The 72,089-nt window shown below is 39.2% G+C and overlaps 2 protein-coding genes, 4 non-coding genes and 1 pseudogene across 7 annotated transcripts; 4 read left to right on the forward strand and 3 right to left on the reverse strand.

The window, feature by feature from the left end:
* Positions 1 to 1,769: 1,769 nt before the first annotated feature.
* LOC143621563 (U2 spliceosomal RNA) lies at positions 1,770 to 1,974 on the forward strand. The gene has a single exon (XR_013151558.1). It is a non-coding gene; the product is annotated as a U2 spliceosomal RNA (small nuclear RNA).
* A 20,217-nt stretch (positions 1,975 to 22,191) lies between these two features.
* Positions 22,192 to 27,686, forward strand: LOC143621529 (ABC transporter C family member 3-like; annotated as a pseudogene). Its single transcript, XR_013151536.1, has 9 exons — positions 22,192 to 24,277; positions 24,388 to 24,468; positions 24,598 to 25,203; positions 25,725 to 26,159; positions 26,247 to 26,461; positions 26,554 to 26,859; positions 26,947 to 27,010; positions 27,120 to 27,359; positions 27,441 to 27,686. The product of XR_013151536.1 is annotated as an ABC transporter C family member 3-like (transcript).
* Positions 27,687 to 27,967: 281 nt separating this feature from the next.
* Positions 27,968 to 29,306, reverse strand: LOC143621530 (two-pore potassium channel 1-like). Its single transcript, XM_077092936.1, has 2 exons — positions 28,371 to 29,306; positions 27,968 to 28,255 (listed from the first exon to the last, which is right to left on the reverse strand). Exons 1-2 carry the CDS (start codon positions 29,261 to 29,263, stop codon positions 28,069 to 28,071), a joined length of 1,080 nt encoding a protein of 359 aa, XP_076949051.1. The 5' UTR covers positions 29,264 to 29,306; the 3' UTR covers positions 27,968 to 28,068.
* A 1,220-nt stretch (positions 29,307 to 30,526) lies between these two features.
* Positions 30,527 to 30,722, reverse strand: LOC143621552 (U2 spliceosomal RNA). Its single transcript, XR_013151549.1, has one exon. It is a non-coding gene; the product is annotated as a U2 spliceosomal RNA (small nuclear RNA).
* Positions 30,723 to 32,408: 1,686 nt separating this feature from the next.
* Positions 32,409 to 33,998, reverse strand: LOC143621531 (small ribosomal subunit protein uS10c-like). Its single transcript, XM_077092937.1, has 3 exons — positions 33,727 to 33,998; positions 33,613 to 33,663; positions 32,409 to 32,829 (listed from the first exon to the last, which is right to left on the reverse strand). Exons 1-3 carry the CDS (start codon positions 33,913 to 33,915, stop codon positions 32,518 to 32,520), a joined length of 552 nt encoding a protein of 183 aa, XP_076949052.1. The 5' UTR covers positions 33,916 to 33,998; the 3' UTR covers positions 32,409 to 32,517.
* An 8,594-nt stretch (positions 33,999 to 42,592) lies between these two features.
* LOC143621558 (U2 spliceosomal RNA) lies at positions 42,593 to 42,789 on the forward strand. Its single transcript, XR_013151554.1, has one exon. It is a non-coding gene; the product is annotated as a U2 spliceosomal RNA (small nuclear RNA).
* A 477-nt stretch (positions 42,790 to 43,266) lies between these two features.
* On the forward strand, positions 43,267 to 43,461 carry LOC143621576 (U2 spliceosomal RNA). Its single transcript, XR_013151564.1, has one exon. It is a non-coding gene; the product is annotated as a U2 spliceosomal RNA (small nuclear RNA).
* The last annotated feature ends 28,628 nt before the right edge of the window (positions 43,462 to 72,089 follow it).

The following is a 72,089-nucleotide window of genomic DNA, read 5'->3' on the forward strand; positions in this document are numbered from 1 at the left end:
TGGCTTTTCAAAATGATATTTTGAGAAAGCCAATAAGACAATAAGCAGTTTTCAAACTCAATCCCGAACATGCTCTAAATCCTTCAATCAATCAGGTATTCAGGTTTTCCCATATATTCCAACCAATCAAATATTTAAGTTAATTTATATTTAATTTAATTTATAACGATTGAGTAATAATTGAAGGAGAGTATTCTCATTCCACCATTTTTTGCAAAACTCTTCATTGCCGACTCGTCATGTGTCACAAAACGCCTCTATGTAAAGAGTTTTGACTACACATGGTCTGAGTATTGTTGTTTTTTTCTTTACCATGATTCTTTTCTTTTTCTTATATTTTTTTTGAAAATTATTGCTACAACAAAGATAAGACCAATGATAATGAATGGACTGGTTAGGCTAATAAGCTTCAAGGGTTCAGGTTAACCTAACGCAGGTCGTAGTGTCCCTCTACGTTTGCAAAACGTAGAGAGAGGTTCATTAGTTTGTTGTTAGTCGTTATAGTTCACCGGAGATCCAAGACCGAGATGTTTGAGATCGGTTTTTGGATGGAGTTCTTGGTGAAGCAATGATATTATTGAAGTAAAAAAGAAATAAGTAAAGTGCATATTTCTCAAGGAAGAAGAGAATATCAGGAAGTATGTGTTAACTCTCCAGATCTAATGATCTTGTTTATGGCTGGATCCTCCTTTTATAGAGGGAGATGCAAGCCTTTTATCCAGTGTGTAAACTAGTTAACCTCCAGTTTGCTAGAGGGTTGACCTTTTATGGGCGGGAACCTTTTGACCGTTGGTCCATAATTATAATAATATTACTTTTTCTGAGCATGTCCCTTGTTCAGAGGGAACAGTGATGTGAACAGTGATTTGACGTTGTACTGTTGCACGTGCTTACTGTTCACGTACTTGTTTACATAAATTTGGGCGGGAAACAAAGTTTTTAACCTTAATTCCTTGGGCTACCCCCGTCATAAAAAATTCCCATTTTGTCCTCTTTGTAAACAGAGATTAAAAAAACTATATCCTCTAAATGAATTTAATTCCCCAAATGTACCTTCCTAAACACTCGTCACAAGTAAATTCGAAAGCAAGACGAGTAGAATTAGCAGCCACATAAAAGATGACGTGTGACACTAGTCTACTCATCCCTACAATTTTGATATCAAAGTTTACTCGCCCTTAAATATAGGATAGCTAATTTTGACCTATTTAATGTTTAATTTCCACTTTTTTATATTCTATGGTTACACATGTAATGTGTTCTGATTGACGTGAACTCGGTGTCTTAACTGTTGGGTTAATCTTGATGGTACGGGTCAAGCCGGTTACGGGTCATGCAGATAGAACGGGGGTCAGCTGAAGAATTGGTCCACATAGACTGAGTTATATGAGGCTAATCGTGAACGTTGCGCTAGTTGCTGAAATAGAGGAACATGTTTATTTCAGTCACGCACATTTCAAAATGGATTTGGCATGTTGGTTACGTGTCAATCAATTGTTGAAAGCTTTATGACCTTAAGGACTGTTTATCAGACATTAATCTGCACTTCATTATGTTATTAAATTCCGAGAAATTAAAAGCCAGTGGGAAAGTTTCTACATAGCCAATAGGTAAATAGTTATGAAAGGAACTGGGTATGAAATAGCAATTTCAGGCACATTTAGAAAACAATGGGAAAAAGTCTTTTATCACGATCCCACATCGGCTGTGTGAAGAATACAAATATGAAAGGTCTGACATATAAGCAGTGGCCCAAGGATATGGCAAGCATACCTTTCTTGGCCTTTTGGCTATGATCAAGTGTACTATCTGTTCTTATCAGTTTAATATCTAACATGTGAGCCATCGGCTCACTTGATATTAATCTTATTTTTTTATGAAGAAAGTCTTGTCAAAATAGCTTGCTGCTTGAGTAGTTGAGTCTTCATGTGTCGCCTTGGTCTTACACTATCACCAAGGTCTGACGCACCCCTCCAAAACATAGTTAAATTTACCTTATTTATGCTAATATCTAAAAATAATTTCGAAGTTAGTTCTTGATGTTTTCTTAAAGCAACAATGTTGAGTACTAAAGTTTAAAAATTACATATAGATTTTAAAGTTTTACTTTTATAACATTTACAAAGAATGGGTGAGCAACTTAACTGTCATAATTGTTAATTGAACCATAACCGAACCAGTTCTAATCTACAACCAACATAATCGATGGGTCCGTTTAATGAATTTTCAAAAACCGCCAAATATGGGTTAGCTCTGGTTAAAGATAATTCCAAACCCGGCAAAATCAAATAGACGTTTATTTAAACGAAAATATGTTTGTGGTTGAATTCCACCAAACATATGGTTGAATCATACCATTTTGCTGTTTCGGTTCAACGCGTGTTACTAAATTAACCTGAATCTCTTTATTGGATTACATAATGTTGTTTTTTTTAATATTTGGTATTAATATTATTGATTGTATATTTTGTTGGTTATGTCATGTCGTTTTTTTGTAATATTTGGTACCAAACTTTTGGGTTTAATTACATTGCTTTGATTACGGCTAACCAACCCATATCTGACTCGTAAAATTAATTAGCTGAAACCGCCGTAGAGGATTGGTTATGATTATGGTTATCCATTAACCGACATAGTGGCTATGGTTATGGATTTGACCAAAAACCGTCCCAAACAGACCCATGAACATCCCTATAATGCAAGATAGCTGAGGGCATTATTGTCATTATGCAAAAAAAAAAAAAAAACTCAAATTGCCATACTAATCAGAACGTGAAATTTCAAAACACAAATATGCCAAATATTTTAGTGAGAATGTGTAACGGCAATAATGCCCTTAGTTTAATTTTCACTTTTGGTTAATATTTAATGGAAGTTAAAGTTAGTACCTAAAATTGTTTCAAAGTTAAAACCTTAGTATCTATACATGTAACTTTTAAATCTTAGTACTCAACCTTGTTACTTTAGACAAACGTCAGAGACTAACTGTGTAGCTGTGTCTAATATCTATTTATTATTGAATAAATCAACTAAAACTCCACTGGCTTAAACAAATGAGTCAATTCATTATAAAAAAATGTGGGAAGAGTTAACTCAAAACTAAAATACCAGATGCTTTATTTGATGTTGAACCCATCCTCATCCTTGTCTGTAAAAGATATAACAAGCTGTTTTGGTGAAAATAAGATAAAACAACAAAGAGTAAAGAAATAAGAACAGTTTTAACTCATTCTTGTGAATATGATTAATATCAGCCCTAACATTGGATAGGAAAAGCTAAGTTTATTCATTGCATAGCTACTAATTAATTTTCTTTAGTTGTCAACTATGTGCAAAGACGCCCAAACTTTTTGATGTCATGTAGTTGACTATTGATAAAATATGTAATTACATTTTAAACATTGAAAAAAATTTGTAATTAGAAAGTTTAAGAAGAGGATAAATTAAAAAAAAAAAATCTCATAAGGAATAAAACAAGTGTAGTTAGGTGTCATAGTACTTGTATTTTCCTACTTTTCTTTTAAAATACACACTTGTCACTTGAAATATCCATATTAATTAATAATTATAAAGATCTCAAAATATCAGATTGTGACACCTCACCCTCAACCTCTCATCTCATCCACTCAGACGCCTTCCTTCTCTTTCCATGCATGATGACAGATTGCATGCTCTACTTCAAACGGTTATATCACACTCATCTTTGCACCAAATGCATTCATTCTTTCTCTAAAATAAACTCCATTATCTCCCTGAAGGAAATCCACTGGTTTTATGCAATTCCATTAGGTATTCGACCTCCAAATGGTCTTCAAATCACAAGTGCGCCAGAACCAGAAGCTGCTGAATTATCTTCTCTTATTACACATGTTTGAGGTATCAAAAGAACTCAAAATCTCTTGATTTGTTTTGCTACGTACTTGGCTTTCACTTACCTTCGTTTAATTCAGATATTCTTAAGCATTGGAGCCCTCGGTCCAAAAGCAACACGATTTCTAGAACCTGAAAACATTGTGAGTTTTAACTTTTAATGCATTGATTTGTCAAAAATCATATATTTATAGCTATACTTTAGTATTTTTGTATGAAATTAGATTATGAACCTTTTAATGATGTATATTTTTACCATAAAACCATGATTATAACTTGCATTCATGAGCCCTGGTTGCTAAGTACATAAAACCCACATTAAACATATTTTTAAGCCTTAGGGTTAAGGCTTGTTCATGGTGATTTTTATACCTAATCGAACCTCATAAAGAAAATTCTCAACTTGAAACATGGATTCTTAATCAAAGAACTTAGCTTAAAACACCACTAATTTCACTAATTAAATTAATCATTTTGGTACTTTTTGTGAAGGATTATTTTATGAACGCCCGAGACCTTTTTTTTATTGATATTACAGTATAACTAAACCATACTGGGGTGAATCTTGGTTTGTGGTAGATACAATAGCTCATTAGATTGCTAGGGACGGTAAACCAAACCCACGAGCATTAAAATAGAAGTATGGTAGAAAGTATTCAAAACATAACCAACATTTTTGTGGCTTAATAATACTTGAAAATATGACTAGAATCTTTTATAATTTTTGGATCTAACTATATATTTGAAGACAAGTGCATTTTAGGTATAAATTTTATATAAATTAAATGTCTTTGTATTAATTTTGGATTTATTTTGATAAAATATACCTTAATTTTTTTAAAAAGAAAACTAGCTAGCTAATTGTCATAACCAACGAACGTAACGAACATTGTACAAAATTTCGTGTCACTTGAAAAATGATTTTGGATACCTTCATTTTTAGTTAAAGGATCTTGAAAAATTGTATTCTTACATTTAAGGAATAAAAAGAATTCAGTTAATACACTTTAGGTCCTAATTTTAAATATTTCAAGGTATAGAGGGCTAAAGTTGTAAATTCCCCAAAGTACACCCAAAACCTGAATTTTTTCTAAGTGTTTTGACAAAATACGTAACCTTGCAACTTAAAATAAATAAACCCTTTTGCATATCTCATAAGGCAAAATGACCAAACTGCTATTTTCGAACAATTTTACTTAAAACTATTGATACATCAACAAGTTATCATGAACCATATAATACAATAAATACTTGAATATGTCATTGCAACATTGTGCGAAATATGGAATTTACAAAATTGTTGTTCCGTTCGACTACATCAAACCCCTAAACGGTTAAGGTAAGTTTCGTGCAATCCTCTTTTAATGAGTTTCATGTGAAACCCCCTTTTACCTTTACGTTTTGGGTATTGGGTTGACTACACGCTCTTTGCTTTTTTACAAATTAACTTGAGTAGATAATGTGAATTGTAAACGTTATTAATATATGGAATTTACAAAATTGTTGTTCCGTTCGACTACATCAAGACCCTACACACGTCGTGTGATCTCTTTGAATCGAACATACTCACTTGAGCTTGGCCACACGGTATACTGGAACTACCATACCTTCAGCAGGTTGCTGGTGATACTTTAGAGCTTGTGTCTATATTGGACACAAGGACATAGAACTATAGGTTTGGTTGTTGTTAGGATTAAACACACACACTAACCGAACACAAAAACGAAAGTAATAACGAACACGAGGATTTAACGTGGTTCGGTTTAAACTGACCTACGCCCACGGGTGGCAACTAGGTATTTCTTTTATTGAGTGACAACGATTACAAGTACATAACGTTAAATATATATATAGAGATACGACTAGGGTTTGTATCTTATTAAACAAGAAATCAAAACCAGGCCAGGCTTCGGTCTGGCCACCCTACACCCGTCTACCCTTTGGACTTCATATAATAAACTGGGACAACAAAGCCTACGAACCCAACAATCTCCCACTTGGAGGCCTTGAGTACTCTCGTCTGCACTCCCATTGTAATACTGTAATCTAAACATTTTCTAGTTGCCACCACCTTCTCATCAACTAACCTGAAGGCCCCTTGAAGCTCCACAGAGCTCCAACACGTCAGTCATGGCTAAAACTTCCCTTGACCCGTTCTCTGTCCCTACCGACTCCCACTGAAACAAACTACTAGATCCTGAGATACCACGAGAACAAACACTCTCCATATTCAGCAAATAATCCACTGGAGAGACTTTTACAGCTAGAATACTGGTTTTCTTAATCCACTGCCGACCTGGAACTATAACTGAAACACGACATGTGCTCCCACTGTCACGATGTCCTCTGATTGATTTAACCTTTCTAGCTCGTTCATCCTGAATCTTCACTTTGGCTCTGGGTTTGTTACTTGCAAAACAAACCTTCTTTTGCCCACGAGATTCTGTGAACCGGATTTTGTCTTTCACCAAAACTGGATCCACTCCTTTCGGTGACATATCGACCATATACAACGAACCTATTTTCTTGACACGGGCAACCACGAGATTCCCTTTGACTACTTTCCACTGCCCATTCCCCAACTTAACATCGCAACCCTGCAACCCTGGTCATCCAACTGCCCGACTGAATCAAACGTTTCTTTAAACTTGGAATAACCCTCACGTCTTTCAAAGTCCAAGAAGTACATGCTGAAGTTTTCAAATCAACATCTCCCATACCTGTAACCTCTAAAATATCATCGTTCGCTAGTCAAACCTTTCCAAAATCCCCAAACTTTAGATTCTTCATCGTTTCACTACAGTGAGTGGCATGAAACGATGCACCAGGATCCATCACCCAAGAATCAACGTTACTCTCAACACTAAGAACTAAAAACTCATCCTCTGTACATTCTTTTGCAGTGTTGACTTCTGTAACGTTCACCTCTTTCTTATCATTCAAACACTGATTCCTGAAGTGCCCCTTCTCTTTACAACCCCAGCATTCAATATCTTTACGAGTCCTAGACTTACTCCTCTTCCTGCTCCCACTGCCTCGTTTTCCCCTACCTCTGCCTTCTGTGACTAATATATTACCTGCTTGTTCACTTGAAATTCTGCGTCTTGAATCTTCTTCAAGAATCAAATCCCGAATCCCATCAAAAGTAATTTTTGTAGACGAACTACAAACCACAGTCACTGTTTCCGAACAACTGCCGGGCAAAGAGGATAATGGCAAAAGACCTTGAACTTCATCATCAAACTTAATGCCGACTGACACTAAGCGGGAGAGGTTCGAATTAAGATTATTAATATGCGTTGTAACTGACCCACCCGCTTTCATTCTAGTTGTCACTAGCTTTCTGATAAGATAAACCTTATTCGCTGCCAAAGGCTTCTCATACATGTTGGATAGCGCCTCCATCACACCACAGGTTGTGGTTTCTTTCATGACGTTAAACACCACATCTTCCAACAACGACAATGTAATACAAGCCCTAGCTTTTTTGTCTAACTTCTTCCACTCTGCTTCTGGCAATTTTTCTGGTTTTTCATTCTCAAACATTACATCCAAATCTTTCTGACAAAGTAGCGCTTCAATTTGCATCTTCCACCAACCAAATTTCTGTCCATCAAACTGTTGTATCGAAACCTTTTCGTTTTCTGCCATGACAATGACTAAAACGAAAACCTGGATAAAAAAACAGAGATAGACACGGCAACGAACGGGCATGAACTTAACGACTGTTCTACTGAACTCTGTTAAACAATCAACCTATTTTAAACGCAGCGGAATAACGACAGAAACTGAAACTTTAAACTGAAACGATAAAACCTGACAAGCGCGGTTGACAATGGTTCTCGGTTTCTTTAACGCTTCTTCTGATTGACAATGGTTCTTCAAAAAATTAGGATCTTTATTCAACTGTTCTTGGACCCGAAACACTGTTGGTCAAACAAACGCTCAAGTTTTGATCAAAGAACCCCTTGGTCAGCACACCGAAGAAATAATATAAAACTCCTTTTTATATTTGGTGTACACAAACAAATCACTTTTTTTTCTTGGTATGAGCTCCAAGACAAAAGAAAGAGAAATAATAAATTTCCTTTCTTCTTCGTTTGTCTGGTCGAATGCAATTTGGTGTACACAAACAAATCACTTTTTTTTCTTGGTATGAGCTCCAAGACAAAAGAAAGAGAAATAATAAATTTCCTTTCTTCTTCGTTTGTCTGGTCGAATGCAACCACAAACTAAAAAAAATGAAATATTTCTGTTCCGTTTTTCGACAATCCGGCGATCCAAAAGAAAGGAACTCGCACGGCCTTTAACTTTTGCTTGAACCCTTATGGCTAAGCGGCGGGACACGGATCCGAGCCATCGGATATCTATAGCACTTCGTCACTCCAAGCGCTATCCTTGTTCACCTGCAAAATGTAAGAAAATACGTCAGCAACAAATGTTTGTGAATATGCTGACGCTAAAAATATTTTCTTTACTTAATTTCCCCTCGAGACTACGTAGGCCTCGACCCAACATGGCTTAGGAATAATCAAGTTAAAACAATACAATTTATAAACTCAAGTCTCTATACTCGGTTCCCCCAGCGAAACACCGCAACGTTCGACTAGTTGAGTGCCTATACGAGTACACAAGGTCATACTCCCCGCAGGCGAGCGTAATTGTGACCAGGTGTGGTGTGCCCACCACATATGGAAGGATCCAGACATACTTACAAGATAGCCTGAGGCCAGTATTTATACCCTTGTTTATAAATGTTTTAGAGACACTTAGTCTCATGTAAAGTTTTTCATATAACATTTTGACTCGTTTGAAAACAAGTTTGTAAATCTTTGGGGCGTATTCACCTTTTTCAATTTGGATCGACTAGCACCGCCCGAGGGTCTTTCTCGTTGCTATCTCTCACCTATAGTACGAGTATAACCAATTGTTAGTCAGATATACAATCCGGCTTAAGACCTTTAGTTTTATTTTATAAACTTTACCTCGATGAACCTTTAGTTCAAATCTCTTTTACTTAAAAACCTTTAGTTTAAAAGTAATTTATAAACCTTTAGTTTATTTATAAAAACCCTACGTTTCTTCTTCTCTAAGAAACGTATTCTTTTTCTTTATTAGTTAAGAATAACTATTTATTAGTTAAATAATATTTTCATAACAAAGAATATATACTTACACATATATATATTCCGGGAGCTGAACAAGGTTACGGTCAAGAACCGTTATCCCCTACCCCGAATTGATGATTTGTTCGACCAGCTTCAAGGATCGAGTTACTACTCGAAGATCGATTTGAGATCTGGTTACCATCAAATAAGAGTGCGCGAAGAAGACATTTCAAAGACGGCATTCAGAACTCGGTACGATCACTATGAGTTTTCGGTTATGCCTTTTGGCTTAACCAACGCACCAGCTGTATTTATGGATCTCATGAACAGAGTATGCAAGGCATACCTCGACAAGTTTGTGATTGTTTTCATTGATGATATCCTTGTCTACTCCAAGGACAAGACCGACCACGAAGAACACTTGAGGTTAATCCTGGAATTGCTGAAGAAGGAACAACTGTACGCTAAACTCTCGAAATGCGAATTTTGGCTTCGCGAGGTTCACTTCTTAGGACTGTGATCAATGAGAATGGTATCCATGTCGATCCCGGCAAAGTAGAGGCCATCAAAAACTGGGAAGCACCTAAGACTCCGACTGAGGTGCGACAATTCCTAGGACTGGCTGGCTACTACCGACGTTTCATCGAGGGATTTTCAAAGATTGCTCAACCCCTCATCGCTTTGACTCACAAGGGTACTAAGTACAATTGGGGTGACGCGCAAGAATCCGCTTTCCAACTGTTGTAAACCAAACTCTGTAGCGCCCCTATCCTAGCCCTTCCCGAGGGAACAGAAAATTTTGAGGTACATTGTGACGCATCGATACAAGGTCTCGGTTGCGTGCTGATGCAACTCGAGAAAGTTATAGCCTATGCCTCTCGACAACTACGGATTCACGAGAAGAACTACACGACCCATGACCTAGAACTCGGAGCTGTGGTGTTTGCTCTTAAGATATGGAGGCATTACTTGTACGGTACCAAGTTTACCATTTACACCGACCACAAGAGCCTCCAACATATCTATGATCAAAAGGAGTTGAACATGCGACAGCGTCGTTGGATTGAGCTACTTAAGGATTATGACTGTGCCATCAAGTACCACCCTGACAAGGCCAATGTAGTGGCCGATGCTCTCAGCAGAAAAGAAACTGATAAACCTAGATGAGTGAGAGCATTACAACTCACGATTCACGCCAACTTACATGATCAGATTCGTGATGCTCAACTAGAAGCCTTGAAAGAAGATAATCTCCCATCAGAACTCATGCGAGGCATGAACAAGCAACTTGAAACCAAATCGGACGGGGTCCGATACTTCGAAAACCGGATTTGGGTCCCTCGATACGGAGAGTTGAGAACTCTAGTGATGGACGAAGCACACAAGTCCCGATATTCCATTCACCCTGGCTCAGATAAAATGTACCATGATCTGAAAGCACTTTACTGGTGGCTAAACATGAAAGCCGACATTGCCACCTACGTGAGCAAATGCTTGACTTGTGCAAGAGTCAAAATAGAATATCAGAAACCATCTGGTCTGCTACAGCAACCGGAACTTCCAACGTGGAAATGGGAGCACATTTCCATGGATTTCATCATGGGATTACCCAAAACACCGACGGGATGCGATACCATCTGGGTGATCATTGACCGGTTGACTAAGTCTGCACACTTCTTAGCAATCAAGGAATCGGACAAAATGAAAAGACTGACTCGCATCTATATGAAAGAAGTAGTGTCTAGACACGGAGTGCCTGTCTCAATCATATCTGATCGAGATTCCCGTTTCACTTCGCACTTTTGTAAGTCACTACAGAGTGCACTAGGCACCCGCCTTGATATGAGCACAGCATACCATCCTCAGACGGATGGGCAAAGTGAGCGCACCATTCAGACCTTGGAGGACATGTTGCGTGCATGCGTGTTGGATTTCGGAAAAATTTGGGAACCTCACTTGCCTTTGATAGAGTTTTCGTATAATAACAGCTACCACGCAAGCATTAAAGCAGCGCCGTTTGAAGCGTTGTACGGACGGAAGTGTCGATCACCTCTCTGCTGGGCAGAGGTGGGTGATAGCCAAATCACTGGCCCAGAATTAGTACTTGAAACCACTGAAAAGATTGTTCAAATCCGTAACCGTATGGCAGCAGCACGAGATCGCCAAAAGAGTTACGCCGACAATCGCCGAAAGCCTCTTGAATTTCAAGTGAACGACCAAGTATTACTCAAAGTCTCACCTTGGAAAGGTGTGGTTCGCTTCGGAAAGCGAAACAAACTCAATCCACGATACGTTGGCCCCTACCGGATAACTGAGCACATTGGTCGGGTGGCGTACCGACTGGATCTACCAACGGAACTCAGTAGTGTACACAATGTATTCCATGTATCCAATTTGAAGAAATGCCTTTCCGATGAACCCAAGCAGTCCCTTTGGATGAGTTGCAAGTTGATGAACAGCTACGCTTCATCGAAGAACCAGTCAAAGTTTTGGATTGGGAAACCAAAACACTCAAACACAGCAAAATTCCAATCGTTAAGGTTTGTTGGAACTCGAGACGTGGACCGGAGTTCACGTGGGAACGCGAGGACCAAATGATGAAAAAGTATCCTCACCTTTTTGAAGAGTTGACCAAACACCAAAAACCGCGAAAGCCGTCAAACCGTCAGAAATCACCAGAGGTATGAATTAAATTTCAGGATGAAATTTCTTTCTACTAGGGGATGATATGACAAACTGAAAAATTTTCTTGCCTTTTCAGACACCCATCGCGACTTGACTCAAACTTTCGGGACAAAAATTCTTTCAACATGGGAATGATGTGACACTCGTCAATTTCAGGTTAACTCCGTTAATCCAAATTCCGTCAATTCACACTTAAGATCACTAGAACTATAACGCACATCTCATTTCATTTAAACTAGGGTTTTAAATGACGCTTGACAATCACTACACATGTAGTCTTTCGGGATGCACCGAAACGCAAACGATTTGACTCAAACCATTGGTGAATAAAAGACAAACATCAAAACAATAAGTAATTGATAATTATATGTTAGGCTTATGTGTTATTTGATAATATTGAGTAGAACATTAACTCAAGATGCAAAAAGCTATTTTATGCTAGAAAAGTAATAACTAAAAGTTGAGGGGCCATTGTGTAATATAATTATTATTAATTAATAACAAAAACCCTAACCTCCTCTCTCCCTCCCAAACCCGATCGCCCCCCCTCTTCTTGGCTGCCGTCACACTACACACACATACACACAAGGATTTTCAAGCTTTTGGTTGAAGAATTAAGGTACTAGGAAGGTATTAACAACTACTCTATGCATTCCATATGTTTAATTTTGATATTGAATGGGTTAATCAAAACCCTAATTCACGAAATTGATGATTTAGATGAGTTAGGGTTTGATTATATGCTTGATGATGATTTGCTAATGAAATTGATAACTTGTTGTGTTATTGTTGTTTGTTAATCATTGTTCTTTGATTTTAAACTTTCAAGAAAAACCATACTATGTGTGTAATGTGAGATTGATATGCATGGTTGGTAAATATTGTGTCTAGAGTGTTATATGCATGGATTATGGTTCATAGATTGTTGTTATGTTGAGTTTTGATGTAAACTGGTACTGGACAGATTGTTAAGTTAATGTTTAGACGATTGTAATTGAATGTTAATGTGGTAATTGGTCGAAATTATTAACACTACAGTGTACTAGGTTGAGTCTAGTTTCTATAAAGTCCAAGTTTGTAATTTTTGGACGTGTAAAAGTTAACTTTTATTATTTTACAAAACTGAAGTGCAATTCTGAATTGTGAGGTCTTCTGTTAGGCTGTTTTCAAATTATCATATCTCATAAACTACAAGACCAAATGGGTTGGTTCCACTTCTGGAAGTTAAAATGTTGAGTTAAGAACCTAACCCAGTCTTGCATTAATTGAAATTACCATTTAACGGGAATAACAAATATCATTCTGTTGCGCATGATTTTGACTGCTGTGAGTTTACTGTAATGTTTTGGTCCTTGTGAGAAAACTATGTGGAATAAAAATATAATAAAAATAGTTCTGGAAACCTAACTCATGTGTTCTTTTGTGACGATTTTTGGTGAATTAATTTATATGTTGTGATCTGTTGAATAGAGTAATCTTTCAAGTAGAAATCTGTCTTGATAAAACTAGCTGCTGAACTATACGAAATTACATGAAACGTACTTGTTGTTAGATAATTGCCATGATTTTGACTAAATTGCCCTTGTGGGGAATAATTGCTAGTAATGTACAATATTAATACTTGACACGTAAGTAGTTGTTCACACATGTAACGTATCACCAATGTGTTTGTTGAGTCACACACAATTCATAAACGAAACACGAAACGTATCTCATGCATAGGTATTATGTGCCGAGTCTAGAGACTCAATAATAGTTCCAACACTTAGAAAATCTCATTCTTGTTTTAGAAAGCTAGTGAGTATTTTATGTGACGCGCATCTCTTGGTTGACTTGTTTTTGAATTCTTCGCAAACAGTGAGTTTCACGTTCCCCTTTTACTCTTTTAAACGCTTTTTACTTGGGGGAGATAACATACTCCAAAACGCTTTAGATTTTGTTATTAGTTATATATCACTTGTAAAGGCTAAGTGGCAAACGAACCAACTAAAGTCCTTCATAACATCGAACCGTTTAGTATTTGTATAATAGCGAGTCATTGTTGAGTAGTACTACTGGGTTTGACAAACCCCACCCAACTCTAAACTCGACTGGAGGTCGAGTGGGTGTAATTTTGGCTAACACATTACCATGGTCGTGGTTGACATGGTGGCAAGGCAATTGATAAACAGTCTGCTTCGGTGTCGAACACTTAGTAATACTTGTTTTATAGGCTAGCTACCTATCGATATATAATTGACTTAACAATATCTGGTAACGCAAACGCAAACGCAAAACGTAAACAAAAACGCAAACGCTTTATTTATATAAACTTGTGAACTCACCAACCCTGTGTTGACACTTTTAGTATGTTATTCTCAGGTAGCCGAGGCGGGCGCGCGGTTTAGGACATGCATTCGCTAAACATCATTGTTTTAAAAAATGCTTTTAATTTCTGTCTTTGACAACTTGTGTTTTTAAGTCGTCCTGTGTGGCGCAACTGTTTTGGTTTACGATTTACGCTTCCGCATTTTTACTTAAGACTTGATGTCTTGGTTGTTTGAAAACTTTATTTTTGGTGTTTGATTATAACTAATGATTCCGATCCTGTTAGTTCACACTCTCTGACGGTAAAACTCCGTTAGTGGATTTTGAGGGTGTGACAATCCAGCAGTCAGCAGCAGCCTAGTCCGGTCTTTGACATGATTCACACACGATTGTTGAAGCATGTCGGCATTGACCTCGGTGACGTTTTCGGCATATCTTGCAGAATGGTGCATTCGAGTTAAACCCAGATCGACTTTGATTTGCGCATTTGCCTTTGTCGTTGGCGCCTCCACTTGTTCTCCCTTGAGTTGTTGTCGTTGTAATCCTCCTGTCCTCTTCCTTATTATGGACCATTACGCCCATCAGGTAACCAGCTAACTCCATCGCAGAGTCAGCGGTTTGAGGTAAATGAGACCTCACCATATCGCGGATTCCCCGCGACAGTCCCCAAATGTATCGTGTAACTTTGCTGGATTCAGGATTAACCAGCTGGGGACCAAACGACAATATTCGTGAAACTTGGTGTTGTATTCTCGAAGATTCGTCCCCATGACCTTGTGATTAAGAAATTTAGTTTGAATTTGGTCGGTTTCATGCATGGGACAAAACTTTGCTATTAACATCGATTTGAACTCATACCAAGTCAGATTGTACATCACTTCTCTTCCTTTACTCATGATCATCGTATTCCACCACTACAGTGCTTCTCCTTTGAACATAAGGGCAGAATATTGAATCTTTTCTTCATCGGAACACTTGCTCGTTATAACGATTGTCTCCATTTCTTCAAGCCACCTCACATTTGTTATGACTCCTTTATCACCATGGAACTCTTTCGGTCCATAATATTTGAAATCCTTAAATGAACACCCTCCAATCTTGAGTTTCTTTATTTCTTGTCTAATTCCTCCATCAGCATTCGATTCGTGAACACTTTCTTCGACATTGGAGGGTTTCAGACGAGATTTTACGGATTTTCGAGAAGGATTAACGGAATGAGAATGTTTTTGAGTTTTTTGATTGGGACCTAGCCATAGATTCTTCTCTAACCGCATCTTTAATCATCTTTTGTATTTGACTCATGTATTTTTCATGAATTAGGTCATCTTGTTTATTTATGGGGTCTTTCCCCTTTCCTTTTCTTATCTCTTCTTCTTTTCTTGCATTTTCATTGTTATTACTTCATTCAGACATGCATGTCTTTTTCTTTTAAATTTATATCTGAAATTTAACAATTTTTTTTATATTAAACATATATCTTATTTCACATATATATATATATATGTCACGAAAGGATATATATATATATATTACTATACACACACATATATATATCATTTGATATATATATATATATTGATTATCTTATCTTTATTTAAGAACGTTTCCACGTTCTTTATTACACAATATTTCACATAACACATAGGATTACATTATACACACACTTCTACTTCACATCCTTCATCAACACTGCTTCAATCCTTCATAAACTTTCTTACAACCTTCGTCAACTTGTTGCACTTGCGAAGAAGCGTCTCTCCCATCTTCTTCTTTTTCTTTCCTTCAACGGCCATCTTTTTCCTCCAATCGTCCGACTCATGTAAAGCGCGGTCCAAGTGTTCCTCGTATGATTGCGGAATTTCGTTGGGGTATCCATATCTCGGAGGTGGGTCGCGGTAACCCATTGTCACCATTTCATAATGATTTATTGGTTCTGGATACGGGATTGTTGTCATGTCGGATGGGTAGTGGAAGAAAGCTTCAGCAGCTTTATTCTGTTCTCAGATTTCGTTTGCTTGCTCCTCTTCCGTTGGGATCACAACTTGAAAAGGTGGGAGACTTGATGTAGCTTGGTTCTTGAGTTTATCGAGGTATTGGACATATGGATCAACAAAACCGTAGCTTGGGTTTTGGGAAGTGAGTGATTCCTCCATCGGTGTTGATATCTCGTTGGGATTATCGGAATACTCTTATTCTGGTTCTTCCTCATATTCTTCCTCTGGGTCCTCCTCTTCTGGTTCCTCTTCCTCTTCTTCCATGAGCTGAACGGTCTCCTTTACAATTGGTGGCACTCGAAAACTTTCATAGGGCATCATTACCCTCATTTTGGGTTTGCAGGACGACCCTTCACCGTTGTTTGGTTAGGAGTTAACTTCATTGAAGACAGAGCTTCCTGCATGCCATCTTCTTTGGTCGGAGTGGCATTGCATCCAATCAGATGACGGGGATCTTGGTTCTTCCTTGATGGGTAAGTTGGATTAGAAGGCATAGGATGGGTGAGGATTGGGTGGTAAATATGTTGGGTTGCTTGATGGGTAGTAGGGTGGTATCTCTGATGGTTGGTATGTGGGGATCTCTGATGGATGATACGTCGGAACTTCAGAGGGATGTCACATGCGGATTGTTGGTGGATAGTAGCTTGAGTGCCTTGGTGGCTCACTTCTTTGCTTTGTTGGGCTATCGGGAACATTTATTGGGTAGTGCTTGCTTCCAGGGTAGTATACAGGTTTGGTTAGGTCATGTTCTACATCTTGGTCAAAGTATGCCTCATAGTAACCTTCACTCATATTGTCCTCGGGGAAAGGTTCAGCGATTCCAGCTTCTTTAGCCTTGCGTACAAAGTTTGCCATCATATTTTTGAATGACATCTAACAATTTTTGGGTGGTTTAGAATGAAGAGGGAAAGAAAAGGTTTACCAGCCTATCTTATCCCTATTACAAATAAACAATTAATTCCTATACTTGGATCGAAGCTTAGGTATTATCTTGTAATACCTAATTCGCTAAGATCGATGGCTCTGATACCAACACTCCCAAACTACGGCCTAGGAGTATGACTCATATGTTGGTACCACATTTGTAAATAAATCAGAGTTACGTTTAATTAGCGAAAGACTTATAAACATGTGGATTTAAGTTTTAAATATTTACATACAAAAGACGGGATATAAAAGTTTCCCGTTTTAGTGTTTAAAAGATTACTTGTTTTATAATTACAAAACCACCATTTATATATTTATGTTTAAAAAAAATGATCCGAGCCATCGGATATCTATAGCACTTCGTCACTCCAAGCGCTATCCTTGTTCACCTGAAAAATGTAAGAAAATACATCAGCAACAAATGTTGGTGAATATGCTGACGCTAAAAATATTTTCTTTACTTAATTTCCCCTCGAGACTACTTAGGCCTCGACCCAACATGGCTTAGGAATAATTAAGTTAAAACAATACAATTTATAAACTCAAGTCTTACTCGGTTCCCCCAGCGAAACACCGCAGCGTTCGACTAGTTGAGTGCCTATACGAGTACACAAGGTCATACTCCCCGCATGCGAGCGTAATTGTGACCAGGTGTGGTGTGCCCACCACATATGAAAGGATCCAGACAAACGTACAAAATAGCCTGAGGCCAGTATTTATACCCTTGTTTATAAATATTTTAGAGACACTTAGTCTCATGTAAAGTTTTTCATATAACACGTTGACTCGTTTGAAAACAAGTTTGTAAATCTTTGGGGCGTATTCACCTTTTTCAATTTGGATCGGCTTCAGCACCGTCCGAGGGTCTTTCCCGTTGCTATCTTGCACCTATAGTACGAGTATAACCAATTGTTAGTCGGATATACAATCCGGCTTAAGACCTTTAGTCTTATTTTATAAACTTTACCTCGATGAACCTTTAGTTCAAATCTCTTTTACTTAAAAACCTTTAGTTTAAAAGTAATTTATAAACCTTTAGTTTATTTATAAAAACCCTACGTTTCTTCTTCTCTAAGAAACATATTCTTTTTCTTTATTAGTTAAGAATAACTATTTATTACTTAAATAATATCTTCATAACAAATAATATATACTTACACACGTATATATTTATCAATATTCATATTCTTATCTTTTGTTCTTTTCTTTGTTTTGTTTTCTTTTCTTTTATCGAGGTATCGAGTATAACCTCGACTAAAGGTTTAAGTCTTTTATAATATTATATTATTATATTTTTTGGCGTTACACCTACCTTTATAAGCTTATGGAAACCCTAATGATTCGAGCAGCACTCCAACGCCGCGTGGTCTCTTTGGCCTTCTAGATCAATTCTTCCCCTCACGTCACTTTCCTTTTAGTACGCCAAACGATAAACACCAAACTTCAACACTCGTTGACACGCCATTCCAGAATCATCGCCATGATATTGGAAAGTAACAAATGCCTTTTTGGTTGATATGTGGGTGGAGGGTGGCACGAACTTCGAGGAAACGAACACGTAGATCGAGGAAATCGGGCACGCTTTTCGAGGTGGGTCGTTAATATGATTGTAGACTTCTAGAGAAATGTTAGAGAGAGAGAGAGAGAGAGTTGTGTGAGTTTTGAGGTGTGAATGAACTGAACCCGTGGCCTTCTATTTATAGGCATATTTTGGAACCCATCACGATACGCGATGGCCTCCTGGCCAAGCCCGTCGCGTATCGCGACGTAGGCCTTCTGCGCCACCACGTAGACCTGCCATGTGGCGACACGTGGCAGGTGTTGTGCCGCGTGGCGACACGTGGCGGACATGTTGCCACGTGGCGAACATGTTGCCACGTGGCGACACACTGTGCCACCGTCTGCCACGTGGCACACGTGTCACACTGTATCAGACCACGTCATCGCGATACGCGATGACGTTGGTTCAACAGTGACCACGTATCGATGTTGACTCCATCTAGAACTTTTTGACCAAGCCCTTTGCGATACGCGATGGGATTATCCTTTGTCCCGTCGCGTATCGCGATAGGACAAGAAAACATAATTTTTTTTCATTTTAAACCCTAAGGTTTGGAATTGGTAATCTGATCCCTAAACTTTTGGATTTTGACATTTTGAACTCGAAATTTATATGATGTTACAGTGGTTATGCTAGTAGTATTAAACGGAATTCTAGCACGACGGAACCCTACACAGCGGCGGCGGCGGTGTAGACTGCCGACTTCTTCAACTTTCAAAATAGAACTTCCACAAAACGAACGTTGGTGGCTGGGAACAATCCCTAACTGACTGTGACTGCGACTAGGGGTGTGCAGATTCGGGTCGACCCAAAATCCGTAGAACCGGACCGAAAAATGACTTAACCGACCCGACCCTAAAGCACATTAGAGAATTTCGGTTCCAACTTTTTTCAATTTCGGTTATCGGGTCGGTCTCGGGTCTGAACCGAGGGTGACCGAATTTTTCAAGGGCGGACCGAATGAGTTTGATCCAGCAATCAGTATGCAGCCCAAGATAGAATCTTTAATAAAACACGAATATCCATAAACATTTGAACATAACAAAGAATTTCTAAACCTTTGAAACTTGGTTGTGTACTTGTGTGATAGCTTCCCCTTCCATGATTACCAGGTTTGAAGAAGATGAAGCAAGTAAATATAAGAAGACAAAAGATGTTTACTCATCACTGTATATTCAAAAAAATTAATATTGGTCTAAAAGTAAGAAAGTCTGAATCACCTTTTGCTTTTTGATGCGTCGATAATAGAACCATGGTTTTTACTTTTTACCCATGGTTTTAACCAAACCTTGACTTGTAAAACTATATTTTATTGCTCAAATAACTAAAATTTAACATATTATTTTTTTTAATGACGAACAAAAAATTCAATTGATCATATTACTAAAAAAGTGACTGTTTATATATTTTCTTAATCATTACAAGTGATAATATAAACATATATTTATATATTTAAAAATAATGACATTGTTAAAAATATATCTTTTTATAACTTTTATTATTATTACTACTTAATTATCAATTAGATTAAATATAATTATAATTGTCAATATATTTTAAATGTTTTACAAGTTTACATACAAAGAAAGAATTTTTTTTTTTGATTTAAGAGCTGTTGAAATAAAAAAGGAAAAAGAATTCAAAAATTTTAATAAGTGTTTATCTTTATCTGCATAGGGAAAATAAAAGAAAGATTATTAAAATGGGGTGCCATTTGTCTTCACCATCAAGACTTCTTCATCATCGTTGTCTTCTATTTTCTTCAACTTTGCAAAAAATAGTTGCTGCAAATGCATGGATAGTCAAGTAAAACGTGCTTCATATTTCGGTCTCGGTCTTCTACTCTAACCGACGGAACCGGACCCGAATGAGATCTAAACCCGAAATACTTCAATAGGTCCGGTCATCGGTTATTGATTTCATGCATTCGTCGGTCTCGGGACGGGTCGGTTTCTTCCCGGTTCGGTCCGGTTTCACAGCATTGCACACCCCTAACCGCGACCAACCGAATAGGACGGAACCCTAGGCATGGGCGGATCTACATATAATGGTACGGGTTCACGGGAACCCACTGAGTTTCAGATTTTATGTAGAACACCTTAATAAATCATAAGAGTGAACCCATATATATTTTCATAGTGAACCAATAAAGAAACTGAATCTGTAGTCCACTGGTAAGCAACTGTCAGGTCCTGTGTTCGAATCCCCATTCAGGCGGTATTTCATGTGTTTTTGTTTTGTTTTTTTTTCTAATAGTTAGGTATTTAGATTTTATACCTCCTCTGTTTTGCAAATAATTATATTTAATTTTCAAGCAGGTAGTAATACGTGATTTGATTGCAAAAAAGTCTCACTCTAGTTTGGTAATGTGACTATCATGATGTTTTGACTATTTGAGGTTACATTAAGGTTTCTTTGATGATAAAATAATTTGAGGTATGCACGATTGGTGGTTTATTTTGGGGGTTTCGATTGAAACCTAAAACTTTTTTTCATAGTGGGAGTTAATATTTCAAGCAAAATGATTATTCATTAGTGTTGAATATGTAATCTAACAAGTTAGTAGTTACAAAATTATTCACAATGAATAAAACAAGAGAAAGAGAAATATTGGAATAGATTTGACCTTCATATTTGTATTATGTGTATTTTTATTTCCAATGACGATGTTTGTCTTTTTGTTATTGTATCATACTTTTATTATGTGATAAACCTTAACCGAACCGAACCGTCAAACCAACTTGAATCGCCAAACCGACCGAAATAGTGAACCCACTGAAAAATATTCCTGAATCCGCCAATGACCCTAGGTCCGACTTCAGGTGCGGTGGCGATAAGCAGAACTGGTTCAACGTGTTCTCGTGTGATCCAAACCTAAGCTCTGATACCACTTGTTAGGATTAAACACACACACGAACCGAACACAAACCCAAAAGCAATAACAAACACGAGGATTTAACGTGGTTCGGTCTAAACTGACCTACGTCCACGGGTGGCAACTGAGTATTTCTTTTATTGAGTGACAACGATTACAAGTATATGACGTTATATATATAGAGAGAGAGATACGACTATGGTTTGTATCTTATTAAACAAGAAATCAAAACCGGGCCGGGCTTCGGTCTGGCCACCCTATACCCGTCTACCCTTTGGACTTCATATAATAAACCGAGCCAACAAGGCCTACAAACCCAACAGTTGTAACTATTTAATACTACATTATCATAAAGGTTTTCATAACACTATAACAGTTCAAAATTACTTGATTTATTTAGTAAATTAAACTGCGAACTCCCCAACTTTTTAGTTGACACAAGCTTTCTTTTTCAATATGTTGTCAGGCGTTACTTGTTTTAAGGCGTGACTGCATTTCTTGGACCTATTTTAGAAGCCAAGCCTTGTCTGGACATAGTAACGGATATAGAATCAACGCCTTCTTGAAAACGCTTAAACAATATTTGGCGTCACCACCGACCTTAAAACCTTAGATTTGTTGAATTATTAATGACTAGACATCATAGTGGCGTTAAACGCGTTTGTACCTTATTTCATTCCACTGCAAAGTAAATTTATCAATTGCTATGTCCCGCCCCTTGGTCAGGGTGTGACACTAATCTCTTGGGTTTGGAAAAGATTTAGGATCGATGGAATTAAGGTTCCAAAACAGAGTTCCAGATGTTTGTTTTACAAACAAGCTTTGTTTTGTTCTCTTCTTCTTTCACTCTTCAATATTGCTTTGGCTTTCTTGAACAATTTTTATTGGTATGAAAACGGTTGGACCGATGAAAAGAGTGTAGCTATTTTGAGGGTCGCACTTGGAACACTTATCATTTCGCTTTATTTAAGCACACTTATATCAAGTTCGTCAAGAGAATCTAGAATATATCCCTTTGTTTTAAGAGTTTGGTGGGTGTTTTTCTTTTTAGTTTCTTGTTATTCCCTTGTCGTAGACTATGCTTACTACAAAAGAACCCATGATTCAGTTACTATGTTCTTTGTCTTTGATATTGTCTCTAGTTTCATGGGTTTGTTTCTTTGTTTTGTGGGGTTGTCCCACAAAACACAGGAAGAGACTCAAAACCATAATCTTGAAAACCGGCCCGTTTTGAATTCTAGTGTATCTAGGGGTGAACTTACATCAACTTATGAAATTGCAAGTTTCTTTAGCCTGTTGACATTTTCTTGGATGAACTCTGTGATTACAAAAGGCAACAAAAAGCAATTAGATCTTGAAGATATCCCTCAGCTTGCAAATATTGATAGTGCGAGAGAAGTATTTCCCGTATTGTTAAATAAAGTTGAGTCTTTACGTATTGTGGATAATCAAATCACTACATTTGGTCTCGCAAAGGCCTTATATTACGTTGTACGGAAAGATGTCATGATCACAGGATTGCTTGCGTTAGTGTATGCATTGTCTAGTTTTGTTGGTCCTTACCTCATAGACTCATTTGTTCAGTACCTAAATGGGCACCAAGAATATGAAAACCAAGGTTTTGTCTTGGTGACTTCATTCTTTATTTCAAAAATTATCGGCTGTTTGGCGCAACGACATTGGTGGTTCAAGCTCCAGCAAGCTGGGATTAGAGCCAGGTCCACCATCGTTGCCATGATTTACCAAAAGGGCTTGACCGTTTCTGGCCAGTCAAAGCAAGAGAACTCGAGTGGTGAGATCATAAACTACATGGCTGTTGATGCTGAAAGGATAGGTGACTTTGGTTGGTATATGCATGATTTTTGGCTAGTACTCGTGCAAGTAGCTGTTGCATTAGCTCTTTTATATAAAAACTTAGGACTAGCCGCAGTTGCTTCATTAATCGCTACAGTTCTTGTGTTGTTGGCCAATCTTCCACTTGGGAACGTACAAGAAAAGCTTCAAGATGACATGATGAAATCTAAAGATAAAAGGATGAAATCAAGATCTGAAATCTTGAAAAACATGAGGATTCTTAAACTTCATGGTTGGGAAATGAAATTTTTTGTCAAAAATCATCGAACTTAGAGATGAAGAAGAAGGTGCATTGAAGAAGTATATGTATACTTTGTCCTTGAATTATTTATTGTTTTGGGGTGCTCCAACTGTTGTTGCTGGGATCAGTTTCACCACATGCCTTATAGCCGGTATCCCACTTGAGTCAGGAAAGGTACTTTCTACACTTGCAACGTTTAGAATACTTGAAGAGCCGATTCACAATGTTCCAAATTCGACTTCAATGTTTTTCCAAACTAAAGTCTCACTTGATCGCATTGCCGCATTCCTTCGTATCAAGGACTTAGATTCTAATGCTATAAATAAGCTCCCACAAGGCAGTTCTAACACAGCTGTTGATATCATTAATGGATGCTTTTCATGGGATTTAACTGTATCGGCTAACCCAACTTTGAAAGATATAAATGTTAAAGTGAATCAAGGTATGCGGGTTGCTGTTTGCGGGGCTGTTGGCTCGGGGAAGTCAAGCTTACTTTCTTGTATTTTAGGAGAGGTTTCAAAGATATCAGGAAGTGTAAAAGTAGAAGGATCAAAGGCGTATGTAGCTCAATCTCCATGGATACAGAGTGGGAAGATTGAAGATAATATCTTGTTTGGCAAGGAGATGAATAGAGAGAGGTATGAGAAGGTTCTAGAAGCATGCTCTTTGAAGAAAGACCTTGAAGTTCTTCTGTTTGGTGATCAGACGGTTATCGGTGAGCGGGGACTAAATTTGAGTGGTGGTCAAAAGCAGAGACTTCAAATTGCACGGGCTCTATATCAAGATGCCGATATTTATCTTTTTGATGATCCATTTAGTGCGGTTGATGCTCATACGGGAAGTCATCTTTTCAAGGTAACTAATTTTGCGTTATGCTTTTGTTCTAAGAAGTTTTTGTAGTTTTGAGAGTACATAAAGGTATAATATCATAACTTGAATGCACATTCTTTTTTTTTAAATAACAGGAATGCATATTGCAATTTCTGGACTCCAAGACAGTGATTTAGATTACACATCAAGTAGAGTTCTTACCTGCTGCAGATCTCATCCTGGTTAGCTACCTATGTTTTTAATTTTCATGTACTTCACACATAGAACACATACCCTGTAATTCTATTTTCATGTTATCTGTTGTCATCAACATTTCAATTTCATCTACCTCACTTAACAGTCACACTCTGGTTTTAAGAGATGGAAGAATCACACAATCCGGAAAGTTTGACGTTCTCAATACAGGAAGCAACTTTATGGATCTTGTAGGCGCACACAAAGAGGCATTATCAACCATTGATTCCAAAAAGGCAAGCGTTCAAGAACAAACAACTAGTTTGAAGAACACAACCGATAGTCAAAATGATGAAGCAAATGGTATCTCGGGCTCAAAATCACAACTTGTTCAAGAAGAAGAACGGGTAAAAGGAAGAGTGGGTTTCTCAGTCTATTGGAAATATGTTACAACAGCTTACGGTGGCGCACTAGTACCATTTATAATATTGGCACAAGTTCTCTTCCAAACTCTAGAGATCGGGGGCAATTATTGGATGGCTTGGGCATCTTCAGGGTCACCAAGTGATCCAGCCTCGGTTACAGGCTCAACCCTGATAATTGTTTATGCAGCTTTAGCAGTTGGATGTGCATTGTGCACACTTTCAAGAGACTTGCTTCTTGCAACTGCTGCATATAAGACAGCCACACTGCTCTTCCACAAGATGCACTTGGCCATTTTCCGGTCACCTATGTCCTTCTTCGACTCTACTCCTAGTGGAAGAATACTAAACAGAGTAAGCAAATGTGTTCTCGCTATAACAAGCATGTATCCAAAATAACATATATTTGGTCCAGTAATATCAAAAATACTAAATTTTGGACACAACATGATTTTAATTTCAATCCATATTTGAAACTTAGGGAAAAAACTCTGTATTTAGTCTTTTTGTTTTAAATATTAAATATTATATATATATATATATATATATAGAGAGAGAGAGAGAGAGAGAGAGAGAAAACTAGTTTAATTACATGTTAAATGGAAATTGAAAAAGGAAATAAAGAACTTTTTAACTGAAGTCTTCATCTTTATGTTATTAAATTGAAATTTATGTGTTCGCTGTCTCTAGTAGTGAACCCATAAATCATAACCTAACAGGAAGACATTCTCTTATAAAAATCTGCAATATTCGCACACTTTTTTTTACCGTAAATTTACTTACTATTTTTGCATGTTTACAAGTGTGAACATTCTATTGTATGATTATGAGCACATATATTCTAATGTTTAGCATAATTTTATTTATATTTATAGACATCTACAGACCAAAGTGAGGTGGACAGGGAAATTCCTTACCAAGTTGGAGCATTTGTATTTGCCGCCATCGAACTTCTTGGGATCATTGCAGTCATGTCACAGGCGGCTTGGCAGGTGATCATTGTACTTTTTCCGGCTGCTGGAATGTGCATTTGGTTACAACAAATTTACGGATAGCCGGAGTTTGTAAAGGTCCAGTGATACAGAATTTTTCTGAAACAATATCGGAATCAACGACCATTAGGAGCTTTGATCAACAAGCCAGATTCCAGAACAGGAACCTAAAATTAAATGATGAATTTTCAAGGCCAAAGTTTCATGTTGCTGCAGCTAGGGAATGGTTAGGACTTCGCCTGGAGATGCTGTCGTGTTTTACATTTGCTGCTTTTTTAACTTTCTTGGTTTCTATCCCGGAGGGAACTATTGATCCAAGTAAGTTGTTCTTTCTCCATGCGTACTGTATTGATCTATAACTAAGAATACTTGATTGACAGAAGCTTCTGGTTTTATATACGGAAGGTATCTCTGGAGTGGCTGCTACTTACGGGCTTACTTTGAGCAATTTACAAGGGTGGATAATATGGGCTTTTACCAACCTTGAAAACAAGATTATTTCAGTTGAAAGAATATTTCAGTACTCTTCTATTCCGAGTAAGCCACCTCTTGTTATAGAAACAAATAGGCCTGATGATCAATGGCCCTCACAAGGAGAAGTTAACATACGCCATCTGCAAGTTATACTTAAATCATACTCTTTTCGCTGTTCATCTAGCCAGAACCGTTTAATCTGGTATTGTTATTGAATTTCATTATTTTCTTTTGGAAGGTTCGGTATGCACCACATTTGCCACTTGTGTTGCAAGGTATTACGTGCACTTTCAGTGGTGGAAAGAAAAGTGGGATTGTGGGAAGAACCGGAAGTGGTAAGTCGACTTTGATACAAACACTCTTCCGCCTTGTGGAGCCAGCAGCTGGACAGATTCTGATAGATGGAATCAACATATCCACCATCGGACTTCACGGTCTGCGTTCAAGATTGAGCATAATTCCTCAAGATCCAACCATGTTTGAGGGGACTATCCGAAGCAACTTGGATCCCCTTGAAGAGTATACAGATGATAAGATTTGGGAGGTAACTGAGTTACAAAATTTCTGTTTTAATTATGCATTCAAATTAACGCCATGCCGCGCCACAATCTAACAATATTTGTAACTTCAGGCTCTATATAAGTGCCAACTTGGCAACGAAGTGAGGAGTAAGGAAGGAAAGCTCGATTCACCAGGTTCCTTAAAACTAACATGCTCATCCGGTGGTGTTTTGACACGTTACAATGTCTGTTTGCCACATGATATTCTAATTATAATTTTCTCTTTTCATACAAAATGTTATAGTTAGCGAGAATGGAGAGAACTGGAGTGTGGGCCAAAGGCAGCTGGTGTGTCTTGGGCGCGTGCTACTCAAGAAAAGCAAAGTCTTGGTGCTTGATGAAGCTACTGCATCAGTAGACACTGCAACTGATTGTATGATTCAACATACGATTAGAAAACACTTTACAGACTCTACTGTGATAATGATTGCGCATCGTATCACCTCTGTGCTTGATAGTGACTTGGTTTTGGTTCTAGAACAAGGTTAGTTACACAAATTTGTTGATCAAGCGTGTGCCTGTCAAGTCAAAGTCTCTATATGTGTACCTTTTGTTCTGTATGCAGGTCTGGTTGACGAATATGACTTTCCAAAGAAGTTGCTAAAAGATGACTCGTCTTCATTTGCAAAACTTGTAGCTGAGTATAGTATGAGATCTAATTCCAGCATTTAGCATATCGCAGGAACCTAATAAATATTTTTAGTTTTATGTTTATTTTTTATTTTTACGTCAATTGCCACGTTGAATGCAACAGGATCCACGTTAGTCGGCAACTTGTAACATGTCACGGAATGTTGTGTTCTTTTTCAGGTAAAGGGAGGTAATAAAATAAATTGTTATATGGTATGCTAAAGGTTTCTATTTGTTTTTTGAGTGTGGTTCTTCAAGTCATCTTCTTACACGGTTGTGTGCGTGAAATTCACGGACGTGTGCTCATGGAGAGAACCTAACACTTTGTTTACATGACATTATCACATTAAATTAGAAGTTGTAGAAAAAAAGTCAAAAACAGTTATTTTGAACAACTAGTTGATAATTTTACAGTTATCTCATCAATCAGTTCCTTATGAACATAATTAAGCATAATCCACTTCTACCCAAACACCAAGAACTGATTAATCAGTTTAAACTCTCATCCAAACACCTCCCCCCCCAAGGCTCCTAATGTTTATGTTCAAGACACTTGCATCACCTTACACTGATAACCGGGGTGCTATACTATCAGACGATAATGCTGACTGGGATAAACGAATATCAGAGACGGATAACGTTCCAGTTTTATCAAAATCCAGTGATTCAAACTCATCCATGATCGGTGTGATGTCGTCTTGGCTGATCTTTCCCATCTCTTTTAACTTGTACACAACAAACTCAGCAGCCCTGTTCAGTATCAAAACATAATAAAAACACATATCAGAACTCAGAAGCTTATTATAAATTTATAACTTAATTCTTGTTATTTTATATATTTTACCATACTTAATACTATACTTACACGACAACTCCATCGCCATCAAAATCAGCTGCCTCGAGGTCAGAAGTCGTTGTTTTTCGTTTAAGAACCCATTTAACCAACGAACGTTGCTTTCTTTCGGTGTACAACAAAGCAAAAGCAAACAACAACTGGGCTACATAAACCGTACCCGATAAAATCCAGAACAAAGCAAACACGCGCCCGCCTGTTGTTGAAAAACATTTATCAATGTACCCAAGGCCCGTAAGTGTTCCAACAACACAATAAAACGCGTGAACAAAATCCAAATCTTCAACTGCAAGTAACAGACTGGTTCCTGCAGCCATAAGTACCAAAAGCAAGACCACCAAGATTATACACTTGTTTCTCACTGCATTTGTTTTGATCTTTCTAAGGATTTGTGCTTCACCGATGGTTTCGTTTAGATGAAACGCCTTTTCTAGCATTCGTTCTTGTTTGACCACTAAAACCTCGGCTGCTTTAACTAAAACCAACCCGACAATTATCATGCCCGAGACCACAAACAGACACGCGAGCAGGATTGTGAGCGTGCTAGCCGGAACAACGTCTCCATACCCGACAGATGTCATTGTTACAACGGTGAAGTAAAGTGCATCGAGTATGCTGTTTGTTTTCTTTCCTGAAATCTGATGTCGGGTTAGATGAAAACATAGTGTGCCTGCAGCTAAGTATGCACACAATATGACACCTACTTTCCAGTAATTTGGATAAAACTGATCAAAAACAGACTTGGGGCATTGTTTAACTGCTTCGGGATTTTGGTCATCAAAAGTAAAGGAATCTGCCAGCGGGGCGCTTTTAATTCTCCGGAATCTTTTTCTCTTGGCGGAAGCTATTTGATCGGTTACACGCAGGTGCGTCGGTGAAGCTTGCTTCTGGCCATTAGTTGTCATGGCAAGAAACTAGTGAGCAGTAATAAGGAAACTTTAGGAACACAGAGTGTGTGACTATGGATATCATTTAAACTTATTTACTTAATATTGAAAAAAAACATATAACATTATTTTTGTGGCCCCTGTAGCATCTTCAAAGTCATGGGTCTAGCAGGGCTGCTAACAATGACTTAATTTGGAGTGGATGGGACCTGTATTCATTATTTAATCACATATATAACGCGTTTCTGTTCGTTAATATCATATTTATAAGGCGTTTCACTTTCATATCTCAGAACTTTTAAACGTTATGGTGTACCGGAGGATCCATACCCGTGTATTTGCTAAGAAAATGAATTATATCTATTGAAAAGATGTGTGAAGTTGAGCTGCTTTCCTAAGGTAAAGTTAAAAACATAGGGCCAGAGTCCAGAATAGTACTACACCACAATAATCCACATATAAATCACCTCAATCATGGTCACTTCTTTTTCAATCAACTTCTGAGAATTATTATTATTATTATTATTATTATGGTTTTATTTACACATTTACCCAATTTATGAAACATGTGCTGTATATAGAAATTTAAGATCTACTTACAACAAACCACTGAAAAGTGATACATATATATGTAGAAACAACCTTAAAATTGTGGTATAGCTGGAAACACATGTTCTAGCCTAAGACTTGTTAATGAGACCCGCTACCACTAGAATCTAGTATATAGTTATTGGTTATTCATTGTTTAAAATAAAATCTAAACTTGATGTAACGTGTTATAATTGTAACTTTCATGTTCATCAAGTTTAATAATTGATGATATTTTAATGAATGATAAGAGAGTACCTTGCCTACTTTGAAGGGCCTTTACCCGTGACGAGGTTGGTATCAATTAGAAAAATATCATAAACGGACAATGACAAATCACCATTAATAGCATCGAATGCTACCTTTTTCTTCTATCGGTTTTTGTGATTTGATTCAAATGGCTATATAGTATGAACAACCAAATAACACAACTTGTCACCTTATACTGCTCATCTTGAGCCCTTATCTTTTCATCACATGTGTACTCAGTGGTTGCATCTAATAAATTCTACTGTCATTATAAATTTCCAAGTAACACACCTACATAATAATACAATAAACTTAACAGGCTCAGTGAATAACTTAAAACTTTAGGTATCTGATTAGCACTAAGGCAATGTGTACGTCAGATTAAGAAATGCCTAAAAATGTTAAGCTTAGAAAAAAAAACTATTAATTTTGGACCATAGATTGGAGGGGTGCGCCAGGCCTTGATGGTAGTGTAAGACCAAGACGACGCATGAAGACCGAAGCAGCAAGCTATTTTGACGGATCTTCCCCCATAAAAAATAAGATTAATATCAAGTGAGCCTATGGCTCACATATTAGATATTAAACTGATAAGAACAGATACTACACTTGATCTTAGCCAAAAGGCCGAGAAAGGTATGCTTGATATATTCTTGAACCTCTGTTTACATAGGCAGTCCCTTCATATAAGCACTCTTCACTCAGCCGATGTGGGATCGAGGAGAATGACTTTTTCCCCTTAGTTTTCTTTCTACGACCAAAATCCATAACCTCACTCTCAAAACTGTTGATTTAAACTTAAAAGAACTTGGTGTTGCCCACTCACAGTCTCAGTCTTAATAATACACTGATCCCTTTCCTCTAACCCCTATAACCTATTGTGTTGGCAAAACAGAACTGTCACATGTTAACTGTAATCATTGAATTAAGATATCCAAATCTGCTAAAGGGTAGATTAATTACCATCCAAATATCAAAACTACACCTGTGACAATCTAATTATCAAAATTACACCTGCACCATTAAGTGTAATGCATTGTTCAGAAGCTCAGCAATCATAAGAACACAAGGAAATTATGAATATTGCCATTTTGTTGTAAAGCAGTGGTTAACAGACAATATTCACTCTTATCAATAAACAAAAGTTTTCATCTCTAAAACTTATAAGAGTAAATACATAGTCCTTCTATCTAGTATTAACAAACTAAGAATTAATGTAACTGACCAGACAAGTTTTGCTGCAAAATTGACTGACTCCCTAAAGTGGAGGCATTGAGAACTTATTAACACGTGAAAGCCAATGCAGAATCAAACCACGGTAGTTAATTAGTAAAAGTTTAAAGCAACAACTGGCGTCAGTGAGTTTGTATGCTCATTCCACTTTACTAGAAAACTTGTTTGATGTTTACTAAAAGATTTGTTAATGTATGATAATAGGAAACTGCAACATGACTTGATAATGTGCTAAACTCCTCCACTAGTAATTAATAATAATAATAATAATATATTATTATTATTATTATTATTAAAAGGTAAACCTTTTGCTTGCAGGATCATATTATAACTTTTTGATTCTTATGTGCACTCCAATTTAAGGAGTTAAATTGTTATTATAAACTTTTAAACAAATTAATTCGTGGTAGTTGGCAATGGTGGTGGTGGTGGCGATGGGCGGTGATAATCGTTGGTGGTAGTAGTGGTGGGCGCCGATTGCGATGGCTAGGGGCGATGGTTGGTGGCGCGCTGTAATCATGGTTGTGGTGGGTGGCAACAGTGATGGTGGTGGTGGTGGGCGAAAGAGAGAATGAAATGAAAAAAAAACAAGGGAATGGATGGAAAGAATATGGGATGTTTTAGGGATGATGGAATGAACTAGGTAATAAGTGATTACATTCCATTAACCAATCAACCAACCACACTTTTTTTTTTCAACATACCAAACACTAGCTTATTCTCATGTCAAAGTTGGTTATGGGAAAGTGGCAGAGGCTAACGATTGTTCAAATATGCAACTATGGTTCAAAGACAACACTCATTGTCAAGACTAGTTCATCATCATTACAAGCCTCCCGTCTAGAGTCACAGATTTTTTGCAGTTACATTGGCGCCATTCCTGGGACCGGCATATACAGATATACTAGATCTTATCTTTTCAACAGATAAGCTGTAAAACATAATAAAGCTAGGAGATTGAAGATAAGTGTAGTTGCACATAAACATGAATGCTGATTTAACAGTCCATCTATATACTACAACACACTCATGGTCTCAGAACCATATTGAAAGTGCATAAACCATGATTTCAAGATTAAGTAATACAAACTACTTTACCAAACATCTTACCTTTAATCAACAAAATGATAAAATTAACAAATTCGCTACACAGAAGTGTTAAGTTGAAGCATTTATAACAAAAAGGAACTCCAAATATGTTTTCAAAGCTTAACCTCAACATCAACACCAGCAGGAAGATCAAGCTGCATCAAAGAGTCAATGGTTTGTGCAGTCGGGTGTAGAATGTCTATGAGCCGTTGATGGGTTCTGATCTCAAAGTGGAATCTTGCATCTTTGTGAACATGAGGAGATTTAAGCACACAGTATATTCTCTTCTTAGTTGGCAATGGAACAGGGCCCATGGTCTTTGCGTTTGTTTTTCTAGCAGCATCCATGATCTGCTTGCATGAATCCTCAATTAAAGGCACCCAGTATGACCTCAGTTTGATCCTAATTTTCTGTTTTGGTGCTACCTGAGAAACAATAAAATTACCAAATCTAAGCTTCTATGACATTATAAACGCATTGATCATCGCGCGATCCTGTTGCTACATGAAGCAGGTTTTGTTGAATCCATTTAGTCACTACTCGTAAATCATTTTCATCTTGTGGGTCCAGTTTATCTTGTATGAGAAAAAAGAAACGGGACCCACAAAGAACTTAAAACACGAACTTTCATTCTAAAAAATGGGAATTACACAATAATATGTGCTCGATAATCCATTTCTACAACTATCAAGTTCAAACACGTCCCAAATGCTCTAACTACATGCTTAAAAGCATGAAACAACCTAAAAAAATGTGGTCTGACAAATGTAAAATGGTGATAGTGCTTATCATGATTCATTCATCTATCTATATAAAACTCAACTTTTTACATAAAGTTTTGAATCTTGAAATGTAGAATATATACCTACGTGCCTTTTTATTTTATTTTATTTTTTTTTTTTAATTTTGAACGACTAAATATTTGTACACGGTGGGGTTTTGAACCCCTGACCTCTTAAATATACCCATGGGGCTTTTAAATGTGAATTTTGAAGGTGCTTATAGCAAGCAACTTGAACAATATCACAATCAGATTAAACAATTTATTCTTGTATTTATTTATCTCCACATTCTATCATTTTGACTCATTAATCAGAAAATCACAAGCCTTTTAGCCAAACAGTCAAAACAGAATTTTGCCAAAACATACACAGCCAATTAACCTAAAAAAACTAACCAACCAAACCGCTGATACTGTCAAAACATACCTTTTCTGAATCCGAGGCTGCGAACCCAGTCGACGATTCCGGAACATCAGCCTATCAATACAAACAAGCCCACATCAGCGTAAAACAGTGCAAAAACGTAAAATTCAATTATACCTCAAGGGTTTGTTCCAAAGCTTCAGGAGCTGCAAAGACCCTAGTTGTGGAGCAACGATGAGATTGAAACAGAATCTTGGAGGTTAATGAAGAGGCATTTGGGAGGAAATGTAGGGCGGAAAGGTTGGGTTTTGAAGAGGAATTGAGTAAAGGGAACGCGGGTGCTGCCAAAGATGATGAAATTGACATAATTTTTAGCGGGGTTTTGGGATAATGAGTCTGCAGTTTGGTGAAATGTTTTGCAGACGGAAAAGCGTTATCCACAAAACAAAAGAGGTTGGTTCGGAGTGAGATAATGGAAATGGAGGGTGACAAATATCGGACCCGGGTTGGTTGGTTTGGTACATGGGCTAGTGGTCAATGTAAGCTTTATCCCGAGCCCAATATAGGAACACTTCGAGTTGGAGAGGTCCTTAGCTTAGCGGGTGGCCCAAACACATCATCTTATATTTTGAGAAAACCCGTCGTTCAAACTTCAAAGTAGAGATATACAAAAAAACGTTTTGAAACCGGTTCACTGCAAACTGACTCAACCCACCGGTTCCCCTTCTGAACTACCAAACCGGTTTTAAAACAGAACCAGTTTGAGAAAAACTAGTTAAAACCGAACCGATTTGGACCAGTGCGACCTTTCATACTCCTAAACCAATTTCAAAACCAAACAAGTTGAAGTCAAACCGGTTTGACCAATCCGTATCGGTTTACAAAATTAATGGTTTTCTACACCTCTAGTTCAAAGAAGAGCCGTCTCTAAGAATCATGAAATTCGTTTGGGCATAAGGCAAAAATAATGGGCCTTAAATTAGTTGATTATTGGGTTTAAACATTAAGAACACGTATTTTTTTGAAAAAAATATATATATATTGTTTAAAAAAATCAAGCCTATCGAGGTACCGGGTCGGGGTCGGTCGGCCACCCGGCCCTGCCTCATAGCTGGCCTTGGTTCAAAGGTCCACTGCCATAAAATCGGTTGGAATCGTATTCAAATTTGAGACCTTGCGAACTCCAGCCCAAATATTCACTTCCACTCTGATGCCAATTAGAAAGCTATGTTTTTTTTAGTAAAGTGTCATTTTCGTTCTTGTGGTTTGACAAACAGTGCGAATTTAGTCCAAAATTTTTATTTTTTACATATGGATCCTCTAGGTTTCGCAGTTTTTGCCAATTACATCAAAATCAATAACCCCGTTAAATTTAATCGTTAAGTCAAGGGTAGATATGTCTTTTCACTCTTTCATTATCATAATACATTAATACTTAGTTTAGTGAACTGCGGTTTTTGTCCTTGTGGTTTACCAAAATCTACGGTTTTAGTACATTAGTTTCAAATTTGCAATTTTGGTCTCTATGGTTTCATTTCACTTGCAATAAAACTCGAATTCACTAATCTCATTAAGTCTGGTCGTTAAACCCATCAGTGCGTCATTCATGTGAGGGGCAGTTTTGTCCTTTTTTTCTTTTTTTCCCTAATACACACCAGCACCTCACGTGAGGTGGCTTGCGAATTAGAACTGAGATTTGTTTTGGGAGTAAAACGACAAAATTGGTCGTCATGTGAGGGGAATGTAGATGGGTTAACGACCAGACTTAACAGGGTTATAAATTCGTGTTTAATTGCAAGTGAAATGAAACTATAAGAACGAAAATCGCAAATTTGATAGGGATGGAAATTGCAAACTTGAAACTATTGGACTAAAATCGCAGATTTAGCAAACCACATGGACAAAAACCGCAGTTCACTAAAATAAGTATTATAATAAAGAAAGAGTGAAAAGACATGTCTACCCCTGACTTAACGATTAAATTTAGCGGATTAGTGATTTGGATGTAATTGGCAACAATTGGGAAATGTAAATGGTCCATATGCAAAATTAAACTTTTTGAACTAAATTCGCATTATTTGTCAAACCACAATGACGAAAATTACACTTCACTTTTATATTATCGTCAAGTCGTTCCTCCTGCCTCATTCATCTTGTATCTTTCAACTTATTTTATACCTATCACTTATCAATCATATTTTTTATATACTTTTTAATTCAATTATAACACATGTACAAGCATTCATACCTATATATGTACAAGCCTCTATTGCAAAAGAAGAATGAATGAGGCGCAATATGGCCATCATCTCCACCACAAAAAAAAAAGTTAGTGATGAAAGGGGGCGGCGTAGTGTTCCAGCTCAGATTCACATGCCATGTCACTCACCATTTGATCTCCACATGACCATAGCATATTGTCTCGCGAGGAAAATAAGAAAATAAGAAAATACAAGTTTGTAATAAGAAAAATATAGAGTTTGATTAATTTTAACATAAATCATGATTTCAGGAACATAAAAGAACTTTTTTCATTGTGATAAAAAAAAGATAGGTTGAGATCTAAAATAATAAACCATTTATTGTCAATTAGAGTTTTGTTTTTCTTTAATTTCTTTTTCATAGTAGGTGGGTGGCCAAGATTTTTGTTTTAGGGAGGCGGTCAGATATTTTAACCAAAATTTTATAGGGGTGGTCGAGATCTTAGCGTATAAATAACACTTATTTTTTTATGGAGGATGCTCGGTTACCCCATCCTTCGGTAATTGGTCCGCCGGTGCTTTCCCAAAACAAATATATTATACAACTTTTCGTTGTCCATTTAAAACTGAAAACTCTCCAATCTATGAATTTGAACCCTCAAACAATTAAACATGTAATGAAACAAGTATTTAAATATGTGAACAAATATAAGATTAGTTTTACAAAATTCTACAAATTTGAAATTTGAATTGAGTAGTGTATGAACTATGAAGTGATACACACTCAAATACCAAAACTTGTATGCCCTATTAGAGATTGTATTAACTGTGTATTTCATTGATAAAGTTCCAAAATATATACAAAGAGATTTCCTAAATACAAGTCTATAAACAAGGTAATGATTGACGTAAATATTGACAGACATATACTATCTATAATTACAATTCAACTTTGAATATTTGAGCGGGAATGAGTTTATTGCTTAATATGCCTCCGCAAGATGGACGATCTAGGAAGAAGACCAATCTTGGACAAAAGAAGATAATGTCGGTGTTTAAGTAGAGGCTTTGTGAGAACATCAACGAGTTGATCATCACCAGCAATGACTCGTAGAGTCCGTGCTTGAACCTTTTCACGTACAAAGTGAAAATCGAGTGCGATATGCTTCATTCGAGAATGAAAAACTGGGTTGGCGGAATAGTGTGTAGCACTCAGATTGTCACAATAAATAGTAGGTGTGACGATGGACCAATATTTAAGTTCCAACATTAGAGATATGAGCCATTGTAACTCAGTGGTAGTTGATGCAATTGCACGAAATTTGGCTTCAGTTGAAGAGCGAGCCAAAGTGGGTTGTCTTTTGGAACTCCAAGAGACCGGGTTGGAGTCGAGGTATACTATGTAAACAGTTGTGCTGCGATAAGTCTGTTTGTCACCAGCCCAATCAGCATCGGTGAAGGCATGTAACTGTAATGGTGAGTTGCGTTTAATGAGTAGCCCATGGTGTACAGTGCCATGCAAATACCGAAGTAAACGTTTGAGGGCAGCCCAATGTTGGTTCGTTGGTGTTTGAATAAATTGTGATAGTTTGTTGACCGTAAACGCAACATCTAGTCGAGTGAGAGAGAGATATTGTAAGGCTCCGACAAGTGTTTGATAATCTGTGGGAGATGATATAGGTTTGCCTTCCCTTTGGCGAGCGGAACCAAGGTAGTTAGGTGTAGATGCGGGGAGCGGAACCGAGGTAGTCATCGGTGTAGATGCGGGTTTACTATTCATCATGTTAGCTCGAGTAAGGATGTCAAGAATGTACTTAGCTTGAGAGAGAAAGAGACCATACGAGTGTGGTAATACCTCAACTCCAAGAAAGTAGGAGAGATTACTCAGGTCTTTGAGTGAGAAGCGAGCAGAAAGGGAAGTGATGATTGCATTTACCACCAATGAGTTTGGACCGGTGATGATAATATCATCAACGCATACTAGAACATAGATTAAGAAAGCGGTAGAGCGGTGGACCAAGAGAGATGAGTCTGAAATAATAGGTTTGAAATTAGCTGAGATAAAGAAAGACTTTAGTTCTTCATACCAAGCTCGTGAAGTCTGTCGAAGACCGTAAATAGCTTTGTTGAGTTTGCAAACATGAGTAGGAAAGGATGGGTCGATAAATCCAGGTGGTTGAGACATATGCACTGTTTCGGTAAGTGTGCCTTGGATGAATGCATTGTTGATGTCGAGTTGACGAAGACACCAATTTTGAGAAGTGGCTAGAGAAAGAGCAAGACGAAGGGTAGCGGGTTTGACTACCGGATTAAATGTTTCACTATAGTCCAAGCCGGGCCGTTGATGGAAGCCCTTAGCAACGAGACGTGTTTTTAGTCGATCAACGGACCCATCGGGTTTAAATTGAGTTCGGTAAACCCATTTGCATCCGACTAAATTAGGAACGGAGTCAGGGGGAACAAGAGTCCAAGTTTTATTATGTAGGAGTGCGTCATACTCACTTTGCAGGGCCTTGCGCCATGACAAGTGTTTAAGTGCTTGGGTGATAGTGGAGGGTTCAGGAAAAGGTTGAGTGATTGTGTTGTGGTCATGTTGTAAAAGTAGGATTACAAAGCCGAATACACTCCGAGTACTCGCTACAAGGTATGTCGCCGAGGCGAGTTTCTGTAAATCTGCCTAGTTACTAAGAATCGGTCAAATGTGGTCAACCTCGGCAAGAACGACATCTTATCGGTGAACTTGGACCGATTTTGACTCAAAAAAATAAAACAAATTCGTATTTCAATCATATTAATGAACAAATATCATTTTCTTAATTAATGATTAGTAATTTTAGATTATTTTATTATTTAAAAATGTGTTTCTTTTATTTACATTGATATTCACCAATTTTGTTATAAATATTAGTAAACTTATTATATTTGACATATACATAACATCCAAAAATTAATTTTCTTTATATTTACCATGTCTGAATACTCTCCGAGTACTCCCTGAGTACTCCGAGTACACCCAACTCCCCAATCGACCGCCTAGGGTCCGCCTAGCGACTTTTGCAACCTTGGTTATAGACAACAAAATCAGAATTATGATATTTGGGGTTTGGTTTACGTTGGGTTCGTCTTATGGGTGGTTGATGGTTGGGAGGGATGTCGTGAATGGCGGGGTTGGAATTAGTTGGCTGAGGGGATGATGTAGAAGCACAAGTGTATGTTATAGAAGTGTTGGGAGCAGTTTGAATGGGGGGTCTGGGAGAGTTAAGAATGGTGGGTTCAGGGCTGGTAGTATTATGAGTATGGTGATCGTGGGTATTTATTGGTTGGGTAGGAAAAGTAGGCAGGGTGTAGTAGTGGGTAATCGGTTGATTAAGTAGGTGGCGGTAGTGAAAGCAAAAAGCCAAAATTTTAAAGACATTTTGGCTTGAGAAAGTAAAGCAAGACCCTTTTCGACTATGTGTCGATGTCGGCGTTCGGCATATCCGTTGTGTTCAGGTGTGTGGGGTGGGGAAGTAAGGTGAGTTATGCCACAAGAAGCAAGGTGAGATGATAGCTTGATTTACTCACCTCCATTATCGGAAAAGAACTGTTTGATTTTTCTTTGAAAATAATTTTCAACAGGTTTTTGAAAACGAGTGAATGTGGTTAGAGAATCAGATTTATATTTTAAAGGATATCACCGAATATACTTTGTGAAGTGGTCAACAAATATTATGTAATATTTAAGGCCGTCAAACGAATGGACGGGTGAAGACCACACATCGGAAAATATCAATTGTAAAGGGGCATTAGAGGTGAAGGAGGAGGCATGAAAGGAAAGTTTATGACTTTTATTAATGCAACGCTACAAGAATCATGAAAAGTCTTAATTGAAGAAACAAAAGACAACAAGTATTTTAAAACATTAAATTGAGGATGTCCTAAGCAGTGATGCCAAAGGAAATCTTTATTGAATTTCAAAGAGAAGACTTGAGGTGACTTGGTGGGACGAAGTTCATAGATGCCATGGCTACTTGTTTCGTGAAGGAGAGGAGTGTTGGTTTGACAGTCCTTGATAACAAAATTCATAAAAAAGAATTGAATTAGTATATTGTTATCAATGCATAATCGAGAAATGGAAATAATGTTACGGGATAGGGTGGGAACACAAAGAACATTATTTAGAACAAAAGAAGTATTAGAAAAATGAAGAGTAATTGAACCAACATGAGTAATAGTAAGAGAAGAACCATCTCCAATGACTAACTCCTCGATACCATCATACGGGGTGTGAAGGGATAAAGCATTGAGGTCATTAGTAATATGATGAGATGCTTCGCTGTCAAATAACCAAGGAGGGCTTGATGTGTTGTTATATACTCCCATGTAGTAAGCTTGTGGTTGCCCCTGTGAAGTATTTCTTTGAGAAATAGGTAGTACAACCCGTGGACATAATTTCTTGAAGATATTGCAAGAGGTAAGGGTGTGGCCTTTTGTGCCTCAACATTGACATTTGCCTAGAAATGGACGAGGTGAAGCAGTTGGGTTAGGAGTTGGTAGAAGTTCGGCCGAGTTATTTTTGTTTCGGGAGTGCCATTGTTTTGAAGGGTTTCGGTTGATAGAAGAGGTTCGGGTATGGGCAGCGAACACAGTAGCAGGCTTATGTAGATTAGTAGCAGGTGGTGGTGTCGGATAGGGATAATTCTTCATTTATCAATTTTTCGTGAAGCTCATGAAAGGATATGGGTGTGTCACGAGCATGAACGCCGACGATGACAGACTTATAGGCAGTTTGATCTAGCCCGACGAGGATAACATCGGTAACGTCCTTGGTGTCCTTCTGTTTACTGAGAATTGCAAGTTCATCAACGACGACTTTAATGGTTTGCATATATTCAGTAACAGATTGATCCGACCTTTTAGTGCACTGTTTTAATCAGTATTGGAGTTGTTTTATGTGACCACGGGATGGGGAAGCATAAGTTTTGGAAAGGATTTGCCAAGCTTCGAGGGATGAAGAAGCATTCGTGACAAGGGAAACATTCGACGAGGAAAGAGTACCGACAAGTGCCCCGAAAAGTAACCGGTCTTGACGAAACCAGGCCGAATAATCGGCGTGTGGAGTTGAGTCACCGTTTGCGATAATGATGTTGGTAGGAGCATGATGAGATCCATCAATAAACTTATAAAGATCTAAGCCATGGAGAAGGGCTTCAATTTGAGTTTTCCAACCAAGATAATTGGTGGAAGTTAGTTTTAGGGTGGAAGGGAAGTTAACAAGTGTGAGGGATGTTGTAGAGATAGGTATGGTCGAGATAGAGGAGGGGATGGAGCTTGATTGACTATTGTTGGTAGTCATTGCAAGCAGTAGGAGGGTGAATTAGTGAGCGGCGGTTGAAGGAATTTTAGGGTTTAAATGTGACCCCTGGATGATAACATATAAGAGATTGTATTAACTGTGTATTTCATTGATAAAGTTCTAGAATATGTACAAAGAGATTTCCTAAATACAAGTCTATAAACAAGGTAATTATTGACATAAATATTGATAGACATATACAAAGAGATTTCCTAAATACAAGTCTATGAACGAGTTAGGAAAGTTAAATCAGTCGGAGGATATCGTGACAGTGGATTAAGAAAACTAGTTTTTCAGCTGTAAAAATTTCTCCACTGGATTACTTGCTGAATACGGAGAGTGTTTGTTCTCGGGATATCTCAGGATCCGGTAGTTCATTACAGTGGGAGGCGGTAGGGACAAAGAACGGGTCAGGGGCAGTTTTAGCCGTGACTGGTGTGTTGGAGCTCCGGGGGAGCTTCAACGGGCCTTTAGGTTAATTGATGAGGGCATTTAGAAAAATTTTAATGTTTAGATTACAGAAGTACGATGAGGAGTGCAGACAAGAGTACTCAAGGCCTCCGAGTGGCAGATTGTTGGGTTCGTTTGCTTTGTTGGCCCGGTTTATCATTTGAAGTCCAAATGGCAGACGGGTGTAGGGTGGCCAGACCGAAGCCCGGCCCCGTTTGGATTTCTTGTTCAATAATTTACAAACCCTAGTTCAATTTCTATATACACAACGCTATGTACTTGTAATCATTTGTCACTCAATAAAGAATACCTAGTGGACGTAGGTCAGTTTAGACCGAACCACGTTAAATCCTCGTGTTAGTTTATTGATTTCGTGTTTGTGTTCGGTTCGTGTGTGCGTTTAATCCAAACAAAAAGTAGATAACATCGATAAATGAATTTCAATTGAATTTAACAATTCATTTGTGATTTATCTATTTTTTTGAAGATGTTACTGATGTAAATACAAGTAAAGACAAAGGTTACGAGACATGTTGAAAGATGGTTTCTGTGATGAGGTTAAGGACATTATTCATGACTTCCTAACCACCCCGTTTTACTTCTTTATGCGTATGTTCCATTCTCTTGATACAACTTTTCTTCATACTAAAATGCAGCTGGATGAACAGAGACAAATATACGAAGAATTTCCTGAATATTTGGAGGAGTTGTTAGTTCCTGTTATAAATAGGTATGTTATGTTTTCTTGTACCATGTTTGATAACCCAATGTAATTTCTTAATTTCTTTGAATTCCACAAGTATGTAAGCTATGTTAGAATCACGATATAGATACAGTCACTAATACTTGTTATAAATTTAAGTTAAACTTAGCTGGAAATAGTCTAAGGATTATTGGAGAATGAAAGCACACACTTTATGCAAGTTATAGATATTAAAACCTGAGTGATGAAAACCATAGGAAAAATAAGTCTTACCACCACCCCACATCGGCTGAATGAAGAAAACATAAATGAAAGGACTGCCTATATAAGCAGCGGCCCAAGAAGAAGAAAAGCATACCTTTCTCGGCCTTTTGGCTAAGATCAAGCGTAGTATCTGTTCTTATCAGTTTAATATCTGATATGTGAGCTATTGGCTCATCCAATATTAATCTTATTTTTTATGGGGAAGACCTGTTAAAGTAGCTTGCTACTTGGGTTTTCATGCGTCATCTTGGTCTTACACTACCCTACTAGGGCCTGGTGCAACCCTCCAATGTGTAGTAAAAAATTGTTAGCTTTTTTCTCCCTATGCTACCGAGTTATTGTATAATCTATTTGGTGCTCCTCAATATTATAGCAGCGGAATTTATATTAGATGCAACAACTAAGGACATGCATATCTAAATGGAGTTATGGACCAAGCATGTTTTGAAAAGATAAGGGCTCAAGATGAGCAGTATAAGGTGGCAAGTTGTGTTATTTGGTTGTTCATACTATATAGCCATTTGAATCAAATCACAAAAACCGATAGAAGAAAAAGATAGCATTCGATGCTATTAATGGTGATTTGTCATTGTCCGTTTATGATATTTTTCTAATTGATATCAACCTCATCACGGGTTAATTGATATCTGGAGGGTTGAAAACTAATAAGAAAAACAGATGCCTCACATCCCACATCGGCTGAGTAGAGAATACACGCATGAAAGGACTGCGTATATTATCAGTTGCCCAAGGAGGTCTCAAGCATACCTTTCTCGGCCTTTTGGCTAAGATCAAGTGTAGTATCTGTTCTTATTAGTTTAATATCTGATATGTGAGCCATCGGCTCACTTGATATTAATCTTATTTTTTACGGGGAAGACCCGTCAAAGTAGCTTGCTGCTTGGGTCTTCATGTGTTGTCTTGGTCTTGCACTACCACCAAGGCCTGACGCACCCCTCCAAATCATAGTCAATATTTTTGTTTGTTTGTTAGTTGATATTGAATGACAAGTAACTTCATTTTAATCTGTTATTTATAGTGTAAATAAATATTGTTGAAGAGTATTGAATTATTTTCCTAAGCATGGTAACCCTGGACTTTTTAGTGTTTGGTTTTCATACCATTGCTTTAGTTAGTTGTCTGGCTATGAAACGACTTTCAAGTTTAATCGGGTGCTTCTTGCATCTCTATGGAGTTAGCTTATGTACATGAATTGATTAGTTACTCTATTTTACTGTTGTGATCCCTCTACTCAATTGCAATGAAACCGATATATATTGTTACTTCCTCTTCTAAGTATTAGTTGTCTAGATTAATATTAGGTAATATAGATGAATGATTCCCAGTCCAGTTTTAAAAATTAGAATTTGATTTTTTATTATTTTTGTAGGTAATTGATGTTTTTGATGTAAATAGAAGTAAATACAATGGTGTTACGAGACAACTGTGAAAGATGGTTTTTATGATCAGGTCAAGACGTGCATTACTATTGGCTTCAGCGTCCACCCATTTTACTTCTTTATATACCTGTTCCACTTTCGAACAAAAGTGTTCTTCATAATAAGATCCCTTATCACCTACACCAATTGCCCCGTACTTCTTTAATAATGCCGTGATCAATCGACAGTGAGGTATGATTATTCTATTCACATTGTTTCGGCTTATCCATATATTACTCATTACCAAGAAACGGTATGAAATAAGCGGTGATCCATGTAGCATTGTGTATAATATTGGAACTTCGGGATATCGTACCTCGACCCTATCACCCTGACGCGGGATGATGTTATTGATGCTTATCGTTAACATCAATTTTGCTTCCATTCTCAGATTTTTTCGGTACGACTTCCCGGCGCATGTCCCTGGCAAAAACAGATCATCTAACATGGTGTTCCACATCAGGTGCTTCTCGGGGGGCAAATACAAATCATCCAAACTTGGAAACATATACTGGTTCTGCGGTTTACTATCAAATTTCGCCACCCGTCTCAAACTATCAAACGACATTTCCACTTGAACCCCATTCACAGTACCAATTAACTTGTTCTTTGATGGATGGTTACCTGTAACCCGTCGTAAGGTAGCCATTCATTCTTGTATCTCTACATCAAATAAGTTAGTTGATTCGTTGTCCCAACACTTCAAGGCTGTTTCTCAACCCAATGCTCTGAATTTATCGGTAACACCAAATGGACCAAAATCCTCTTCTCTTACTTCTTTTTCGCAAATAAACGCATCAGTTCGCTACCTCAACGAGTTCATTTGCTCATGAAATAGTGTTGCTTGCCATTTCTGAGGCTGATATGCCAAAGACCCTGACTTCCAAATTGACATTTCACCTATTTGATCTTCTTCCTCTTCGTCCATATCTGCTTGAAGAACTAACCTTCTTCTTTTTGGTTGATCAGCAGGGTGCTTGAGGACCCAATCCGTTCCTTCCCTTTTCGACCCATTCTGAACACACAAACAACAACAAAAGAGCAAATTATTCACTTTTCAACCTTAAACATCCTCACACTTGCTTAACATTATGATTGAAGATGCTAGCTAGACACATATTCAATTTTTCAAACAATTTTCCAAAAATTTTAGCATTATGTCCCCTATGTGACCAATAATTTGCCCATAATTATGTTCCAATTCATTCTAATCATCTTCAACCATAACCCATTCAAACTCACTATTCATATTATTCAACAATTCAAGCAAGTGTGGATATAGAAACAATTATGAACAACTTACAATTCCATTGCAAAACACGATCAAGAATGACAATAGATTACATACCTTGGTGTTATAGAAGATGAAGATGAACAAAGCTTCAAAATACACCAAAACCCACAAAATTTTCGGACTTAATTGTCCAAAATAAACCAGCAACAAACGACAGATTCTCTCAAATACAATGGTATAATTGAAACCCTTATGAAATTCTAACCAATTTAGACTCAAAAATCGATCGATTTGGTTAAGAAGTGAGAAAGTTATGATGGTATGAAGTGAGAGTTAGGGTTTTAATGTTTGGGGATGATGAGAAAGATGTTGGTGAAATATGTGATGAATGAGGTGAGAATCCCGCATGTGGTGTAGATTAATTGTAAAAATTAAACTTTTTTTTATATCTGCAAGTATCATGGCGCCCAACTCCAGGGTCTACCGTAAGCTACGGTGGACACCGTTGTCCACCGTAGCTTACGGTGGCTTCAAACCAAAAATGTGCACCGTAAGACAGTTAAGAGCCTGCGTAGGTATTTTCATATCCACCGTAGCCTACGGTGGATACCGTAGGTTACGGTGGCCCCTGTAGGTTTCTCAATCAATTTTTTTTAATAAAAACATTATAAAAACACAAACAAAAACCTACAAAAACCAACCAAAAATTACCCTACCCCCCTTGAAAAATCCGAGTTGTCCCCAACACGATAAAGAAATTTGTTAAAATTTCCCACACTTGAGTCAAACTTACTTAAAGACGAGAACGGTAATTTTTAAAACCAAATTTAATAAATCTAAATTAACCTACACTAAAATATACAACATACCTTGGCCTTTTAATTTGTTTCATCATCCGGTGAGCTTAACAAGTAACTCACCTTATCCACATCGAGCACATTGATGTCTTTTCCTTCCAAATAAGGTATAAGTCTTTGACCGTTCACCGCTTGTTTCGTTTAGTCTTGAACATCTTCTATATCCACATCACCAAACTGACCCACTCTTGTGATGATATATGGACCCATCCACTTGCTCTTTAACTTACCCTGAAACAACTTCAACCTTGAATTGTACAACCACACCTTTTGACCCACTTTAAATGTCCTTTTTCTCAACTTTGCATCATGGACCTTTTTTAGCTTGTCTTTGTATGCGGAAGCACATTCATATGCTTCATCCCGGATTTCCTCAATCTCATTCAATTTCAACTTTCTCAATTCACCCGCTTTCTTATAATCCGCATTCACATTCTTGATCGCCCAAAATGCCCTATGTGCCAACTCCATTGGTAAATGACACCCTTTACCATAAACTAACCGATAAGGAGTTGTGCCAATATGAGTTTTGTAGGCGGTCCGATATGCCCACAATGCATCATTTAACTTAGAAGACCAATCCTTTCTATCGACCCGCTCTGTCTTAATCAAAATTTTTTTAATATGGCGATTGGACACTTCAACTTGTCCACTTGTTTGTGGATGATAAGGTGTAGCAATTCGGTGATTCACATTGTATCTTTTTAAAAGTTTCCCAAAGTTGAAATTCTTGAAATGTGACCCACCATCACTAATAATAACCCGCGGGATACCAAACCGAGCAAAGATGTTTGATTGAACGAATTTGCAAACTACCGAATGATCATTGGTTCTTGTTGCTACCGCTTCTACCCACTTGGACACATAATCGACCGCAACCAAGATATATAAAAATCCATTTGAATTTGGAAAAGGGCCCATAAAGTCAATTCCCCATACATTAAAAATCTCTAACACCAAAATCGGTTGCAATGGCATTTCATCCCTTTTCGAGATACTACCCAACTTTTGGCAATTCAAGCAATGTCGGGCATACTCACTTGCATCTTTAAAAATGGTGGGCCAATAAAACCCACTTTGAAGGACCCGGTAGCCCATTTTCTGACCACTAAAATGACCCCCGCATGCAGACGCATGTGCATGAGTCAAAACCTCCAACATCTCGGATTCGGGAATGCACCTTCGTATATCTTGATCCGAACCAATCTTGAACAAATCTGGTTCATCCCAAATTTATTGTTTCACTTGAGCCATGAACCGTTACCGTCTTTTCTTAACCCAATGACTTGGCATAGATCCCGTGGCCAAATAGTTCACAAAATGTGCATACCATGGTGTGGTCGATACGGTTAACAGCTATTCATCGGGAAACCATTCGTTTATCTCTATCGAATCGTCAATACATTCAAGTGGAACCCGAGACAAGTGATCCGCCACTACATTCTCACAACCTTTCTTGTCCCGGATTTCAAGATCAAATTCTTGCAACAATAACACCCATCGAATCCAACGCGGTTTCGCGTCTTTATTTTCAATCAAATACTGGACCGCACTATGATCCGAGTACACCAAAACTTTACTTCCCAATATACAATCGAAATTTATCCAAGGCGTACACCACTGCAAGTAACTCTTTTTCGGTAGTGGTGTAATTTAATTGCGCCTTAGATAAAGTTTTGCTTGCATAGTATATTACCACATGCTTTTTCTCTACTCGTTGACCCAATACCGCTCCAACCATGCTATTGCTAGCATCACACATGATTTCAAACGGGCTTGACCAATCCGGTGATTGCAGTATGGGTGCTTGTACCAACTTCTCCTTCAAACTGTCAAAAGCTTGCAAACATTTATCAGTAAACTCAAAGGGGACATCCTTCAATAAAATATTACATAAAGGTTTTGAAATTGCACTAAAACCTTTAATGAATCTCCTATAAAATCCGGCATGTCCCAAAAACGATCTCACCCCTTTAACATTTTTCGGGGGTGGTAAAGATGAAATTACTTTTATTTTAGCTTGGTCAACTTCCATTCCCCTACTTGAAACCACATGACCCAACACAATACCCTCTTGCACCATGAAGTAACTTTTTTCCCAACTCAACACCAAGTTTGTCTTAACACATCGTTTTAAAACTTTTTTCTAAATCAACGAGACACGACTCGAATGTTGAGCCAAAAATAGAAAAATCGTCCATAAAAACTTCAAGTGATTCCCCGACCATGTTAGAAAAGATGCTCATCATGCATCTTTGAAAGGTAGCCGAGGCATTACACAGTTCAAATGGCATTCGCCTAAAGGCAAAAGTACCATATGGACACGTGAAAGGGGTCTTATGTTGGTCATCGGGATGAATTGCAATTTGATTGTAACCCGAATATCCATCCAAAAAACAATAATATTTTTGACCGAAAAGTTTTTCAACTATTTGGTCAATGAATGGTAGTGGAAAATGGTCTTTTGAGGTTGCATTATTTAATTTTCTATAATCGATGCACACTCGCCACCCGGTTACCGGTCGGGTGGCGATTTGTTCACCATTATCACTTTTTATTACCTGGATGCCTCTTGGGCACTACCTGTGTCGGGCTCACCCATGCACTGTATGAAATTGGATAAATGATCCCCACATCCAACCATTTGATAACCTCATTTTTCACCATTTCTCGCAAATTCGGGTTCAACCGTCTTTGAGTCTCCCTTGTGGGTTTAGCCTCCTCATAAGTAATTATTTTATGCATAACAATCGAAGAACTAATTCCCTTTAAATCCGCCAGCGTCCATCCAATAGCAGCCTTATGTGCTCCCAACACTTTTACCAAGGCCCTCTCTTGTTCTTCCTCTAAGTTAGAAGCAATGATAACCGGAAGGGTTTCATTCTCTCCTAAAAATGCATACTCTAAGTGACTTGGGAGTTCCTTCAATTCAACCTTTGGTGGACACTCCAAAGACGGCTTTGTGTCCGAATTGATCTCCATTGGCAAACTCTCAAATTGATATGTCCATGGTGGCCTTCCCTCTTGCATAACTAAGACATCTTGTTTTTGTTCTTCCATCCTCAAAGCACACACGTGTACCTGTTTAGAATCATCATAAATACAAGCTTCTACACAATCTTCTTCATATTCATGAGGAATACAATGGTCCACCAAATTTGCCATAAAACATTCTTCACCACTCAAAGAATTAGCAACATTAGTAAAAACATTAAGGCGCATTTTACGATTACCAAACGCAATGTCAACGGTACCAAATCTGCAATCAATGATTGCATGAGCAGTGTTAAAAAAATGGTCGACCCTAGATAACATTTTGTTGTTGACTTGGGTCGCCCGAAGAATAGTCTAACACTAAAAAGTCCACAGGATAGTAAAAATCCTCCACTTTCACAATTACATCCCGCACAATTCCACGGGGAAGTATATGAGACAAATTCGCCAACACAACCGTGGTCTCAACACGTTTCAAAGGACTAAAGTCATATAAACCCCCCGGGAGAATGCTTACTCCGGCCCCAAGATCTAGTAACGCCCTAGACATATGAAAATCGCCTACTTGAATATTGATCAAGGGCGTTCCCGGATCTTGAAGCTTTGGAGGAAGATCTCCTTTTAAAACCGCACTTACCCGCTCAGTTAAATCCACTCGTTTAGGCACTTTTTGTTGCCTCTTTTGAGTACATAGTTATTTTAAAAACTTAGTATAAGCGGGCATTTGTTTTATTGCCTTAATTAGAGGTAAATTTACTTTTACCTGTTTAAACACTTCCCACATCTCCTCCTTTTGAGGACCCCTTTTGACAATTACATTTTTCTTACTCGGGACAAGCAAAGCCGAAGGAATTGGGACCGCATTTGGTTCGACTTCCTTGTATTTATCTTTTAAATTAGAAGTTTGACTCGGATTTTGTAACAGTTTTTCAAAAGTGACATTTTTAGTGGGTTTATTAGTTTTAATTTCATTATCACTTTCATTACCCGTAATGTCCTCGACTTCCCCATCAACTAAACTCGGTGATAAATTATTTACCACTTCTTAGCACACTAACATGATTTATATGAACATTATGAGATGAATTATAAGACGGGTTTACCTTAGTGTCTCTTGGTATTTAACCTTTATTTTTCTTCAATTCTGACACTTCCGTTGCGAGTTGACCCATTTGTGTGGTCAACGATTGGATGGCCTTATCTCTAACTTCATCCTTTTGCATTCTCACTTCAACAAGTTGATTTCTTCGTTGCATGTCTTGTTGCATCAACTTCAACATGTCCATAACTTCATTTCCACTTGATGAACTTTGACCCGTTGACCCACTTTGACCGCCACCTCCTTGACTTTGAAACCCTTGATTATTCCCGCCATGAAAATTACCTTGGTTATTATATTGCTGGTGAGGAACATAATTGCCTTGACTTCCTTGAAAATTCGGGTTAGATTGAGTAGCCGGGTTTCCATATCGAAAATTTGGGTGATTTCTTAACCCGGGGTGGTAGGTGTTGGAGTTCATGTTGTAATTCCTACCACCTCCTCCTTGAAGTGCATTCACTTCCTCCACTTGCACTTGACCTACCGCACATACCTCCGAAGTGTAACATCCCGACCGATGGCGGATTATACATCGGGGCGCCACGTATTGTTTCATTACTCGTGACACTATTTGGGTGTCAATATTTAATAAATACATTTTCATTGCGCACGCGCAGAACACAATCGTAAAGTAACATAAATCATATCATAACTCAAAATATTCAAATAACATAATTTGTCTTGTTACATTTTATTCTAGGTCCAAAGAAAAAGAAAACATCCTACGTGTCCTTGAGATTCCCAAAAGCAGCTACAGCAAACCTGAACATGTGTTAAAATAAAACGTCAACACTTGCGTGTCGGTGAGAAATCAAGTTTAATAGATATAAATAGATAATAAACACTGCGCGCAACATGTGCTTAACTGGGGTTTAACATAGGGTGTAATCAGATTGTGATCAAGCCTTAGATCATAGCTCATAGTTCAATCCGTGCTCCCAATTGAGCACAAAAACAAGAAATCATACGTGCATGTGTAACAAAACAAGAAAACTGTAAACGATAGGTCTCCCGTGTTCATCTAATGGATCCATGAAAACTTCGGAATAGGCCGTCAAAGCGGTTAATGATTCACACATACAAATAAACAGCCAAGTAAACGTCCATAACACATGGGGTTTTGCGCACATAAATTTCATAAACAAGTTTAAGACTCAAGTTGTACGAACACATGAACATCCCAAAACATTAAAAATAAAAGGGGATTAAGTACGAGATTACTCACCTGGAAAAGGTGTGTTGAAAGATAATGCAAGAACCAACTTTTAAACAAGCACAAGTTAACCTATAAATAAGAGGTTATTGGTTTAACGATTGGTTTTTAATGTCTTGAATATATGCAGTAAGTATCGATTTTTGTTAGTTAAACAAATTAAAACAAACTATATATTTATATTTACCGAGATTCCGGGCAGAACAGAAGAGAAGACGGAGGCAAAGAGAGGAGTGGCGCTGCTGGGGAACTACGGCAGAGAGCAAAGGGAGAGAGATTTGGGGAGTGTTTAAGTGTAGTGTGTGTAGTGTTAAAAGAAAATAGTTTTATTTATAGGAAAACCCTAGGGAACACAATCCCTTAAAAAGGGGAAAAGATCTTATCAAATCAAGCAAAAGATATCAAAAGATATGCCGGCAGCTGCAGGGGATGGGGAAAGGCTGACAGGTTACAGATCAAAGCATGGGAGGTGTCAGATAAAACACTGTTCAAGACATGCAAAAGAAGATTTCAAAAGATTATGTCAGTCACTTTTTCTGTCAACCAATAGGATTGGTGCGCATGCTGCGCCGAAAGTGGCTTTTCGGACAGATGTCGGAACTGACCTACAGTGCTCTTACAAAAGATAAGATATTTCAAAAGCATACAAGCTGACCTAAACAGAAGAAAAGACTTAAGGTCTAGCGCGAGAAGATTCGAGCGCGCGAGGGCGAAGGCAGACAGAACAAGCCTTAGCGCGCCGCGGGAAGAACTACAATCCTTAGCGCGTCGCGGGAAGAACTACAAATCCTTAGCGCGTCGCGGGAAGAACTACAATTCTTAGCGCGCCGCGGGAAGAACTACAATCCTTAGCGCGTCGCGGGAAGAACTACAAATCCTTAGCGCGCCGCGGGAAGAACTACAATCCTTAGCGCGTCGCGGGAAGAACTACAAATCCTTAGCGCGCCGCGGGAACAGTTCGTCTCGCGTATCGCAGGAACAGTTGGTCTTCGCGCAGGCTTCCTTGTAAGGAGTCTGGCGCGTGGAGCTGCGCAGACATCCTTAGGCGGGAAGAACCAAAGGACAAGCAAAGAGTTAAGAGAAAGGGGTGTCCAAGGCTCAAGGGGTTAAGCATAGAGGGGCGGGACGGCGACAAGAGAGAAAAAGGGAGGCAGGACGGCGACAAGAGAGAAAAGGGAGGCAGGACGGCGACAAGAGAGAAAAGGGCGGGACGGCGGAAAGGAATTATTATTATTAGTAAGTAATATAAAAATATATTTATATATATGATTTATTTAATGTTAAATTTACAAAGATTAATAATCAAATTTTAAATCATAAAAAGAATCGGATTCGAAAACGGGTACCTGGGTCGGGTCGGATTGGGCAGATGTCACAGTCTCCCCTACTTTAAGAAATTTCGTCCTGAAATTTATCTCGAAGTAGGATGCGCAGAGAAAAGGTACGGGTACTTGATCTTCATTTGATCTTCCCTTTCCCAAGTAAACTCGGCTCCGCGCTTGGACTGCCAACGAACTTTGACAATAGGGATGCGACTGCGCTTGGTTTGCTTTACTTCGCGATCCATAATCTCAACAGGCTTCTCAACGAAATGCATAGACTCATCAACTTGAACTTCATCAAGTGGTATGTGAAGGTTCTCGTCATCTAAACATTTCTTGAGATTGGATACATGGAACGTTGGATGCACATTACTGAGCGCGGGCGGCAGGTCCAGTTTGTAGGCAACTTTTCCCACCCTCGCAAGAATCTTGAATGGACCAACATAACGAGGTGCAAGCTTACCTTTCTTCCCAAAGCGGACAACACCCTTCCAGGGCGACACTTTGAGGAGAACAAGATCACCAACTAGAAATTCGAGAGGCTTCCGCCTGCGATCTGCGTAACTCTTCTGTCGGCTTCTGGCAGTCAGCAAATGATCACGGATCTTGGCGATTTTATTGGTTGTCTCTTGAACTAGTTCGGGTCCTGTGATTTGAACTTCACCCACTTCGCTCCAACAAATCGGCGAGCGGCACTTTCGACCATAAAGTGCTTTAAATGGGGCCATACTGATGCTGGAATGATAGCTGTTATTATAAGAGAACTCGATCAGAGGTAGGTGTGAATCCCAATTACCTCCAAAATCAAGAACACAAGATCGGAGCATATCCTCAAGGGTTTGGATGGTTCGCTCAGACTGTCCGTCAGTCTGAGGATGATATGCAGTACTCATGTCCAAACGAGTTCCTAACGCAGATTGGAGAGATTTCCAAAAGCGAGATATAAAACGGCCATCGCGATCGGATATGATGCTCAAAGGAGTACCATGACGGCAGACAATTTCTTTGACATATAGATGCGCAAGTTGTTCAACACGGTAGGTTTCACGAATGGGCAGAAAGTGAGCAGACTTGGTCAATCGATCCACTATTACCCAAATGCTATCATGTTTGCTTGCGGTCAAGGGTAACTTGGTGATAAAGTCCATTGCTATACTTTCCCATTTCCACGTAGGAATTTCAGGTTGTTCGAGCAAACCAGATGGGCGTTGATGTTCAGCTTTTACCTTAGAACAAGTTAGGCATTTAGCTACGAACACAGCAATATCCTTTTTCATACCAGGCCACCAATAAGAAAGGCGCAAATCTTTGTACATTTTGTCAGCACCAGGATGAACGGAATACCGAGTTTTGTGCGCTTCACTCAGTATGACAGAGCGAAGATTCTCATCATTGGGGATCCAGATGCGATTGAGATAACAGAGAATTCCATTCAGGTTAGGGACTAGATGTACTTCTGCACCACACGCTAACTCGGCGCGTAGGTTGCCTTTGCTGATCGATGCGCGCTGCGCATCGCGAATGCGCGATTCAAGATCGTTTTGGATCGGCGCGAAGCGAAGCTGCGTGCACGGCAAGATACAGTTGAGTTGACTGGGTTTGCGGCTGAGCGCATCGGCTACCACATTAGCCTTTCCAGGGTGATATCGGATCTCACAATCGTAATCGCTGATGAGTTCGTTCCATCGGCGTTGTCTCATGTTAAGTTCCTTTTGATCAAAAATGTGCTGAAGGCTTTTATGGTCTGTGTAAATGATACACTTAGTCCCATAGAGGTAGTGTCTCCAGATTTTTAAGGCAAATACAACTGCACCAAGTTCGAGGTCGTGAGTCGTATAATTCTTTTCATGAATTTTAAGTTGCCTTGATGCGTAAGCGATAACCTTGCCTCGTTGCATAAGTACACAACCGAGACCTTGGTTGGAGGCATCGCAATAAACGACAAAGTCATCAGTACCCTCAGGTAACGCTAGGACAGGAGCTTCGCACAACAATCGCTTGAGCGTTTGAAAGGCTTCTTCTTGCTTAGAGCCCCAAACATACGGTTTGCCTTTGTGCGTTAATGCTGTTAAAGGCAAGGCGATTTTTGAGAAGTTCGAAATGAATCGCCGGTAGTAACCAGCTAAGCCCAAAAAGGAACGGATTTCGGTAGGAGTGGACGGTGTAATCCAGTTCTTGATTGCTTCAATTTTGGATGGGTCGACATGAATACCCATCTTGTTTACAACATGACCAAGAAACTGTACTTCATCAGACCAAAACTCACACTTGGAGAGTTTGGCATAGAGTTGTTCGGTTCGAAGCTTTTGCAACACCAACTGAAGATGTTGTTCATGCTCGGCCTTGGTTTTGGAATACACCAGAAGGTCATCGATAAACACGATCACGAATCGGTCCAAGAAAGATCTACACACCCGGTTCATTAGATCCATGAAAACAGCGGGTGCGTTGGTTAAACCGAAGGGCATGACCAAGAATTCAAAATGACCGTAGCGGGTTCGAAAGGCAGTCTTGGGAATATCCTCTTCGCGGATACGCAACTGGTGATAGCCAGAACGGAGATCGATCTTGGAGAAACAAGAGGCACCTTGGAGTTGGTCAAAGAGATCGTCAATACACGGTAAGGGATACCGGTTCTTAATGGTGAGCTTGTTCAGCTCGCGGTAATCGATACACATGCGAAACGAACCATCTTTCTTTTTAACGAACAACACCGGAGCACCCCATGGCGAAGAGCTAGGGCGAATGAATCCTTTATCGGTGTCACACCCTCAAAATCCACTAACGGAGTTTTACCGTCAGAGGGTGTGAACTAACAGGATCGGAATCATTAGTTATAATCAAACCATAAAAACGTTTAAATGCAAATAAGTGCGGAAGCGTAAACCATATAAATAAAGATGATTCAAACAATGCATGTTCCTAGACCGCGCGCCCGCCTCGGCTACCTGAGAATAACATACTAAAAGGGTCAACACGAGGTTGGTGAGTTCACAAGTTATATAAAAATAAATCGTTTAGCGTTTGCGTTCAGCGTTTTACGTTAAGTGTCTTGCGTAACCACGTTACGGCGTTTAAGCGTTTTGCGTAACCACGTTACGGCGTTTAAGCGTTTTGCGTAACCTCGTTACGGCGTTTCAGTGTTGCGTAACCCCGTTACGACGTTTAAGTGTTGCGTAACCCCGTTACGACGTTTAAGTGTTGCGTAACCCCGTTACGACGTTTAAGTGTTGCGTAACCCCGTTACGACGTTTAAGTGTTGCATTACCAGATAGTGTTATGTCAAATTATATATCGATAGGTAGCTAATCTATACAACAAGTATCGCTAAGTGGTTCGCGACCGAAGCTGACTGTTTATCAAGTGCCCGTCACCAGGTCAATCCAGACCATGGTAAGTGTTAGCCAAAATTACACCCACTCAACCTCCAGTTGAGCTTAGCGTCGGGTGGGGTTTGTCAAACCCAGTAGTACTACCCAAAAGTGACTCGCTATTCCAAATATTAACCGGTCCGATGTGTGGGACTTCAAATGTTACGTATGCCGCTTAGCCTTTACAAGTGATATATAATTTATAACAAAATCTTTCATATGCGTTTATCTCAGAAAATATGTTTATCGGAGTATGTTATCTCCCCCAAGTGAAAAACGTTTGAAAACATTTTAAGAGTGGGGTAAGTGAAACTCACTGTTTGCGAAGAATATCCCAAATTAGATCACCAAGTGATGCGCGTCGTAGAAACTCTCTAGCGTTCTAAATAACAAAGAGATTTTCTAAGTATTCGTACGTTTAACGAGTCTCTAGACTCGGCACATAATACCTATGCACGTAACGGATTTCGTGTTTCGTTTGTGAATCGTGTGTGACTTAAACAAGTACAATTGTGATACGATACATGAGTGAGCAATTACTTTCGTGTCACGTACTAATAACATACTTTACTAGCAATTATCCCCGTAAGGGCATTTTGGTCAACAAACAAAATTAACTAACCATTATTCCCCATAAGGGCAATTTGGTCAATTCATGGCAATCAATTAGCAACTATTCCCCGCAAGGGTATTTTGGTCAAAACATAACAAATATACAAAAACTATCATATTTCATGCATTTTTACACAACTCAGCAGTTAGTTTCATTATGACAGAATTTCTACTTGAAAGATTGTACTATTTCACCGATCATAACGTCTCAATTAATTCACCAAAAATCACCACAGAAGCATACATATCTTAGGTTTCCAGAACATATTTTATCTTATTTTTATTCCACATATTTTTCTTATAATGACCAAAACATTACAGCAAACTCATATCAGTCAGATTCATGCGCAACAGAATGTTATTTGCAATTCCCGTTAAACGAAAAATCCAATAAATGCAAGACCACTTGGGTTAGGTTCCTAACTCAATAAGTCAACTTCCAGAAGTGGAAACAACCCAATTGGCCTCGTATATCATGAGATATAATATTTACAAAACAACCTAACAGCAGGTCTAACAACTCAGCTTTGCACCACGTTTTTGTAAAATCATAAAAGTTAACTTTCACACGTCCAAAAATTACAAATTTATATTCTTTAGAAACTAGACTCAACCTAGTTTACTGTAGTATCAATTATCTCATTCATTTACCACTTTTACATCCCGTTACAGTCATTCAATCATCAACAACACAATCTGTCCAGAAACTGTTTTCATCCAAACTCAACAATTCAACTATCTATAGATCACAAATCATTCATAGAACATTCTAGACATCATAACTCCTATCAATCATACCATACATACATAGTTAGGGTTTTACTTGATATCAAACTCAAAGACAACAATAATCATGCAACAATATCAAATCTAGTTATCAATCATCATCAATTAAATCAAGAATCACATGAATATCATAATACCAAGAAATCAGCCATAAAGGTTTACAATTAACCCAATAAAACTAACAATTAAACATAGAGGATACATAGAATAGTTGTGTATACCTTCCTAGCACCTTAATCTTCAATCAAACTTGAAAGATCTTGATTGTGTGTGTGTGTATATTAATCGATCTCAAGGAAATAAAGGGAGGCGATGGCTGCCGATTTTTGTAGGGGAATAGGTAGGAGGTTAGGGTTTAGGTTTACCATGTATTTATAAAGGAATATGTTACACTTTGGCCCCTCAACTCCTAAGTATTACTTTTTCTAGAACATTCTATCATAACTTGCACATTAAGTTAACATTAAGTATTACTTTTTCTAGAACATTCTATCATAACTTGCACATTAAATTAACATGACAATAATATTATCACATAACACATAATCCTAACACATAATTATCACATAATTAGTGTTTTAGTGTTTTTCGTTTATTCATCAATCGTTTGCGTTTCGGTGCAAATCCCGAAAGACTACTACACATGTAGTAAGTGTTAAGCGTCATTTAAACCCTAGTTTAAATGTAATGAGGTTTGCGTTTAGATTCAATAATCTAAAGTTTGAATTGACGGAGTTGCGTTAACGGAGTTAACCTGAAATTGACGATTGTCACATCATTCCCATGTTAAAGAATTTTCGTCCCGAAAATTTGAGTCAAGTCGTGATGATTGTCTGAAAAAGTAAGAAAAATTTTCAGTTTGTCATATCATCCCCTAGTAGAAAGAAATTTCGTCCCGAAATTTAATTCATACCTTCGGTGATTTCTGACGGTTTGCCGGGTTTCGCGGTTTTCTATGTTTGGTCAGCCCTTCAAAAAGGTGAGGATACTTTTTCATCATTTGATTCTCGCGTTCCCACGTGAACTCCGGTCCACGTCTCGAGTTCCAATGAACTTTAACAATTGGAATTTTGCTGTGCTTGAGCGTTTTGGTTTCCCAATCCAAAACCTCAACTGGTTCTTCAACGAAGCGTAACTGTTCATCAACTTGTAGTTCCTCCAAAGGGACTACTTGAGTTTCATCGGATAGGCATGTGAAAAACATTGTGTACACTACTGAGTTCTGCTGGTAAGTCCAGTCGGTACGCCACTAGACCAACGCGTTCCGTTATCCGATAAGGACCAACATATCGTGGGTTGAGTTTGTTTCGCTTTCCAAAGCGAACCACACCTTTCCAAGGTGAGACTTTGAGTAACACTCGATCGTTTACTTGAAATTCGAGAGGTTTTTGGCGCTTGTCAGCGTAACTCATTTGGCGATCACGTGCTGCTGCCATGCGGTTTCGGATTTGAACAATCTTTTCCGAAGTTTCGAGTACCAGTTCTGGACCAGTGATTTGGCTCTCACCCACCTCTGCCCAGCAGAGCGGTGATCGACACTTCCGTCCGTCTAGTGCTTCAAACGGTGCTGCGTTAATACTTGCGTGGTAGCTGTTATTATACGAAAACTCTACCAAAGGTAAGTGGGGTTCCCAACTTTTTCCGAAATCCAACACGCATGCACGCAACATGTCCTCCAGGGTCTGAATAGTCCGTTCACTTTGCCCATCCGTCTGAGGATGGTATGCTGTACTCATATCGAGACGGGTGCCCAGTGCGCTTTGCAGCGACTTCCAAAAGTGCGAGGTGAAACGAGAATCTCGATCGGAAATGATCGAGACAGGCACTCCGTGTCTAGACACCACTTCTTTCATGTATACGCGAGTCAGTCTTTCCATTTTGTCCGTTTCCTTAATTGCTAGGAAGTGTGCCGATTTAGTCAACCGGTCAACGATCACCCAGATGGTATCGCATCCCGTCGGTGTCTTAGGCAAACCCGTAATAAAGTCCATTGAGATGTGCTCCCATTTCCACATTGGGAGTTCCGGTTGTTGCAGTAGACCAGATGGTTTCTGGTATTCTATCTTGACTCTGGCACAAGTCAAGCATTTGCTCACGTAGGTGGCAATGTCGGCTTTCATGTTCGGCCACCAGTAAAGTGCCTTTAAACCATGATACATTTTATCTGAGCCAGGGTGGATAGAATATCGGGACATATGAGCTTCGTCCATCACTAGAGTTCTCAACTCTCCGTATCGTGGAACCCAAATCCGGTTCTCAAAATATCGGACCCCGTCCGATTTGGTTTCTAGTTGTTTGTCCATGCCCCGCATGAGTTCTGATGGAAAATTATCATCTTTCAAAGCTTCAAGTTGTGCATCGCGAATCTGGTCGGGTAAGCTAGCATGAATTGTGAGTTGCAATGCTCGTACTCGTCTGGGTTTATCGGTTTCTTTTCTACTGAGTGCGTCGGCCACTACATTGGCCTTGCCAGGGTGGTACTTGATGGCACAATCATAATCCTTAAGCAACTCGACCCAACGACGCTGTCGCATGTTCAGCTCCCTTTGATCGAAGATATGCTGGAGACTCTTGTGGTCGGTGTATATGGTAAACTTGGTACCGTACAAGTAATGCCTCCATATCTTTAGGGCAAACACCACAGCTCCGAGTTCCAAATCATGAGTCGTGTAGTTCTTCTCGTGAATCCGTAGTTGTCGAGAGGCATAGGCTATAACCTTCTCGAGTTGCATCAGCACACAACCGAGACCTTGTATAGATGCGTCACAGTGTACCTCAAAATTTTCCGTTCCCTCGGGGAGGGCTAAAATAGGGGCGCTACAAAGCTTGGTTTTCAACAGTTGAAAAGCGGATTCTTGCGCGTCACCCCAGTTGTACTTAGTGCCTTTTGTGAGTCAAAGCAGTGAGGGATTGAGCAATCTTTGAAAATCCCTCGATGAAACGCCGGTAGTAGCCGGCCAGTCCTAGGAATTGCCGCACCTCAGTCGGAGTCTTAGGTGCTTCCCAGTTTTTGATGGCCTCTACCTTACCGGGATCGACATGGATACCATTCTCGTTGATCACATGTCCTAAAAAGTGAACCTCGCGAAGCCAAAATTCACATTTCGAGAGTTTAGCATACAGTTGTTCCTTCTTCAATAGTTCCAAAATTACCCTTAAGTGATCTTCGTGGTCAGTCTCGTTCTTGGAGTAGACGAGAATATCATCGATGAAAACAATCACGAACTTGTCGAGGTACGCCTTGCATACTCGATTCATGAGATCCATAAATACGGCTGGCGCGTTGGTTAGGCCAAAAGGCATAACCGAAAACTCGTAGTGACCATACCGTGTTCTGAAAGCCGTCTTTGAGATATCTTCTTCGCGCACTCTCAGCTGGTGGTAACCGGATCGTAGATCAATCTTCGAGTAGTAACTCGATCCTTGAAGCTGGTCAAACAAATCATCAATTCGGGGTAAAGGATAACGGTTCTTGACCGTCACCTTGTTCAGCTCCCGGTAGTCGATGCACATTCGGAAAGTCCCGTCTTTCTTTCGGACAAACAAGACAGGGGCTCCCCATGGCGATGAGCTAGGTCGGATAAAACCCTTATCCAACAAATCTTGCAACTGAGTGGACAACTCCTGAAGTTCCGCCGGTGCGAGCCGATACGGGGCTCGTGGTATGGGTGCTGCACCGGGTGTCAACTCGATTTGGAATTCGACTTGACGAATAGGAGGGAGTCCGGGCAAATCCTCCGGGAAAACTTCCGGGAAGTCTCGCACAACCGGTATGTCTTCAATTCGTTTCTCCTCCGCGGGTTTCTCAACAATCTGTGCCAAAATTGCCGGACGACCCTTTCGTAGATACTTCTGTGCCTTCAAAAGGGTAATGACGCTGGTGGTCATGCCGCTTCTCTCGCCTCGGACCGAAATGATCTCGCCGGAAGGGGTAGAAATGTGAACTATCTTGTCGTGACATATAATCTCCGCTCGGTTCTCGGATAACCAGTCCATGCCGACAACGACATCGAAACTACTAAGCGTAAAAGGAATAAGGTCGATATCAACAATATGACCTGACAGTTTTAACTTACATCCCGCAAGTACATGAGTCGTTACTATAGCCTTACCGTCAGCTAATTCAACATGAATCTTAGCATCTAACGGAGTTGGAGTTAAGTCTAAGAGTTGACTAAAGGCTTTCGACACAAAACTCCTATCAGCTCCAGTGTCAAACAAAACAGAAGCAAAACAATCGTTTACAGGGAACTTACCAGACACCACATGCGGATCATTGCGGGCTTGACCCGATCCAATCACAAACGCTCTTCCTTTGCCATTTCCTCCACCATTACTGCCACTTCCATTACCCCCATTATTGTCATTCTGTTTCAGCTTGGGGCAATCCTTCCGGAAATGACCTTCCTGTCCACATTCAAAACATCCCTTAGTCGTCATCGGTGGCTTAGGAGCACCCTTCGCCGCAAGGTCAACTCTACATTCCTTCGCTTGGTGACCTATCTTTCCGCATCTTTGACACTTGACACGGTCACACTGACCAACATGATGATAGTTGCACCTATTGCACTTTAGATATCTCCCAGCATATCCGCTCGAACCCTGCCCGCTACCGTTGTTATTGTTGTTGTGACTTTGATTGTTAAAGCTCCGAGTGAATTCGGGCTTACGGTAGTGTTGTTGCGGTGGGAGGTTCGAGGATGAGGATCTGGTGTTGTCAAACTTCCTCTTTCCGCTGCTCGGGTTGCTGTTGCTGTTGTTGTCATTACTCGGGTTGTCACGGGCCTTAGTGGTTGAACCCCTAGGTGGTAACGCACCTTGGGCCACTGCTTGATCCGTCAGTTTGTGAGCTAACCGGATCGCTTGTTGTATCGTGGCTGGTCTGGAAGACGTCACCATGCCCTGAATCTACGGTGCTAACCCATCAATGTACATTTCAATCCTCTTACTCGGCGGATCTACCATCCGTGGACACATCACCGCTAACTCGTGAGAACGGGTAGTGTAGGCTTCGATTTCCGAACCCACCATCTTCAATGACCAAAATTCCGACTCCAACTTTGAAATCTCCTCCCTCGGACAATACTCTTCTCGCATCAAGTCTTTGAACTCCTCTCAGTTCATAGCGTTAGCTAGTTCCAATCCAAGAATTTGCACATTTGCACATCGTCTGAGGACACCTCTGAGTGTGCCTCCTCCTCAGCCGGTTCTTCTTCAGGCTCCTCCTCGGGATCTTCCTCGGGGTCCTCCTCAGGTTCCTCTTCAGGATCTTCTTCAGGATCTGCCTCAGGCTCGGCCTCAGGCTCTGCCGCGTTCTGAGCAAGTTGCATTTGTAGGTCATCGCAACGCTCGAGTGCTATCTCGGTTCGGGTCCTTTCTTCTTGGAGTTGCTCTTGCAAGTCTATCATCTCGGCTTGCATCTTCATCATAACCTTCGTTTGTTGCTCACTAGTCTCTTGCATTTCTTTCATTGCCGCTGCCATGCGGGCAATCTCCTCCTGAGTCTCGGTTCCGTCTTTAAACAGTCTGGAAACATTTTCTCTCGTGTAGCGCATGTAACCCACATCACGCTCCAAACAAGAAACGACAGCTGCGAGAACTCGCTCCACAGGTTCGGTTATGGGTGGTAGGGTGTTGGGATAAGCAGGGTGGTTCGGGTGAGGTAACGGGGGAACTTGTTCGCGATAGACCATACGTCTGATCATGTTAGGGTACCAATCCCAGCTAACGTCGTTTTCGTAAATGCCTCCGGATAGGCGGTACCTCTTTGGTGCAGGTGTTTCGAGTTCCGGGACTACTCGGGGTGGCAATGCGGTAGGTAATTGCGGTTCCTTCCCGTGAGCATGAGTCATCAGATCGGACGATGATGGGGATGGCGTTGACATCTCTACAGGTATGCCGTGTATGCGCGCGTATGAGTGAAAGAGGTAAAGAGATAAGACATCAAAGACTACACAAACCTATGCAGTGCGTATCATTATAACTAATGGGTCGTCGCGGTTATAGTCTAGTATGCATGCAGCTTCTAGTTCGCTATAACCAATGGCTCTGATACCAATCTGTCACACCCTCAAAATCCACTAACGGAGTTTTACCGTCAGAGGGTGTGAACTAACAGGATCGGAATCATTAGTTATAATCAAACCATAAAAACGTTTAAATGCAAATAAGTGCGGAAGCGTAAACCATATAAATAAAGATGATTCAAACAATGCATGTTCCTAGACCGCGCGCCCGCCTCGGCTACCTGAGAATAACATACTAAAAGGGTCAACACGAGGTTGGTGAGTTCACAAGTTATATAAAAATAAATCGTTTAGCGTTTGCGTTCAGCGTTTTACGTTAAGTGTCTTGCGTAACCACGTTACGGCGTTTAAGCGTTTTGCGTAACCACGTTACGGCGTTTAAGCGTTTTGCGTAACCTCGTTACGGCGTTTCAGTGTTGCGTAACCCCGTTACGACGTTTAAGTGTTGCGTAACCCCGTTACGACGTTTAAGTGTTGCGTAACCCCGTTACGACGTTTAAGTGTTGCGTAACCCCGTTACGACGTTTAAGTGTTGCATTACCAGATAGTGTTATGTCAAATTATATATCGATAGGTAGCTAATCTATACAACAAGTATCGCTAAGTGGTTCGCGACCGAAGCTGACTGTTTATCAAGTGCCCGTCACCAGGTCAATCCAGACCATGGTAAGTGTTAGCCAAAATTACACCCACTCAACCTCCAGTTGAGCTTAGCGTCGGGTGGGGTTTGTCAAACCCAGTAGTACTACCCAAAAGTGACTCGCTATTCCAAATATTAACCGGTCCGATGTGTGGGACTTCAAATGTTACGTATGCCGCTTAGCCTTTACAAGTGATATATAATTTATAACAAAATCTTTCATATGCGTTTATCTCAGAAAATATGTTTATCGGAGTATGTTATCTCCCCCAAGTGAAAAACGTTTGAAAACATTTTAAGAGTGGGGTAAGTGAAACTCACTGTTTGCGAAGAATATCCCAAATTAGATCACCAAGTGATGCGCGTCGTAGAAACTCTCTAGCGTTCTAAATAACAAAGAGATTTTCTAAGTATTCGTACGTTTAACGAGTCTCTAGACTCGGCACATAATACCTATGCACGTAACGGATTTCGTGTTTCGTTTGTGAATCGTGTGTGACTTAAACAAGTACAATTGTGATACGATACATGAGTGAGCAATTACTTTCGTGTCACGTACTAATAACATACTTTACTAGCAATTATCCCCGTAAGGGCATTTTGGTCAACAAACAAAATTAACTAACCATTATTCCCCATAAGGGCAATTTGGTCAATTCATGGCAATCAATTAGCAACTATTCCCCGCAAGGGTATTTTGGTCAAAACATAACAAATATACAAAAACTATCATATTTCATGCATTTTTACACAACTCAGCAGTTAGTTTCATTATGACAGAATTTCTACTTGAAAGATTGTACTATTTCACCGATCATAACGTCTCAATTAATTCACCAAAAATCACCACAGAAGCATACATATCTTAGGTTTCCAGAACATATTTTATCTTATTTTTATTCCACATATTTTTCTTATAATGACCAAAACATTACAGCAAACTCATATCAGTCAGATTCATGCGCAACAGAATGTTATTTGCAATTCCCGTTAAACGAAAAATCCAATAAATGCAAGACCACTTGGGTTAGGTTCCTAACTCAATAAGTCAACTTCCAGAAGTGGAAACAACCCAATTGGCCTCGTATATCATGAGATATAATATTTACAAAACAACCTAACAGCAGGTCTAACAACTCAGCTTTGCACCACGTTTTTGTAAAATCATAAAAGTTAACTTTCACACGTCCAAAAATTACAAATTTATATTCTTTAGAAACTAGACTCAACCTAGTTTACTGTAGTATCAATTATCTCATTCATTTACCACTTTTACATCCCGTTACAGTCATTCAATCATCAACAACACAATCTGTCCAGAAACTGTTTTCATCCAAACTCAACAATTCAACTATCTATAGATCACAAATCATTCATAGAACATTCTAGACATCATAACTCCTATCAATCATACCATACATACATAGTTAGGGTTTTACTTGATATCAAACTCAAAGACAACAATAATCATGCAACAATATCAAATCTAGTTATCAATCATCATCAATTAAATCAAGAATCACATGAATATCATAATACCAAGAAATCAGCCATAAAGGTTTACAATTAACCCAATAAAACTAACAATTAAACATAGAGGATACATAGAATAGTTGTGTATACCTTCCTAGCACCTTAATCTTCAATCAAACTTGAAAGATCTTGATTGTGTGTGTGTGTATATTAATCGATCTCAAGGAAATAAAGGGAGGGGATGGCTGCCGATTTTTGTAGGGGAATAGGTAGGAGGTTAGGGTTTAGGTTTACCATGTATTTATAAAGGAATATGTTACACTTTGGCCCCTCAACTCCTAAGTATTACTTTTTCTAGAACATTCTATCATAACTTGCACATTAAGTTAACATTAAGTATTACTTTTTCTAGAACATTCTATCATAACTTGCACATTAAATTAACATGACAATAATATTATCACATAACACATAATCCTAACACATAATTATCACATAATTAGTGTTTTAGTGTTTTTCGTTTATTCATCAATCGTTTGCGTTTCGGTGCAAATCCCGAAAGACTACTACACATGTAGTAAGTGTTAAGCGTCATTTAAACCCTAGTTTAAATGTAATGAGGTTTGCGTTTAGATTCAATAATCTAAAGTTTGAATTGACGGAGTTGCGTTAACGGAGTTAACCTGAAATTGACGATTGTCACAATCGGTCAACTCTTGAAGTTGACTTGCTAATTCTTGCATTTCAGCGGGTGCAAGTCGATAAGGAGGTTTGGTTACGGGGGATGCACCAGGGACAAGATCAATACGAAACTCGACTTCCCGAGCGGGAGGTAAACCAGAAAGATCATCGGGAAAGACTTCAGGAAAGTCACGCACGATGGGGACTTCAGAAAGTTTCTTCTTTCCTTCATCGGGTTTGACCACATTAGCTAAGAACGCTACACATTTCTTCCGCAAAAGTCTTCGGGCTTCAGTGCATGACATAAGTTTAAGACCGTTAGATGGTTTCTCGCCGTAGATATGAAGATCTTGACCATTTTCCCGAGGAATGCGAATCAACTTCTTGGCGCAGATTACTTCGGCGCGATTTTGCGAGAGCCAGTCCATTCCAATAATCACATCAAAACTTCCAAGAGGCATGGGAATGAGGTCGATTAGAAAATCGTGTTCATTAAGGTTAAGCGTGCAATCTTTGATCACGGAGTTTATTAAAATAGTTTCACCATTAGCCAATTCAACTGAAAAGTTTTCGTTTAAGTTTACTCGTGGTCGCGCAAGTTTTTGTTCAAATGCGCGAGAAATAAAACTTCTATCGGCGCCAGTATCAAAAAGTATAGATGCATATTGTCCGTTAAGTAAAAATGTACCATTAACCACGTCATTATTCGCTTGCGCTTGGTGCGCGGTTATATTAAAAGCTCGTCCGCGTGTCACTTGGTTTGAAATTTGGTTAACCGGATTAGCTTGCGTAATTTGTACTTGCAGTCTCGGGAACGCGTTCCGGAAATGACTGGGGTCACCGCAGTTATAGCACGACCTGGGTCGTGGATTAGGGTATGTTGGTTGTGGGTTTAGCGGGTAAGTTGGTGGTGTTTGCGCGATTGGTTTGGCGGGAAGGACTCTACAGTTCTCAGCAGTGTGACGAGTACGGACACATCGGTTACATTGTCGACACGGGACTTGAGTTGGATGGTGAAGTCTACAGGTTGGGCAAAAGGGTTGGTTTCCTGTGTAAGGCTTCTTAGTTGACGGGGCAGGGAGTGCGGGATTGGTTAAGGCATAGTTATGGACTACAGGGGGTGTTGGGTAGGTTGACAGTGGGTTAAGAGCGTGTACTGGAGGTTGGTAGGCGGGTTGCTGGACAACGAGCGGGTTGGTAAGCGCGTAGGCTTGATGTTTGCGCCTGCGCTTGAGGTTGTTACGGTTTGAGGGTTCTGGCTTGGTTTCTGTTGGTTCTGGGACAGTCTTGGTGAGTTTGGTCTTTTCGGCTCCCCGCAGGAACAGGGTTCCTGCCCTGACATGGTTGTCGCTGAGCACAGCGGCCAACTCGATGGCGTCAGAGAGGGTTGCTGGGTTCCTGGCCCATACAGAATCTTGAATTTCCATGGGAAGACCCCCAAGAAACTTCTCGATGGCTCGGCGGGAAGGGGTAACTAGGTGCGGGACAAGCAAACTTAGTTCGTGGAAGCGCTTAGCGTACTCGTGCGCTTCGCCACTGTACTGTTTCAAGTTCTAAAATTTCTCCTCAAGGCGCTTTATTTCGTTGGGAGGGCAGAATTCTCTAGTCAAAAGTTCCTTGAATTCCTCCCAGAGCATGCTAGAAGCAGCCTCTGCGCCACGCGCGTGAGCTACTCCGTTCCACCAAGTAAGCGCCCTTGATTCTAGGACACTTGAGGCGTATAAGGTTCGTCGGTCTGGAGGGCATTGGGTATGGAGGAAGGTGTTCTCAATTTTCTCGAGCCATTGGAGCATTACGGTGGCTCCTTCAAGCCCTGTGAATTTCGGAGGGTTACCCGCATTAAAGGATTTAATACTGTATCCGGAGGGGTTGGTATTATTTTGGTTTAAAGCTTGGGCTATCGCGGCGGCCATTTCCTGAGAACGTTGCTGCCTACGTCTGCGCGCGGCCTCTCTCCTCTGATAACGAGCTGATAGCGGAGGCATTCTATAAAAGTTTTAGTTTTTGTTAATATCTTGGTATGGGAAATCGTTTTAGCGCAAAGTATATCGTCGTAAAGCTTGTTTCGCGGAGTTAAATGCTATCAAATTTTGAAGTAAAATATGAATTTAAATGCAAACTTAATACAGGTAATGAATTCGAATTGAAAATCGACAATTCATGCATCACCATGACTTTCCGAATTCTCAATTTAAAATATCGAGTAAATGAATATTGGAGATTGACAATTCATGTATCACCATGACTTTTCAAATCTTCAATTTAAAATATCAAGTAAATGAATATTGGCGATTGACAATTCATGTATCACCATGACTTTTCAAATCTTCAATTTAAAATATCGAGTAAATGAACATTGGAGATTGACAATTCATGTATCACCATGATTTTTCAAATCTTCAATTTAAAACATAAAGTTAATGGTAATTGAAAATCAACTATTCATGTACCACCATGACTTCTCGGATTTTCAATCCCCACAACAAACGAATATGCAAGTAAAGAAACAAATTGAAATTTAACAATAAAAATCGAAAGATCGCGAAATAAACATGAAATCATGTGCTGCGTATGCGCCAGCATATTTTATAAATATCGAGTAATTAACAATTAGCGCGCATACATGAGATATTTCTCATGCGCGAGAAGGGACTCTTAGGTATTCTAGGTCGTTACGTCTAACCACCTATCCTAAAGTCACGGAGCTCTGATACCAATCTGTAACACCCCGACCGATGGCGGATTATACATCGGGGCGCCACGTATTGTTTCATTACTCGTGACACTATTTGGGTGTCAATATTTAATAAATACATTTTCATTGCGCACGCGCAGAACACAATCGTAAAGTAACATAAATCATATCATAACTCAAAATATTCAAATAACATAATTTGTCTTGTTACATTTTATTCTAGGTCCAAAGAAAAAGAAAACATCCTACGTGTCCTTGAGATTCCCAAAAGCAGCTACAGCAAACCTGAACATGTGTTAAAATAAAACGTCAACACTTGCGTGTCGGTGAGAAATCAAGTTTAATAGATATAAATAGATAATAAACACTGCGCGCAACATGTGCTTAACTGGGGTTTAACAAAGGGTGTAATCAGATTGTGATCAAGCCTTAGATCATAGCTCATAGTTCAATCCGTGCTCCCAATTGAGCACAAAAACAAGAAATCATACGTGCATGTGTAACAAAACAAGAAAACCGTAAACGATAGGTCTCCCGTGTTCATCTAATGGATCCATGAAAACTTCGGAATAGGCCGTCAAAGCGGTTAATGATTCACACATACAAATAAACAGCCAAGTAAACGTCCATAACACATGGGGTTTTGCGCACATAAATTTCATAAACAAGTTTAAGACTCAAGTTGTACGAACACATGAACATCCCAAAACATTAAAAATAAAAGGGGATTAAGTACGAGATTACTCACCTGGAAAAGGTGTGTTGAAAGATAATGCAAGAACCAACTTTTAAACAATCACAAGTTAACCTATAAATAAGAGGTTATTGGTTTAACGATTGGTTTTTAATGTCTTGAATATATGCAGTAAGTATCGATTTTTGTTAGTTAAACAAATTAAAACAAACTATATATTTATATTTACCGAGATTCCGGGCAGAACAGAAGAGAAGACGGAGGCAAAGAGAGGAGTGGCGCTGCTGGGGAACTACGGCAGAGAGCAAAGGGAGAGAGATTTGGGGAGTGTTTAAGTGTAGTGTGTGCAGTGTTAAAAGAAAATAGTTTTATTTATAGGAAAACCCTAGGGAACACAATCCCTTAAAAAGGGGAAAAGATCTTATCAAATCAAGCAAAAGATATCAAAAGATATGCCGACAGCTGCAGGGGATGGGGAAAGGCTGACAGGTAACAGATCAAAGCATGGGAGGTGTCAGATAAAACACTGTTCAAGACATGCAAAAGAAGATTTCAAAAGATTATGTCAGTCACTTTTTCTGTCAACCAATAGGATTGGTGCGCATGCTGCGCCGAAAGTGGCTTTTCGGACAGATGTCGGAACTGACCTACAGTGCTCTTACAAAAGATAAGATATTTCAAAAGCATACAAGCTGACCTAAACAGAAGAAAAGACTTAAGGTCTAGCGCGAGAAGATTCGAGCGCGCGAGGGCGAAGGCAGACAGAACAAGCCTTAGCGCGCCGCGGGAAGAACTACAATCCTTAGCGCGTCGCGGGAAGAACTACAAATCCTTAGCGCGTCGCGGGAAGAACTACAATTCTTAGCGCGCCGCGGGAAGAACTACAATCCTTAGCGCGTCGCGGGAAGAACTACAAATCCTTAGCGCGCCGCGGGAAGAACTACAATCCTTAGCGCGTCGCGGGAAGAACTACAAATCCTTAGCGCGCCGCGGGAACAGTTCGTCTCGCGTATCGCAGGAACAGTTGGTCTTCGCGCAGGCTTCCTTGTAAGGAGTCTGGCGCGTGGAGCTGCGCAGACATCCTTAGGCGGGAAGAACCAAAGGACAAGCAAAGAGTTAAGAGAAAGGGGTGTCCAAGGCTCAAGGGGTTAAGCATAGAGGGGCGGGACGGCGACAAGAGAGAAAAAGGGAGGCAGGACGGCGACAAGAGAGAAAAGGGAGGCAGGACGGCGACAAGAGAGAAAAGGGCGGGACGGCGGAAAGGAATTATTATTATTAGTAAGTAATATAAAAATATATTTATATATATGATTTATTTAATGTTAAATTTACAAAGATTAATAATCAAATTTTAAATCATAAAAAGAATCGGATTCGAAAACGGGTACCTGGGTCGGGTCGGATTGGGCAGATGTCACACGAAGCATGACCCAATTCGATACAGTTTGTACAACCAACAATTACCTGATTAGTGGTTTGCACGTTTCCTTCTTCCACGGCATGCGCTTGCGGTCTACCAATCGCCGGTCTTGCTCTTCTTCCGGTTTGGGCCTTTCTCTTTGAAATAACCGCCATTTGTTTCAAATATGCCCAATCATCTTGTTCATAATTGGTACCAAATCTACCATTCTTGATCTCTCGTTCATCCTCCATACTCAATCCTTCATGAAAAGCATTTAACAATTCTCAAAGAGCAATACCATGACGAGGACAATTCTTGATCATCATATTGAACCTCTCGAATGCTTCATGAAACATTTCCCCCGATTGTTGTTGGAAGGTTCTCAAACTTCTTCTTGCATCGTTGGTCTTTTGGGCTGTGTAAAATTCCTCCAAGAATCTTTGTTGCATTTCGGCCCAAGAATAAATAGACGTGGAAGGCAAAGTGTAAAACAATCTCTTTGCCTTGTCTTCCAACAAAAATTGAAATAGAACCAACTTAACCTCATCCGATGTAAAACCTTGACCCCCAATCGTGTTGCAAATGGATTCGTATGCCTCCAAGTGAAAGTAAAGTTCCTCCGTTGCTAAACCCTTATACTTCGGGAGACTTTGAAGAGAACTGGTTCTCACTTCAAATGTCCTCCCTTGTTGATTGTGAGGAATAACCACCAGAGACGGATTATTAGTAATTACCGGTCGGAAATGAGCTTCAATACCCCTTACCATCTCTCTTGCATGCCTTCTTGGTACCCCCATTGGTACTCTTGGTTGACCCATATGCCTATAAACGGGCCTTGGAGGTGCAAATTGTTGTTGAAACTGTGGTTGGGGCATTTGTTGTTGAAATTGTTGATTTTGATGTTGCCCTTGTGGTTGCACTTGTTGTGAAGCTTGTTGTTGTTGTTGCATAACCGGTGGCAGTTGAACTCCTTGTTGAACAACAACCGGTTGTTGTTGAGGTTGTTGTTGAGAAACCGGTGGTGGTTGTCTATTAAGCCCTTGCACCGA

The sequence above is a fragment of the Bidens hawaiensis genome, unplaced genomic scaffold (genome assembly GCF_021521415.1).
Source record: "Bidens hawaiensis isolate Kalapana, Puna unplaced genomic scaffold, B.hawaiensis_p1.1 tig00002866_1, whole genome shotgun sequence".
NCBI lineage: Eukaryota > Viridiplantae > Streptophyta > Magnoliopsida > Asterales > Asteraceae > Bidens > Bidens hawaiensis.

Excerpts from the sequence above, each read along its gene's own strand:
- LOC143621530 (XM_077092936.1), bottom strand. The coding sequence starts at position 29,263 with ATGACAACTAATGGCCAGAAGCAAGCTTCACCGACGCACCTGCGTGTA. Across the intron at positions 28,256-28,370 it reads GATGGCGATGGAGTTGTCGT|GGCTGCTGAGTTTGTTGTGT; the intron begins GTAAGTATAGTA and ends GATACTGAACAG.
- LOC143621531 (XM_077092937.1), bottom strand. The coding sequence starts at position 33,915 with ATGTCAATTTCATCATCTTTGGCAGCACCCGCGTTCCCTTTACTCAAT. Across the intron at positions 33,664-33,726 it reads CTTTGGAACAAACCCTTGAG|GCTGATGTTCCGGAATCGTC; the intron begins GTATAATTGAAT and ends TTGTATTGATAG. Across the intron at positions 32,830-33,612 it reads CAGCCTCGGATTCAGAAAAG|GTAGCACCAAAACAGAAAAT; the intron begins GTATGTTTTGAC and ends ATTGTTTCTCAG.